Consider the following 72,089-nt stretch of genomic DNA (forward strand, 5'->3'; position numbering starts at 1 on the left):
CAAATTAATAATGTGAACACATGTTGGTGAACATGTTGTTGGATAGACCTAACATGAGACACTGCAAGAGCCATATGTGTTGTATCATCAGTGATCTCATTTAGTGTTGGTGTTGAATCCTTAGACCTGAGATTATCATGGTTCCCAACATGCGTAGTAGCTTACTTAGGGACTGCTAAACGCTACTCCGTAATTGGGTAGTATAAAAGTAGTTTTCGGGTATGCTATGAAACATGTAGTGGGATATGAATAATTAAGATGGGATTTGCCCGTCCTATGGAGAGATATCTCTGGGCCCCTCGATATTGTAGATTATGGAAGTGCATGGCCATGCCAAAGGTGATTGAGGAATCAATCACAAGTTGTCGGAGAATGAACTCCTCCACCAGGGAACCGTGAGGCCCCCCTTTGTGAGTTCGGCCGGGGGCAGCGGGTGAGATTCGAGGGCTTGGTGAGCGGAGCTGTGTGATCTTGAGAGGGTTAGGCCCTCCCAAGACGATGAGAAAAAAAAGGTTTATAAAGGTTCGGGCCACTGAGAAGCGTAATACCCTACTCCTGTGCATGATTGATTGAATGTAGAACACAAATGATTGGGGTTGCGAGACCCAAGCGCCAGTTCGCTCTGAAGTCCCCCTCCACCACTAAGCATGGATCTCCTTTTATACTTCAAAGGGATTACCACATGGGCCCAACAACCTAACCTAGCTCTGGTGGAGAAGTATTATAATCTTTGCATTAAATACATATCTTGTCTCTTGACTTGGGAAGCCAAGCACACGTCGTCTTGATGATGGGGCATGTCAAATCTTGCCGCCTGACACGAGGGATGCCCCTGTCAGTCACCATTTAATGGGTGAAGACTTCTGGGCTCCTATTACACCGGAAAACGGGAGCCTTGCTTTGACCAGAGCGGGAGGACCGACTCCGGCTAGGATAAGAGGATGAGAACCTCTCACCATCACTATTTGATGGGACATGTCAGGCTGCATGCCGCCTGACACACGAGCAGCGCACAGGCGCACTAGCTAGTCCCATCGGTCATTCGACCGGTCACAGACCGATTGAGTGCACTGCATGCCGCATTAAATGCGGCGTGGCGCGACCGCTCGGGACGCCATAAATGCGGGTAGGTGGGCACCTGGAGGCGGACACCTAACCCACTGTACATGGTGACCTAGAGAGGGGGTCGGGGGAGCTCGACCCCTAGTCACGGGAGGGGGCGGCCGCCGCCCGACCTCGGGCCCGATCCCCCCTCGGGGGGGGAGCCATGTGGTGCCTAGGGCGGCCTTCTCCCTCTAGTCTCGGCCAGGGAGTGGCCGCCGCCCTACCTCGGGCCCAACCCCCCTCGGGGGAGGGCCACGTGGCACTGGAGGGTAGCCTCCTCCATCCAGTCTCTGGGAAGGAATGGCCGCCGTCCTACCTCGGGCCTGACTCCCCTCGGGGGAGGGCCACGTGGCATCGGGGGGCAGCCTCCTCCGACTAGTCTTTGGGGAAGGAGTGGCCGCCACCCCACCTCGGACCTGACTCCCCTCGGGGGAGGGCCACGTGGCATCGGGGGGCAGCCTCCTCCCTCTAAACCTGATACCCCCGGGCCTATATCACCGACACAAGTTATGTAATCTATCAACAAGTTCGAGTGAATGATTGAGCTATTAGAGGATGGCACATATCTAGCCTTGAGCTTAATTGATATCGTGAGGCAAAGGGGTTCATACAAGTACACACTAGAGGTTCAGCCGATATGATCTTTATGTATGCCCGGTGGGTCAATACGTTCTGCTAGGGGCCGCTGTTGACACGTGGACCGAAAATGAGTTTTCGGGTTACAGCCGAGTATATATGAACCTATAGGGTCGCACGCTTAATGGGCCGGAATAAGGGGATTGGATAGAGATCCAATATGAGCTTAATGCGGATAAGGATCCGAATAGGAGTCCTACGGGCCTTGGAGGCCCGAGTGATGGATCCTATATATTCGTGAGGGGTGTGACCGGCGGAAGTATTACATCACGTGAGAAACCCTAGCAGTCACTTCCCTCCCCAAGCAAAACCCTAGCCGCGCGCGGGTGCTAGCACATCTGCGCGTGGCGTTCCGTCCCTGTACGTGTGGATACCGGTAGAGGCGCCGCTGGTTTGCGGTGCTGATCGGCGTGGGAATACGGCGAGGAGAACGCACAAGGAGGAGAAGGTCGAGCCGGTGCGATCGACTACTTCCTCTACATCGACGCGCGCTACTTCGCGAGAGTTACTTCGACTTCTCAGCGTCCTCTTTCGCTGCGCAGCGTGTCGAGTGGTAACGATCTATGATCTAATACTTGCATGGTTCCTGGTTTACGCGATAGAAAATTTTGATTTATGCTATTGTAGCCTACGCATATCCCAACAATAATATCGTTTGTTAATGAGATATCCATTATTAAAAAAACAATAGCATTGTTTCATGTACCTTTGCTACGAGTCGTCCTCCTCCTCTTCAACCATCGATTTTTTCCACGTAAAACAATACTACCAAAAAAAACCACCCCACTTGAAAATTTTGATCTTCTCACGCAAAATTGATGTTTCTGTAAAGCTGGATAGAAAAAAATTGAATCCCTTAAAATCATTATTCCACCTTCCTTTAATCTTATAAGTGTAATAGTGTCATAGAAAAGAACAGATAATTCAATGCGACATAGGCGGGAAACTTGGTGGTTTCAAGTCTTTTTTGGCTTAGAATTTATTTGTGTTGTGTAAGTTGTGTTTTTTTAATTTGACAAAAGAAAAACTTTACGACCAAAGTGACAATGCCAACTTTTTTTTCTCAGGTTGCTCTATATGATTGCCTAATTTAGGGACAACAGCTTGTTGGTGATAAGTGCGTGTGATCCTTTTTTTCAAAGGAAAGTAATGCCACATGATTAATTCATTTGTGATAAATTAATTAGCATGGTACGAAAAGCACATCTAGAGTGGGATGCATTTATGGGTGGATGTCCGTGATTTCTTGTTGATGTGGTTTATCAAAGAATGTATTAGGTAAATTAAAGAAGAATGTTGTGTTAGGTACATCATTGCAGTGTTTTCTTTGTCTGATGCACCTGTTGAGGACAAAAGAAGTCCATTATAACACATATTTGTAATTAGATCATCCAAAATATCTTTTCTATAATACATATTCTTATTGTTCAGAGGGAGTGCTCAACTTTTATAAATATATAAACACCTTTTCCTTTTTTTTTCTTTTTTCAAAGGTAAAAACAATACAGATGCCGTTGCTGATTTTGCTGATAATGTCTGACTTTTTTTTAATATCGTCTACTACTCCCTATGTTTCACTAAGACATTTTGGTCTTTCATTTTCATCATTAGTCTAAATTCACGTTAGCACTATTCCGTGCTCTACAGCGCGAATATTAGTTCGAGCGCCGCACAACGCCCTCTCCTTCCGTTTTCCCCCTTTCTACCACCCCACCTTTCCTCGCATCCCACCTTTTATCGGTTCGTTTTTTTTTGTTTTTTACCACTCCACCTTCCGTGTTTTTTTTCTCTTTTCCATCTCATCCGTGCTTCATAAATAGACCCGGTAAAATATTAACCATCCAGATTTTTCTGTTTTTCGTTCCTTCTCTGTAGTTTTCCTGTTTCTGCTTTTTAGTAAAATATTTACCGTCTATTTTTTCTTTCTGAGTTTTTCGTTTTTCTAGTATCTCCGCACGTTTCAAAAGTAATGAATTTACTCCATGGAGTTTTTCATTTACTCCCAGCCTCCCACATATGCTCGTTCAAAAGTAAACAAATTTACTCGCACATATGACGCCATACCTAGATAGTCGTAAAAGAATTACTACTAGCTTACAATGCTAGTAATTATTTTACCAATATTATAAATATTCTTTAGATTTTGTGGTCTATGAGTAAAACAATTACTACCTTCCTCTCGATATAGCCTATGATCTCGTAGCTACCATGTAGTAAAATATTTACTGATGTGTTCAATACACATTATAAGAGTAAAAACTGAGATTTCGTGGTCTGCGAGTAAAACAATTACTACATTCCTCTCGATATAGCCATGATCTTGTAGCCACCGTGTAGTAATATGTTTACTGATGTGTTCAATATACATCATAAGAGTAAAAACTGATACTAAGAGTATTGTTGATCTGTATCACAAAATAGTCGTATGAATGAAAAAATTACAGGTTCAATCACACACAAGCGATAAAATTACTCACAGGTGAATCAAACTAGAAAAGAAAAAAATGATTCAGCCAAAAAGCCAAAAATCCATCTAGTGGCTTTGCTGGATCTTGCTATAAGGATGAAGAGCACGATCTGTGTCTTGTGACTGGTAGTGGAGAGGGCAACCGGGTGGCGAGCAATAGTCAACGATGGAATCATGGAAGGATGTAGCGGTGTGGTATATATAGAGATGAGCAAAAAAAGAAAAAATAGCAAACAACCTCCATCACCGGTGGACTCCACCCTATCCTCTGCAGCCAGCCGCATGGAGCACGATGTGCAAATGTAGGACCTATGCAGCCCATCAATTGAGATTTGGCAAAATTGGAGATTGCACGTTAATTTGATTTGAAAAAAAAAAATTGGGGCTTCAAGCGTGAAGTTGAAGGAGAGTATGCAAAAGCAAATCAGAGTGTCATTTCCTTACTTGCTTGTTCTATCAATGTCGCCGGCGTGGAGCAGCCGCTGATTGTTGCTATTGGCCTAGGCGAACACCTCCTTGCTGGTTAAGGTGATGCTCAGTGTCCGGCAGCGAGGCCCAAAGCAGTGCCTTAGCCTCAACCGCTGCCGGCCACCGCCATCAACCGCCACGGTGTCATCGTCCTCCTCCATGGTGTGTCGCCGATCTGTGGGCTGGGATGGTGGATCGATTCAGATCCGAAAAAAATGGGAAAAATGAAGTGGGGGCGAGAGTGGTTGATTGGGTACAGGAAAATAGAATATATACCGGAAGCAGAGAAGTTGTTTTTATCGAAGTAAATCATTTACTCTGATAATGGTGGGAGCACGATGCGGGACGTGGGGTGGGATCGGAAGCAGGGGAATTGTTTTTATTATCGAAGTAAATCGTTTACTCGAATAAAGGTGGGTGGTTGAGGCGCACGACAAGAGTAAATTGTTTACTCCGACAACGGTAGGAGTGGGATGATGGGACGTGGGGTGGGGTGGGCCTGAGCTGATGCATGTTTGGCGCTTGAAATATTAGGAGCTGCTAAATTCATTAACATACGTATGGATTTGTACACATATACAAAGCACATATATGAATCCATGGATAAATGATCTATTTAAAATTTGAAACGTCTTGTAATATAAAACATATAAAACAGAGATAGTAATAAGTTATTGAAAATATTAATGACATTTATATTATATCTTGCACCTGTCATCAATGTCAGAACTTCAGTAGTAGTATTAAAGTGAAAGTTATTTTGTAAATCCTAGTAATAAATGTATATATGCTTCTGTTTATATACACAAATCATTTATGTTCGCCGTTGTTGCTTAATCGCCACTGTTAAAATAAAAAAAATATTGCTTATTCTTTTAACAGTTTTTCTTTTTGAATTGGTAAAATTTTTAGACCAACTGCTAGAAAACAATCCAAAGGATCTCCATGGTGTCAGCTTATAACAAAAGTGTTTTGTATTATTTGACAGAAAATTCTTAGGCCCTTATAGCTAATTTCGAAAATCCAATGATTATAGCAATCTTTCCTAAACGACAAGTCATCATGGAAAAGGGCAGAAATAGGTGCATCATGGAACAAGAAATAGGAAACCCCAATTAATTGAATTGTGGTTGATCCATCGTTGCCACCCTCCCTGACGGACCACGTGTAGTGTAATAGTGGGGATGGTGTTTGCTTTAGCCTACTGATGAAAATTCAGTCTCAAAGAATACCAATAAGCCTCATTTAAACATATTACATGCATGTGTATATTCAATTGGAAAACATGTAGTAGTACCATAATCACCTTTTGAATGGTGTTGAAATGGAGTAGCACAATAATATACACATGTGTGCCTCTTAGACAGGCCCTTTTAAGCTAAAGGGTGACGGATTATCACGTGCACATTTTCCAAGCTCATTATAATTAAAAAAAAAACAATTTCATCAGTGTTACCTATAAATTTTTTTAAAAATCAAGTTTTCAACTATTAATATTTAATTCATTCTCTTGTGCCTGCGAATGATTGTCATAAGATTAGTTTCACTCATCATCAATTGGCACTTTAGAGGATAAATTATCCAAATATATGGTAGAAAACCCAACTTAGATGAAAACTTGTATAAACTCCGATAAAAAAAATTGCCAAAAAAGGAAACATATGTAGATAAGATGAAGTTACATAGCCGTGCATCTTGTGTAAACTTGATTCCTTTTGAGATATGAAAAAAAAATTCTGAACAAATTGTGAGGATATTATTTTGTTTTGAAATTATTTTTTTTATATTACAAATGAAGTCATGTTTGGACTTTCACATATTTGTGTAACATCATTCATCTACATGTGGGAGTTTTGTACTGAATTTAGGGTTTACATGATTTTTTATCTAAGTTAGGGTTTTCACTTTATATTTTCCCTTTGGAGTCTATCGATCCCATCGATTGGCTGATTTTTAGCATAAGCGAAACGGCATATTTACAAACGAAAAATAATTTGGGAATAAAACCTTTATATACGTGTTCTTAGTGATATAAAAGCAAATTCTGAAAAATAAACTTTGATGAAAAAAATCTCAAAATCAACTCAAAATTTAAGATTGAAAATTTAAATTTTAGCTGATAAGCATAATCATAAGCGAAAATATGAGGCCATATATTGTGTATGATGGTGTGTGCATATATGCGTCTCCAATTTAATTGGGAAAAAAGAAATAATTTACTAATTTACATCTGTGTGATTGCTGCGTTGGCTTGTGATATCTGTCTTCTTAAGAAAAAGAAAGAAATAGATCGAACACATCAATAAACACAGGTGGATGTATTGGTCCAACCATCATTCTTGTCCCGTGCGTCAGAAGCCAATAAATAATGTCGTACCAATTCTACCTACTAGGCAGGACAATTTTTCTTAGGGCAAGTTTAATAATATAGCCAACTACTGGCTCTAATTCATCTATAACCAATCTAATAGTTTATTCGTACAATAATTACATATTACACTATTAATACCTGGTCTCACCTGTCATACAAACACTGCGCCTTGGAGTCTGTGCTATAGCTGGCTACAAGTCTGTAGCTCGCTGCTTTTCTCTCTCCTCATTTATCTTCCTAAAATATGTTTGCAACTGACTAATAGCTGTATCTGATCTTATCTTAAAGACATACTACTAGTAATTAGTAGGCCTCCGCAAAAAAAAAGTAATTAGTAGGCCTATAACCTATTCAAGATGTGTTAAAGGTAGTAAGTTGTTCTGACATTCTCTCTTGTGCTTTTTGGCACTACAAATAAAATGCTTAGAGCAAGTTTAATAGTATAGCCAACTACTAGCTCCAATTCATCTATAGCTAATATAATAGCTCATTCATACAATAGTTACATACTACACTATTAATATATGGTCCCACCTGTCATGCACATCCTGCGTCTTGTAGTCCGTGCTACAGCTGGCTATAAATCTATAGCCCGCTGCTTTTCTCTCTCCTTATTTATCTCCTTAAAATATATTTGCAGCTGGCTTATAGCCTACTATTGTACCTGCTCTTATGCTTATGTCCCTGTCCATCAATGCAGTGGCAAAAGGGATTAGGTAAAAATACCAGCTTAATTTAAAGCCATTGACAATTCACAATAGGAACCCAAAAGCATGGAATCACTAGGAGGCTACCATAAATACTGTCACGATTTGCCAACGAGATTATTCATGAATGACAGGCAGATGAGAGAACAGAGAATCGATGCAACCAAATTAGTACCAACAAGCACACACCAAAGAAACAGAAAAATAATTAGCCTGCCTTGGCGCTTACTGCAAACATCTTCCACGCAAAGGCAAATCACAAGGATACAAAGGCAACATATTGCAAGGAACAATTTATGTTGCTTTCTTTTCACTCATACTTAAGTCATGTCAAGAAACAGTGCTTTTGAATTCCTCTTATATGATATGAAGATGTGCAGAGAAATGCAGCATATATTGCACTCAGCATTCAAACCCTACATAATCTTACGTGAAGATGATTAATAGATGAACTCTGGCAGTGAAATGATTATATGAACACTTCAACAGAATCCACCAATAACTGAAAATAAGCTGAACATAGCAGCACGAGCAAGAAGAGTAAACTTTAAATAGCTTATAACACCATGCAGTAAACATAATCTTACAACAAAATAGTTATTAACATGACAAGTTATATGATTCTTGCACCATCACAGGCCTCACATGCACATCACATTATCGAACAAACTAGTGGTAGAAAGCATGTCGAAGAACAGGGGCTCAGTGAGTGAGACCAATTTTATTTATCGAGAAAACAATCTATGGGTGTATTTTAAAGCATCACCGCTTCGCTCATCTATATGGAGAGACTACTGACTGGTAACAAAGCTACAAGCTAAAAACCATTTCTTTTCTGAAACTCAATAGCACGATGGAACCAAAAGTCGAAGTCGATGACTGTACACATTTCTCTCACAGACATGGAAAAACCTCAGCAAGCAAAGATGGCTTCCTCTCATGCTTCTCAAAGACAGGAGCAGAGATTTGCGACTCATCAAGCAGATCTTGGTGCTGCATGTGAGAAGGGGGAAAATTTAGGATTTTGCCCGAAAATACGTTGTTGAACCATACAGAAAGTCACGGTGGCAACTATGAAAAACAACATACAAGACCAAGAGGACACTGTACCTAAATTGACTGCTTCAGAGCTTTTCATGAGACGAAGACGTTGGCAGGTCTCCACAAACATTCTGCAGGAAAAAATAGCACATTAGAACTTTTTATAGACTAAACTTTTTGGAGAAAATATCATCCCTCTAAACCATTTCAGTTTTCATGTAAAGCACAGTAACTCAGTTGGCTGTGATCTGACAAATAAAAGAAAAAGGAAAAGTAACATCCCATCATGGCTAAGAATTCAGATGTGTCCCTAGATAGGAATCAGATCTCCTATAGGTCTATGTAAATAATAGTGTGACAGGAATTTAACTTTAGTGAAAAGATGTTATGCAAAGCAAAAGGAGAAACATAAAACTAAAATGATACAGTTGACCACAATGAAAAAGAAATGTTTGTTGATCAGTGTTAAACCAAAAGGTAGACAAGAACAAGCAAGCTGGAAATACAACCTTATCAAAAGCACGCTATCATAACCAAATCAATTCTTTAATGTTCAGGCCATTATTTATCTATGTGGAGAAACAAATACATCAAAGTTGTTTAGCTTGTTCTCTCAAAAAAAAGGGGGTTGTTTACCTTGTCGGTTCTCAAGAAAAGAAAAGGTTTGTTCAACCTACTAATGATTAATGCAAAGATACAGCAAAATGAACCAAAGTGACAACTCCCAGGGATACTATTGATTTCTAAAAACTTAGAATATCTGGATGGAATGAGATAAGACAAAACTTTGAGGTCAGTATAATTCCACATTTCAATTCAATATTTTCACCCTTCAGAGTTTCTCAGTTTCACATGAAAGGAGAGTAAGTAGTTCCATTTTCACAATCACACCGTGGCTTGTACATTTGGTGCATTTATAAGTTATACAACACAAAGAAAGCAGGTTATTGTCAGAAAAAAGAAACTAGTATATGTATATGAGTTTAGGAGCTCTGCCTAATGCATCATAGGAGTAAAAAGGGGTAAATGCCTTCAAGCACTTCGTTCCAGTTGTTCTATTTGGATCCTAGGTTCATGGATGTAGCCGCTGCATACACTCCGTCTCCCATCAAATGGAATATCTCATCATCATTTGCAGCAAATAATTTCTTAGCTAAATTTATTACGTTAGCTTGCTGCTAAACTCCTACTTAAAGAACCTAACATGATCCACAACCCATAAGTAAAGGGCCATTTGCGCAATATCCCACAAATAACAAATGGTACCCAACCAGAAAATCAAAATTTTTATGTCAGAATTGAAAAAAAAAAAGAACTACCCCCATGACTCATGTTCCATATAGGAAAACGTTAGCCTTGAATCATAACATACTAACACAGTAAGCATGAAAATCCCAATTTCCTATGTTGCTGGTACCAGATCCATCATGAGTTGTACTGGAACTGAAATTAACTACTACACCCAATCGAACAGAGAAACTGACATACTACTGCACCCAATCGAACAGAGAAACCGATAACTGATCCATCGACCACTGTCTAGATGAACATAAACATCATACGCTAGCTTCTGCATCTGCAGATTAAAATTTAATCCAATTCCAAGCATAACAGAGAAGCTACTAGTAGGGAATCAAACCAAAATTAACTAACTCACTTCCAGGGGACGTCTCCGACGAGCATCCAGTCGCCGTCCTTGTCCTCGTACGTCGGCACGTACTCGTTGCCGCTCACCGCGTCGACGAGCTTCATCTCCTCGTTCCCGAGCTTGCCTGCGGCCATGGACGAACGCATCCAGAGCTCTCAACAACGTACGGCATCGCGCAAGAACAGCGGAAAGGCACAGAGGCGCACGAGCATGTCGACTCACGGATGGTGAAGTGGGAGAAGAACTTGTCCTGGAGGGCGGCGAGCAGCTGGTCGTAGCCCCGGTACGCCTCGAGGTCCACCTTGCGCAGGTACGGCGCGCCGTCGACGGCCACCTTCACGAACTTGGCCTTGCTGGAGGACGCCGCCGCCAACGCCGCGAGCGCGTTCTTCCGGAACGCGCGCACCGGCGGCCACCCGACCACCCGCGCCCTGCGCCCGCCGCGACGCGCCATGTCAGGCTGCAACCTCAAATGGGCCAAAATCAAGTCAGAGAGAGAGAGAGAGAGAGAGCGCGTACTTGGGGGAAGGGGGGGACTCGGTGGCGGTGGAGCCGAGGCGGTTGTCGGGGTCGTCGTCGGTGGCGGAGGCGCGCTTGCGGTCGGGCTCCGACGGCGACGAGGAGGAGGAGGATGACGAGGAGGAGGAGGAGGAGGAGGAGGAGCCCGGGAGGCGGAGGGTGAGGGCGGTGTCCTCGAAGTCGAGCCCGGACGCCGCCGATGACTCCGTCGAGCTCCGCTCCGTCTCCACCGACATGGTCGCCGGCAGCGGCGGCGAAGCCGTGGGCGTTGCTCTTCTCTCTCTTTCTCTCCGGTCGCCGGCGGCGGCGACGGCGGCGGCGTCTCTCTCTCTGCGAGGTGCGGCGGCGGAGGAGATTATAGTAGGCGGTCTACCGGTCGCCGGGGATTTAATCCCCGGGTGCTGACCAATGATACGCTGACACGTGTCTCCTCTTCTCGAAACAGATCTCTGTTGCATTTTTCATACAGGCCCAAATATTTTTGTAATTTAGGAAAAGCCCAATATGTTTATTTAGCAAAATTTAAGATTTACAAAAGATAATTATAATACTCTATCAAATTATGTATGGTTGGTAGTTGGGTAAAATGGAGAAAATTTTAAGGGCTCATTCGGAATGGAGGAAATGTGAAGGAAAAATGGAGGATTGATGATTCCTTTGAACTGGGTACTGTAGATGTATTCATTTGAAAGGGTTAGCTATCTTGAATTCCATAGGAATACTATTCCCTACCCATGTTTTCACAGGAAAAAAGAATCCACTCTAGCCACTTTGTTGTAAGAATCCTGTGCATGGAGAACAAAAAATTCCTATGTTTTTTAATCCTCTGTTTTACACATACAATCCTATCATATTTCTATATTTTCCCTATTCCTTCGTTTTTCCTATCCTATATTCCGAATAAGCCCTAAATTGGAGATGATTGATGTGACAAAATAAACTTTCATGTATTATTGTGTTTCCTCCACCCAAAATAAATTTATTTCTTTTTACCTATCCTATATATAGCAATACAAAGATAAAAAGATTAAAATGCTCTTAACTTTTACAAATCTCAATGTAATTGTCTCCCCCTTTCTTCTGTCCCAACGCATTTGCCCATTCACAAACTACAACATAATAATTATTTGAAAGATATATTTATTTTAGAATAAATAAAAGGAGGCAAAGAAGAACTTATTTTAAGACGAAAGAAATACTCGTCTGTTTGGGACGGAGGGAGTGATGACCACAATGCCGATACCTGTCAGTAATATCTGTGAAAGGGAAGGACCTATCGCGAAAAGTGTTAGGGGGTTGTGCAGCATTAACGCGGGTGCCGGTTAGTATGAATGGGGTGGGCCCGGGCTGCCGGCTGGCGAGCCCATCCGCGCCGCTCGCCCTCGCGATCCGACGGCGGGGAGAGGCGGTAATAAAGGCGTAAACGGGAGAGGAAAGCGTACTTGGGAGGGGGGAGGAGGGGACAAGCGGGAAAGGAAAGCGATTGGGCACGTGGGGCTTGTCGGGTCGTCGGCTACGTGTCGGGGGATCCGACCCGTACCTAACTCGCTGTGGGGGGATCGAATCGCTTTCCGCCCCCGCACGCTTTGCACGAGAGCGACGCACCGCCGTGCCGTTCTACTCACGGCTCGTGCCTGTGTTTTTTTACCGGAAAGAAATACTCCCCCGTCTCGTTTGAAGTGCAGCCCATGATTTTTCGTATCTAATTTTTAATCCTTCGTCTTATTTAATTTTTTTAAAAAAACTTAAAACATAAGTCACGTACAAAATATTATTCATATTTTATCATTTTATAATAATAAAAAATACTAGTTATAAAAAAATTTCAAATAAAACGGACGATCAAAGTTAGACATAAAAATTTATGGTTACACTTAAAATAGGACGGAGAGAGTACACAACAAGACTTAAACCTATTATATATTTAGGGCCCCTTTGATTTGGAGAAAAAACATAGAAATTTTGGAGGATTTTAATCCTATAGAAAAATTTCCTATGAAGCCCTTTGAAATTCCTATGGAATGGACAATCTCCCTTTGAAATTCCTATGGAATGGACAATCCTATAGAGATTTTGGAGAAAATTTAGCAAGAGCTTCAATCTCTTGGTAACTTTCCTTTGAGTCTATCTCTCTCATCCAATTCCTGTGTTTTTCCTGCGGTTCAATCAAACGGTAATTTCTATGTTTTTCCTACGTTTTGTAATCATCTGTTTTACACTTATATTCCTATAAAAATCCTACGTTTTTCCTATTCCTACATTTTCTCAATCCTACGATTCAAAAGGGCTCTTAAATTTTTCCAAATAAGTTATTCATTCTCTATATTAAAACTTGAGTTAAATGAAGAGATAAATTAAATATTTAATCAGAACCTAAAAGACAATCTTAATACTTATTGGTTGCATACGTTCGTACTCATCTCTATTTATCTTTAAGATCAAAGAGAAAAACTGCTACAACTTGCCCACTGAACAGTACTTTTATTGGACAAACACATGGTGATTACGTCTACTTATTTTTTTAAAAAAACTGGATGTATGGTTCTCCTTCTTATTTTAGTCGGAGCAATGTTAGGGCGGCCAATAAAAACTATAGCCACAAAAAGAAGATGTTATTTAGGATAAAAACCACACATTTGATATTCTCCACACAATACAAGTCACGCATACATGGTATATTTGCTTTTTTAGCCCATGTCAAACGGTTACTTTTCTATCTCAATCCTCTTTTCACATCTAAATCGAACATTTTACAGTATGGACTTTGAAAATCAGAAACATATATATATATATATATATATATATATATATATATATATATATATATATATATATATATATATATAATAACCAACCGTTCCCTTTTCCTCTAACTCTCCCTCACTTCTCCACGATTTTACGGTTTATATAATAAACAACCCCTTCCTTTCTCTCCAACTCTCCCTCTACCTCTTTCTCACTTCTCCCTGTCAACATGGTCTCTCCCCACACCAACGCAGCCTCTTCCCTTTCCAACACGCCTATCCTCTCTCTCCTCGGCAATGCCGCTAAGTAGATTGAGCCCGTGGGGCGGAGGTCGGAGTGGCACAGTGTGGATCGGGACGAAGAAGGTGTGGGATTAAGACATGGATCGAGGCGTCGGTGGCCGGCCGGCGGAGCTTTCCAACCATATCAAATTTTGATAATCAAAATGGAAGGCAACAAACTGAAATGTCTGCGAAACTGTAAACAAAACTGCCCAAGAGTATTTTGGAAATTGGAACAGAGGGAGGAGGAGGATTCCAATCCAGTTCATTTAATTTGAGGCGCCGTCACAAAGGTGCACGCACCTGCATCTGCATCTACTGAGATGTGCACGTACGTACTGCGTGGAGTATGAATGGGTGCATGCATCTCACGCTGTCTGGTTCAACGGCGACATACATAAACAGGAGTAGGATCAAAGTAAAGGCCACTTGTACTACTACTCCCAACACATGCATATATACATGCTTTGCAAGGCAGGCAGGCGTAAATTTACGAAAAGAATAAATCCACAATAATAATATGATGGATTAGTTAAAAAATATATCTTAGGGCTATACACATATTCTTGTTTTCTTTTGCTGGTCATACATACTCTCTAAAAGGCCATTTGTAGTGAAGAGTTTCATTTCACGGTTATTATCATTTAAAGAGTTTTGAATCGATAAAAGAAATAAGATCGATCTTCAATATACAATTTTATTAGCACACACATCATTAGTTTAGTACTTCCTAATTCCCAAAATACAAGACACAATTATTTTTTCTCCATATCTCAAAATATAAAGTCTACATGCATGCATACATTAACCAACACATCTTTCTTCTCTAAATTCACTTTGTTTTAAATCCTCTGCCATCAAAAACCAAATTATATTACCTTTATGCATAGAGTGATCGAACCAAGATGATTAAATGTTTTCTTGGTTTTTGTGTTAATGGTGGTCGTGCATTAGTGCTTCCGCCATTCCAAAATATAAGGCTCAACTACCATTAACTCAAAAACCAAGAAATAATTATTATCACCTTATAATTTGGATCACCCAAATAAATATAATGCATGCACCCAATAGAATTGAAAATCTTGAGGATGGAGGATTTAAAATAATAATAATTTAGCTGGAAAGAATCGCTAGTTATATTATGGATTGGAGGGAGTATTTTGGTATGGAGAAAATATTAATTATTACTAACTTAAATATTACTATTTAATTTTTAAGATACTTTTATATAGAAAATTTTTGTACAAAACACACCATTTAGTAGTTTGGAAGTGTACTTATGGAGAACGAGTAAGTAGCCACTTCGGGTTACCGTCTTACCGAAGTACTTATAAGGACATGTTCACTGTGTAGTAGTGGAGTATGTTTTTATCATGAGAAAATTCCCTGTGTGCCCCTAAAAGTTTACTCAATCCCTTTTATACTCCTGAGATTTGCTCATTCCTTTCCATACCCTCAAATTTCAGTTTGGATCCTTCTATATCCCCTTTCGTTATAGTTGACCGTTAGTGGACCGTTAAATCCCTAAGTTAAAGTTCATTTTGTCCTTTGGTATCAAGAAAATATAAATTTATGAAGTATATTGATAGAGTGTATAACTTTGAGTTTATTTTATGAGATATTATTTAACAAAAATAATATTTTAGTTTCGCCTCCGCGAAGGCAAAACAAAAATAATTTTTATCTATGACAAAATTTATTTTTAGATATAACAAAAAATTAATATTCTTTACCATTAAAAACTGTAGTACAACATTTTTATAAGATAAATCTATTTATGTGCTAAATAAGTAATTTTTAATAAATAATAAATAAATTTTATTTTTATGTCATATCTGAAAATAAATTATCGTAAATATTATTTATGACTTTGTTATGCAAGATATTATTTATGATAATTTATTTTTGTTATGCGAGATAAAAATTATTTTTGTTAAATAGTATCTCACAAAATAAACTCATAGATATAATAGTCGCATACAATAAATTTATATACTCGATCAATATACTTCATAAATTTATATTTTCTTCATACCAAAGGGTAAAATAGACTTTATGGTAGGAATTTAACGGTCAACTAACGAAAGGGGTATAGAAGGGATTCAAACTGAAATTCAGAGGTATGGAAGGAAATAAACAAATTTCAGGGGTATAGAAGGGATTGTGTGAACTTTCAAGGGTACACAGGGAATTTCTCTTTTATGATCTATTCGTTGACTTATTAATTGTGACCAAAATTTAAATTTGAAACTCTTTAGATTCTTTTAATCATAGTTTAACTTTTAAACCATTGATAATATTTCAAAGTTTTACTTATAAATTATTTTATTCATCGTTTATTTTTCAACCAATCAGAGTCATTAATATATGATTGATTATAAACTTAAAAAATAAATTTATCTAATAATTTTTTTTTCATAAAACACGTCCTATAATAGTTTAGAGAGCGTGTAGCACTACTACGAAAACTATTTTTCGTGGCGGCCATTTTGGATTTTTGCTGGCGGAATTTGCAGCCGCCACAAAGCAAAGACCAGTGAAGATCAAGATCTTCGCTAGCGGTCATTGACCACCAGCGAAAATGGATTTTTGCTGGCGGTCGTCTTAAGCCAACCACCAGCAAAAATCCATTTTCGCTGGCGTTGGCTTAAGACGGCCACCAGCAAAAATTGGCTGTGTTATATCGGCCGCCAGTGAAAATCTATTTAGGGGAAAAAAAACAGGCATGCAGCTGCCTAGCCGCTAGCTAAAATACCCATGCAGCGCCCATTGACTCATTAATTTCAAATTTCAAATCCACATCTAGATTCCTCATTTCCAAATTCAAACACGAAATACAAAATCATCATCAGCACAGATCAAACATCATTTGCACAGATCAAAACGTGTGCATCATCTAGAACAACATGAAAAAAAAAGAAAAAAAAATCAAATCTAGCCGCGGGAGCACGGTCGACGGCGTCGAGGTCGGTGCCGCCCTCCCCGTGGTCCGACGGCGATGGATCCGGCCTCCCCGCGGCCCGGCGGCGGCGGATCCACCCTCCCCGCGGCCCGGCGGCGGCGGATCCACCCTTCCCGCGAGCCGCCACCCGCTCCCGAGCGCCACCGCGCCCGCGCCCGAGAGTCGCCGCCGCACCCGCGCCCGAGCTCGCCACCACCTTTGCCACGCACTCCGTGGAAGGAGAGAGGGAGTTGGAAGAGGAAGAGAAGGGGGCCGGAGCGGCGGTCGTATGCGGCGACGGCAGCCGGCGGTGGTGGGGAGGTGGCGACGATGGAGAAGGGAGGGAGGAGAGACGGAGAGAGGCGGACTGGGAGGAGAGACGGAGAGAGGAGAGAATGGATAAGGACCGACGCGCGGTGGGCGGGCAGTGGATTTTATTCGTCTCAAAAAATTTTTTGTCGCGGTCTTTCTTACCTACCGCCACGTTTTCGCTGGCGGACACTTAAGAGGTCCGCCTAAAAAAATAGAGTTTTTTTTATGGCGGACCTCTTAGTGGGGCCACCAGCAAAAATCGGTTTTCGCTAGCGGTCCATGGCCTCCCACCTCTCGATATATTTTTGCTGGCGGTTTTCGCGTATGGCCGCCAGCGAAAATAATAGGCCAACGCCATGAAAAATCGTTTTTCTTAGTAGTGTAGCATGCTCATGGTTAACAAGGAATTAACCTATCCCAATTCCACTTTAGAACACAACGTAAGTTTTTCCGACTAATTCGAAGTACAAAATGTCTCATGTAGGCAATACAGATTTCAATACATTAACAATTTCGGAGTAAAGTGAAATGTTCCACACTACGGTTTCTAGAACACCGCGCATACGCGTTTAAATTAGGTCAAGATCCGAATTATACACATGCATGCATGTATGGGAAATTGGGAACCTCATCTGCCAACCACTTCTTGTTGCCCACAAATTTATTTCTTCTTAACAATCCCTCACCTGCCTACGCACCTATTAAAATCAGGCCAATTGCAAATGTTAGGTCATTCAGAATCTTCTGCTTCTGCTGTTGTTGTTGCTAGTACGGAGTGGAGTTAGTACAAATATTTATTTGCTCTTAAATGTGGATTTGCATTTTGTCTGCCCACAAGGGTAATGCAGAAACAAATTGTTTACATATATCCAGATTGCTGCCGGATCGAAGTTGGTCTACTTATAGTTTTTTGAAGTGCAAATTGTATCAAAGTTGACTATCAAGCTAGCTTGTAGTGCAGAAGTGTATGAAAGCACGAATCTTAGGTCGTCCTTTTACAAGCAACAATATATAAATATATACTTTTAAATATACCTCTATGGAAGTGCTATGTTCTATGATAGACACATATAATATATATCCATACAACTTTTATTCAGCATATAATCTAACAAATTAAAAACATGTGACCTAAATTGAACAGTAGTAAAAAAAATACTCCTATTGTGGAGCGATATGTTTTACAGGCGTCAATGTGAGCATAGCTCATCGACAAAAATATATGAATTGATATACAACAATAATACACGTAGCAAAGTGAGCATAGCTTAACTATTTAGATTTCTGGTGATCGAACTTGCTCATCCGAGTTCAAGTCATAGACTTAGCACGGTTATTCGCATTTACATTTACGGCTAATTATTCTTTCAATGATAGGCTGCATATGGCTTACTTGGCTTAAAATTAGAACTGATCCTTTTTTTTTGGAATACTAGAATTGATTTATGTTTCTTTTTATCACTTTCTTTGCTCAGGTTTGCAATTTATCCCGCTAAATTGTAGTGTAAAAGTCCCACTCTAAAGTATTATTATTAGAAAACTTTTACAGTTTTAAAAAGGGTATTTTAGTAATGTTATGCTACAGTGTCTAACTTCTCACCGAGTCATCCCGTTGTGGTGGCTAGCGGCGGCACCACGACACACGTGGACTCATGGTGGCTGATGATGCCATGCGGTGGTGAGATAGGAAATAGGGAATAAGGAATGGGACCAAGCTAGAGAAATGCCTCATAGGAGGAACATTATAGAAATGGTAATTTTGCACGTTTTAATTTTATACCACATCTATTGTAAGTGAGAGGATGAATTAATCTAACCCTTTAGCACTTATGCATGCCCCCACCCCATCTTAAACTCACTACCCTCTGCCTATAAAATTTTTGAGAGGGTTGGGTACCCAGTTAGACACGTAAAATGGAACGATGGTTAGCGCATGATTAATTAAATATTAGTTTAAAAAATAAAAATAAATTAGTATGATTTTTTAAAACAACCTTTCCATAGATTATTTTTTTTAAAAAAATCACACCATTTAGCGGTTTGGTAAAAGTACGTGTGGAAAATGAGTGAGTAGAAGGTTTGAAAGGGGAGAAAAGAAAGAGTACCGCTCTTTTACCGTGGGTTTATATATACACCGGAGGCACACATCAATTAATTGTCGGGTAAAAGTAACAGGGATGGAACGAAAAACAAAAGAAAGAAAACAGAAAAAGCGGATGCAAGTGTTTACCCGTACGTTTTGTCTTCGCGCAAAAGGGAAATTGGAGGAGCAGACAGTGGTGCAGAACTCCCAAGGAGCATATCTCTTTGCTGCAGCCTGCAGCTATAGTTCTTATTTAATTTTGCCAGTACAAACTCTTGTCGACGATGCGACCCTCTTTTCTTTTTGTCCCCTTTTGCAGATCTTTAACTCTGCCTTTTTCTTTAAGACAAATGAAAATTTCCAGTTAAGATCATGCTTATAATACTATAGCCTCAAGTTTAAATTATGTTCGGATTCTACGGTGTAGATTTAGGAGTGGTCTTATAGGTGATAGAGTGGCCTTTGCAGGTCACACATAGCATTGACGGAAACGTGATGATCCAACATAGGAAGGTGGAGAGAGAGTGTGCCGACTCAGATCTATATGCAGGATGAAGAGACAATGTCACTGCCGACGGGAATGCCATTGTGGCCATCGTCGTTTTGCTTGAGAACGACGAACCTAGTGATGTGTAGACAATGATTCTGCCACTGCCGATGCACAAGAGGACACCGCAACCACCGCCATCATCATCGACTAGGCATATGACAATATCGATTTAGCCAGAGCCAAGTGTGGGGTGGCTCGATTAGGCTAGACTCGGAGTGAGGATAGGGGTGACCGCTCTGCTATCCTTGCACTAGATTGAGGATGATGTCTCCCTGTCTAACATGGACTTGTTCCGATGAGGTTGAGGCTAGATGGTACATGGACAATGGCTGACATATGAGGAAAGTAGACATCGTACGAAGAGATGTGATGATGGTGCTATGTGAGTATGGGACAAAGGAGGAGAGGGATCTCAAGGTGACCGACGAGGCATAGGCGACGTGATTTGGGGCCACATGACCGTGGTTAAGGCGAAGGGAATTGGGATTGGGAGAGTGAACGGGGAAAAGAAAGTGAGATGTGGTAAGATGATTGGTGGGTCATGGAATTATTCATAAATCATTTTCTATTTTAAGGGGGTTTATTATAAAATATGTAGTATGCCAAAAGGTTTATGGACTAAAGTTAAAGGAGGGACTGATATAGAAAATATGCTTTGGGCAATCTTATACTACTCTGCATTAGATGGATTTTTGGGGCACGTTGCATTGCGCATGCTCTAAGTAGCATGTCTAATTCAAAACCGGTTTACATAGAAAATACTCCATCTCATCGGACGCCCGATGCGCTCCAAAAAATTGGGTAGTCAAATTAATGTTGCAGTTGACTAACAAGTGAAACATTAAGTTATATATGGTGAAACAAAAAAAATCAGCGAATGAAACATTTAAAATTTTTGTGAAACATGGTGAAAATACACATTGAAACATGTCGATATCACAGATGAAACAACAAGTATTAACGGATTGAAGCATATGTTTTTCTTTCATCAAAACATAATCATGTGAATACAGTGGTGTGATCAGATCGTAGATTGGATAAGTAATTTAGGAGAAAAATCATTTTGAAGATCGCTAAAATGCATGGATGCATGAATGGATGAGGTGGAGAGAGAGAGAGAGAGGAGAGAGAGTAGCGGCAGATAGTTTTGGGAATTTTATGAAACACACTGAAGACACACATCGAAACATATCACTATCACGTATGAAACATTGAGTTTTAACAGTTTGAAACATATGTTTTTCTTTTAACATAATAGAATCATTGTTGTAAAGATTTAATTGTAACGAATACAACGGTGTGATCGGATCGTAGATCGGATAAGTAGTTTAGGAGAAAAAATATTTTGAAGATTCATATATACATGTATTGATGAATGGAGTAGGAAAAACATTAGGAATATCAGGTCTTTTAGCGTCCAATGGATCGGTATACTGACCCAGAGCATTCTTCGTTATAGTTAGCACAACTACAACCCATAAATCTTTAAAGTTGAGTATCTCTAGATAGCTCCAAAATTTCTTAGAGTTTGGGCTAAAGGAATTGCAAGTTAAAAATGGCATTGTTATCCTTTCTTAGGAAAAGATAAAGAAGCTACTAGGTATGTAGTCTAGCTATAGTAATGTTTTAGCAAAAGCAGGAAAGGGAAAAAAGACAAAAAAAACCTGAAGAATTTAGAAAAAAGAAGTTCAAAACCAAGAAGAAGAGAAGCAAATAAAGTTGGCAAGTCATGCAGACGTTGTATCCAAAGTTGAATATACATATTGTCACTCTTTGCATATGTTTTTGTGTCGGAAAATTCAGAGGAACTTCAGTTTGTCACCAAAGTTTGGTAATATATCGAATGTTGATATGTTGTCAAGGCAACAAATAAAAAAAAGAAAAATCCAATCTAAACAAACTTTAGCAAATGCCTACATTGTTTCATCGCATTAGTCTAAAATCGACAATATCAGTCTATCTACCAATTTTCCCATAAATTTAGGGGACATTCGAAAGGTTGATGCAGATGCTGCTATATACAACCAGTTATTGTCTTGGCTTGTTTGGTGCTATTGCCACTACAACACAAGCTGTGCTATCAGAATGCCGAAGTCCTTAAAGCCCAATAAAAGCCCATTCATACATTAATCCCAACCAGCCCAATAAAAAGCCCATTAATAAGTTATAGGTGAATATACCTAAAACTAAAACTTTTATTCTGAGTAATTAACGAATTATAGCATCACCCCGTTTCAGAAATATAGCTGGCTAAGAACGCACGGATGCACTATTTATTAGTGGCCCATGGTAATTACCGTAAAATTTAGTTGAATCAATTCAAGAATGATTATTGCCATGCAATCGACAGATCAATGAAAAATAAAACAGATTGGAAAACAAATGACCATAATAATAGGAAACGCTACTATATCGCTAGTATGACAAGTTGCCATACTGAGGTAAAACATTATTGACCCACTTATAACCCTTCGAGTACATTTATAGGTGAATCAAATTGGCGTATACTATTTTTTCGCAATCAGAATAACAAGCATCTCTTTATGTGCTATACACTTTTTTAAGATGATAGATTATGTGTTATACATGAAATGTATGTAACAAATGCGAGTAGTAAGAATAATAATGAGTAGAATTGTTAGTGCTCTGTCACAATTAAGAGTAAAGTGCACTCCCAGTACCCGAACTTGCAAATAGCGATGTGGGTGCAATTTGATAGACAAACTTGTTTAGTACGTGCAAACCAAAGCTAAAAGAGCATACCATACTAATTTCATTAAGTTGAATATCTATATAGTATGGTATGTAAGCTCGCATGTTTTTTAAGGTGATGCATCAACCCTTTTCTATTCGCCCTCCTATAAATTCTCTTTCATTCTACTCTTTTTGTTGCCATTTTTTTTCTGATTTATGTTGCCTTGTAATTGATCTTCACCCTACGCCTCCTCTATCTGTCCTCATATTGCTAGCTATGCTCGCCCTCAAACTTTTACCATAATGTGGTTACTCAAATGTCTCTAAACATTTATTGATGCATCAATAGTGTAGATTGGCACGGGCTCTTCCTTGAACATCATTCGTGTACTTGTATAGCTAGGTGAATTGTTCTTGCTTAAAATATTTTTCTTAGCTTGCTTGGAAGTTGGAATCCATTGATTATTTGATGCAATTGGCATAACAATGAAATTTTTTTTGAAAAAAAGGCAATAACATTATTGGCAATTTGACCACTTACATCTCTTCGAGTATAGTTATAGGTGAATAGGAATATAGGATTATCAACAATTATTGTAATCTGAATAAAAAAGTACTCTTTATGTGCTATACATTTTTTAAAGATAATGGATTATGTGTTATACATGAAATGTATGTGTACATATGTGACTAGTTAGAACAATAATGAGTATATAGTCCTCCGTTGCAATTAATGTGCATCTAATAACATTGTTCTAGTTATTTTCTTGATTATTGTTTTTAGATTTAATAGGTAATACCAAGGAAGGACACCAACTACGGATATACACAATCTTATTTATGGACATTTAAACCTTGATTAACATATTCATGCACCCACAACTTCATCCATGGTGCTTCATATATGCATTGCTCTCCACCATTTTTAGTGTGAAAGAAGTTTAGCCTTTTCCTTATCTTCGCCAAAGCCCTGCCCATTATGGCCCATGCTAAAGATATTGCACTATCTATGTTTGTGTAGTTATTAAAACACTCCCGTATCATATTTTTAAATATCATATTGGAATCAAATATGATTTTAAATCTAATTAAATAGTTTTGACGTTTTCGGTGGCGTGTAAATCCATCTAAATTCACACTTCCTATAAATTGTCATTATGTCATCCATTGTATTATTTTCCTAGCCATTGTTTTCCTATCGATGTTGACTTGCTATTTATATCCCAACGTTGCGTCTTCACCTCCTCCACCCGTCCTCACATCACCAGGTATCCTAGCCCTCAATTTCCTAATTTGATGTAATTTCTCAACTGTATATCTAAACATTTATGGATGCATCCATAGGGTTGGTTGTCACGACTATATCTAAAACATCATTCGTGTACTTCTAGAGCTTTACCTAATTGAAACAAACCTAGGAAGAGGTATGGTGGAATTGTTCCGAGTTAAAGATATCTTTGATGTAATCAAAGGATCTATGAAAAAAATCGGGAACATATTAATAATAAGAAAAAACTACTAAATCTACTAAATGATTATAGGTAGGGTACGGCCATTATGATGAGGACACAACTAGCTCGGATATAACCATGACTACCTTACGTATTAATCAACCAAAGGTGCATATGTTCTATATTTGATTTACTTGTTATATATTTGAACAAACTTGCTACACAATGAGTTTCGTGTGTTTTTGTTTGCAGAGGTACTTGCTTGGGCGAAAGAAAAGAGATCGAGCGTAAGGAATGCATGGATGATTGAAGAAGTTGATTGGGGACCAAACCAAGACCTTCTCCAAGTCTTTTTTCATCTCACCACGTCACTTTTGGTTCATAGAAGATAAGAGATAAAGTTCTACACGTTTTGGATTCGGATTGGGGTCTCCTGACAGCATTAATTTCAAACGGACCTAGCCACTGATCTAGAAGGAATTTTAGGGCCCATGAGTACTTGTTGGAAAGCTTATGGAGTCTACTTTCAGATGGTTTTGGTCCCACGTCAAAATTCCTACCGAGATGCCGGGAATCTACAAAACAAGCTATGTACCTCATCTAGTCCGAATATGATTTTGAGTTTTGGGCCTTGTAATTGTGTGTCGTGGCCTCGTGGGCTTAGCCCAAGGGGGTGTGCGCCCTAGGACAACCCTAGGACGTCCCTAATCATATTAATTCAGTAGCCGTCATCGTTTAGAGTCGGGTTTTGCTTAGATTATACTGTCAAGAATAGTTTCGCCGCTAGATCGATTTGTGGAACCCCAAATTCGAGTGCTTAATCATTCATATGCAATTTGGTTGCAATCTATTTTGTTCTTGCTTGTGTTCTTCGATTCACATGCAGGGATTAGCCTTCTCGGTGAGGTCAACCGGGTTTCGGCACGGTTGATAACCAGAGGAGACGTGGTGCTGCGATTGCGGGGCTTAGTAGTGTGTTTGTTTAGATGCCAGATCGAGTTGTGTCGCGACTCCGCCCAAATCGATTGTTTATCAGTACCTATCGGAAGATCGGGACCTAACTCCCTCATCACCTTACGTGCAAAGTCATGTAAGAATAAGTGAATTGAAATATCAATCCCTTTATTTGCAATCAGAATGAAAAGTTCCTTTTATGTGCTAATTGGGGAGTATAGGTGTACATATAACTAGTTAGCATAGTAATGAGTAGAACTGTTATTTATGTTGCAATTAGAGTGCATCTCTTTTTTTCTGGATAATTCCTTTTTCTCTTTGTTGAGATGAAATAGCGAAAAATCGCCATGGTGAAGACCGTGAAGAGTTAGAAGCCGCTCAAAGAAAGCTACAAGCAGCTGCTCGAGGATGCCAACGACATACAAAAATGAACCATCTGCATTGCTCAGCGTCCACCCTTTCATAGCCCAAGCCTTGCGTGGTACTGTGATGTTTAGGATTTCACGATATCGATCTATATGTGTATGAAAATTAAAACTGTCATGTATGCTGTATTTAAATATCAGATTCGAATCAGATTTGATTTTAAATCCAATTAAATGGTTTTATTTTTTTAAATCAGATTTGATTTTAAATCGAATTAAATGATTTTGTCATTTTCGGTTATGCGTCAACCCTTTTCTATTCGCTCTCTCTATAAATTCTCTTCCACCCTACTCTTTTTGTTGTCAATTCTTTTTTTTATTACTCTTGCCCTGTCATTGATCTTTGACCTACGTCTCCTTCATCTCGCCTCATATTGCTAGGTATGTGCGCTCTCAAACTTTTATAGTAATGTGGTTTCTCAAGTCTCTAAACATCTATCGATGCATCAATAGCTTAGATTGGCATGGGGTTCCATGAACATCATTTGTGTAATTGTATATATATATATATATATTGCTTTACCTAATTGAAACAAAGCGGGCAAGAGGCATGGTGGAATCGTTACGAGTTAAACTATTATTTTCTTAGCTAGCTAGAAATTGATTGATTCTTGGATACAATCGGTAGCTCCATGATTTTTTAAAATTAATAATAGCAAGTAGAAAAACTACTAAATTACTTGTCACTATATCAAGGTCATTATGATAGCATTATTGGCAACATAGTGGTCAACATGACAATAGGTAAATTGCAACCGGTCTATTTTCATCCTTATGGAATACGAGTCCACTTTTCTAGTGAGAGAATAGGTATGTACATGTCACTAGCTATCAAAGTAAGTAACGTGTAGAACACTTTTTCACTTGCACTTAATGTATATCTCATAATAACTTTTTTTTGGCTATTTTATTTATTTGTTTGTTGAAGTTTGCGAAAAAAAGGACTTTATGGTGAAGACCGTTAAGACCATCAAGCCGTTTGAAGAGGACTGTGAGCAGCTGCTCAAGGATGCCCGGGATGCCCACCAGCGAACTGGTTGCATAGTCAACGTGCTCGCCATCCACCCCATCACCGGCGAACGTCACAAGGTCATCGTGGACAGCACCAACAACGGCGATGTGTCCACCCTGGCTGAGGACCACTTCACTGTCCGCGTCGTGAGGAGGTACCTCCGTCTCAAGGGGCGGCTCGGTGAGGTGACTCTCTGTATGCTAAGCGAGGAGCTCGTCGGTGCCATGAGGCTCGCCGATGTCAAGAAGCTCATGTTTCGCATCAGGGCAGTCAGACTTGCTGTGCTGAGGCGGTCCAAGGCAGCGAGGATGTCCACCGCGCCGGAGCTGCTGCCAAAGTTGGCTCACCTAGGCTCTTTCTTCCGTGCTCCAGCAGCCCTGGCGACAACACGTGAGCACGGGGTCAAGTTTGCAAGCCATCTCGTCACGCTCGGCTCATCGATCATGAACTAGAGGGAGGAAAAGACTACCACGCTAACCATGTTTGGTTAGCCAGATTTCACCAAATTTTCTCGCAGAGTTTTGTCAAACTTGAGAAAAATTTATCATAGCTCAAATGCTCGATCGGTCGAAACATTTTTATTTTAATAATTTTCATTGAATAATTCGGTCCAAGTTATTGGATGGTTTTGGAATTGTAAACGGAGATCAGTTATTCCGAATAATCGATCGCATTTTCAAATATGAATTTTGATTTGGAATGATTACATTAACAATTAACTGTGTAATGGATTTGAATTTTAGAATTGGCCATATTTGCCCTTGAAGGTTTGTCCCACGGTCCACATCGGCGGCACGATGTCGCCGAACACGATGGCGCTGCCATCGCTGGTGGCGACGCGGGATGAGAGGCCCTGGTCTTCGAGCCGTACGTCGCCGTTCCAGATCATCGCGGGACCCACCACTGGCTAGCATTATTTGCAAATGTAATTAATATGTAATTATAGTGATTGATTTGTGCGTAAAGATAGAGACGACGATCGAGTGAGCTTAGAGCAAGTATAACAGTAAGTTATAAGCCAACTATAAGCTTACGTGGAGGAAAGAGAATTTGAAAAATGGGGAGAGTTGACTTTCATGTAAGAGCTAACTATTCACATACTTCAAAATAAATATATTAAATGCATAAGTAAGAGATAGAGAGAGGAGGAGAAAAAAAAGATAAACTTATAGTTCATTTATTATACATGTTAACTTTAATATAATGATTATTATTAAACTTGCTCTTAATTCTGTAACGTGTCCATCCACCGGCCGTCGTCGCGGGGGCCTTGACGGCCGGCCATGGGCGCGGACGTCCATTTTGCGCAACCACCACGGCAGTTCATGTTCGCCTTCATTTTGCGTCGTGTAGAGATGGCGCTGGTGATCGATAAGCTAATTAAGCTAGCATCAATTACAAATGTAATTAATTTGTAATTATAGTGATTGATTTGGGTGTAAAGATAGAGACGACGATCGAAGTTAGCTATATGCAGGGTTGCAGCTTAGTTGGCGACAAAATTGCCATTGAATTAGACTGGCTGTGTTCGCCAGTAGACTTTCCCAACCGGAAGAGTATTTGCGGAAAGCGGAGCGGTCTATTAGCACGCGATTAATTAAGTATTAGTCATTTTTTTAAAAAAATGGATTAATTTGATTTTTTTAAGCAACTTTCGTATAAAAAGTTTTTGTAAAAAAAAATACACCGTTTAGCCGTTTGAAAAGCGTGCGCGCGAAAAACGAGGGAGATGAGTTGGGAAAAGGGAGTCACGAACACACCCTGGGCAATGCTTATCATGCATATGCATATACGTTTGGTAGTACTACATCCGACTTTTTCTTCTATAAAAAAACACTTGAATTTGGCAAATCCAGGAAATGTTATGTTTGTTGGCAATTGAAATCTACATGATATTCTCCCTTTTTTTAAAAAAAAAGAAAAACAAGAAAGTACACACGCACGACACACTCATGAACCTGTGAAATCGTCTCTCTAACACATAATCAAAGAATATAAAAAAGTTAGGTACAATTTCATGGTGGACGAAGCTATGCCCATTACTCTGCATGTCATACTTTTGATGCTTTTCTAAGTTTCTAGTGGACTTTGATGGTGGAAACAACTTATTCTACTCTTTCGTTTCGCAGAACGTTTGTGTTTTTAGATAATGGATTTCATTCCACCCTTTGCTTCAAGGTAGCTATAGCCAATTATTATAAAGTTTGTAGGTCGAACATCTACGAAACACTTGTGTATATCTGCATTAGACAACAGTGCAGATATTTTCAATTTTCAATATGCTGTGTATGATGTGAGTATATGTATGGAGTGGCAAATAAATACTAGTTATAAAGTCTTATGATTTTTTTGCCATCCTAGATTTAGTAGAACAACGTGATAAAGGGCGGATTTTTTAGTTGATAAGTTTTGAAATTATTGAAGATTCGCTGCATCTTTCACATTTATTTTGATACAATCCTCTTGATTGTAGTGATGCTGGCTAGTATTTAATCACTACAATTACTTAGCATATTAACTATACAACACATACAAACAAATTATCTAGTCAATGTTAATATAAGTATGCAGTTGAGGAGAACTAGCATGAAATGAAGCTATTTCATTTAAAGGACCTTTTGCTTCCACCTGTTTTTCGAAGGTAAAACTGAGGCCTCACTATCTCTCTGTGCGAGTGAGAGCAATTAATTTGGAAATTAGTTCACATGCCGTCCACTAATTTTACGTCGAGTTTGTATGACATCCCTAATCTGCAATACCAAAATTGTTCACCCCCTAAACTATATAAAACCGTGCAATTTTCGTCCCATGGCAGTATAGATGTATGGTTTGGCTGATGTGGCATCCTAATCAACAAAATATAAAATAAAAAGTTATAGGGCCCACCTGTAAGTGAGAAGAACAAAAGTGGAGCCCACATCTCTTTTGTCTTATCTCCTCTTCTCAAAGCAGAGCGGGCGGCTGGCAACGGAGGGGGCAGCATCGGCAAAGGTAGCCGGAGGAGGAGCGGAGCAGCGACGGCAGAGCGGAGCGGGCGGCGGGCGAAGCAGGCGGCGAGCGAGGAGGGGACAACAAGGACGAAGGTGGCCGGAGGAGGAGCGGAGCAGCGACGGGCGCGAGCTCCGTCGGCATCGTCCTTCATGGCCGCTAGCTTCGACGTCGCGGTCGGAGAGCTTGACGGGGATGGCCATGTCATAGAGGACCTCGACAGTGCGCAACGAGCAGGTGGAGGGCATCGACGACCGCAGTGGGGTGGGCACCATCGGAGAGGAGGGACTAGGCGCGGCGGAGGAGGGATCTGGCGAAGACGATTTCTCTCTAGGGTAGCGGCTGACGGCCAGCGATGGCGAGGAGAGGGCCGGCGGCGATCCCAATCTATGAGGTGGAGCCTCTCCTCCTCTTGTTCAACCTCTTCACCCTCCTCGGCACCATTGGCAGCCGCGACAACTTTGTCGTCGATCAGCCGGCTACTGGCCTCGACAAGGCCGTCATCGCCTTCTCCATCATCAGCGAGATCGTCACCGGCAAGGTTGCCCTCACGCAGCTCAACATCGAGACCAGCATCCCCGTCACTGAGATTGAGTCGCTCGTCCTCTTCAACGTGTCCTCCACCATCACCACGCCGGTCACCGGCCGCCACTCCCCCATCTCCCATTGGCCGCCTCTCCCACGCTCTCCGGCTGGCCACGTTGGAAGAAAAGAGAAGAAAGAATAGAACGGCTGTGATGTGGGCCTCACATACTTTTTTTTATTTCTTTTGCTGACTAGGATGCTACGTCAGCGAAACCACACATCTACACTGTTATGAGACCTAAATTGCACGCTAGGTGAAGATTTTTGGTATTGGGGATTAGGGATGTTATACAAACTCGACGTAAAGTTGAGGGACAGCGGGTTAACTTATGGGGTTGTTTGGATGCTTGTTTCAATTTACCAAACTACTATAGCTAAGGTGTGGCTTGCCATAATTTATGTGGCTAAGAAATTCTTGGCTACAAGTTAGGCAAATGTTGGCAAAGATATGTGCGTATGACAAGTGGGGTCACAAAATAAAAAAAGTGTAGCATGACAAAGATGTGGCAACCAAGCAAACACTAGGCTAAGTTGGTCAAAGTAGCTTGCCAAAGTTGTGGCAAAGTATGGTCACCATCCAAACAACCCCTTACTCCATTAATATGAGACTAGATTTTTATGGGCTTGAAATGGAGGCCCATCATGTAAATTCCGTGTTTAGATGATTAAATAAGTCTAATTTGCCTCCATCAAGGGGAGAGGTGAGAGAAGATATGATGGATGAAGACACTGGCACGTGGGATTCACATGTTGACTTAGCTAGTCAACGGGGTCAAAGTTCCCACATCGAACGAAACGCCTCCGAAACCAGCGAAGGAGACGATTTGCACCGGTTTTTAAAAATAGAGGAGATGATAAACCAAGTTTTACAGTTGAGGGATACGATTCAGAGCAAGAGTTGAGAAATGCAAAATATACTTATTCTATCTCCTCAAGCCGAGCGGTACTCTCTATAGGTGGCCAAATGGGCCAGGCCGAGATATGCCGGCCCGGGCACGATAGCACTGTAGCCGGCCTAGGCACGACAAGGCATGGCCCAAGTACGAACATGACCCGTCGGCTCACAAAATTTTTCCCATTTGCCCTAATATTTTCATATATTCTGTCTATTTTCTCTCATTTTCCTCAATTTTTCCATATGTTGTTTTCTATCTCCCATTTACATCATTTTCCCCCATATTTTACTGCTTTCCCCTTTACTTTTCCTTTTTCATTTCTTTTCACATTTTTCTTTTTTGGCCCTCATATTCAAATTTTGTGGGCCAAACGTCCTAATGGGCCTACACCAGCCCACGTGCCATATTTGGGCCCGTTCCGGCACGCACGGCCCGTGGCCTCCTGGGCCGTGCTTGTGCCGAGGCCTTAGCACGTAGGTAGGCCGGCGGCCCATTTGGCCACCTATAAGTACTCTCCGACAACCTCTCGGCCCTTCTGCCACAAATTCTCACCGACATAAAAAAAACCAAAAAAAAAAAAGAAAAATCAGAATCGAATTTTGCCCTCAGAACGAAACGCCTCGTCTCCCCTTCCAGGCGATTAGGGTTTCGCCCATCTTCCGGAGGCGCGCCTCGCCGCCGCCACCGCGGCGATCCCGCTCCGTCCCCTGCAACCGACCTCCCGCTCGACCAGGGCCGTCAAGCCTTCATCCACGCGCGAGCGGCGTCGCGTAGGCGGGGGGTCCGAGCGAGCGCTGAGCGAGGCGTCCGGAGGGGATCGATCCATCCCGCTCTAGGGTTCGCGAGCGTCTCGCGTGTGAGTCTCTCTTATCTAATCCTCTCAATCTCAATCTGTCTAGGCTGTAGATTTATGTACCACCCTGTTGCTAGTTTTTGTGTCCCGTTTAGGTGCTTGAAATTAGTGATAGATCCTTTAGGGGTGGAATCGAATCATGTAGGTAACAGCGGAATTTCTGGTGAAATTTGGATGGTTGGTGGTAGGCTATCAACGAGGTTATCTAATTTTTTTGTTCAGCTAGCTAGAATTGAGGGAACTGTGCAGCATCGAGATGTGGAAGGTTTAATTGTTTTAGGAAGAGTAAATGAAAAATCACATCGTCCCATTGGGATGCAGTCTAGGGCAGACAAGCTTGTACAAAAGTTCAAAGTGTTGCAATAGCTCGTTTCGTTGGCGCGAAACAATTAAAACATGCACAGACCGCTGGCAATGTGGTCAATTTGGCTGATTCGGCTGCCAGCTCAGCAAGCATGCAAGGGGTGGGCACGAAAGATTTAGAAACTTGGAAAAGCCTCCCTACATTCCTGTTCCGTGCCATATGTGCGCCATTTGTGCGGGCTGTTTTGGCTACACGACACGCCAGAGTGAGTAGTAATCAGACTCTGGGTCAACCTAATTAATGCTACAATTTCCATTGGTTTAGGTATATAGGTAGGCTATGCTGTCATTACTGGTTTGATCTACTGATATTGCAATTTCATCTCATGTGTAACATGAGAAATGGGATTTAGCTATTTCAGGTTCAGGCTAGTTTACATGTGATTAATTGGTGTCTAATGAAACAGAAGATCAGCAGACATACACCCAATAGCTATAGCCATAGCTTTAGCCTGTAGAATATTCTGCAAAATAGGTTCCTTATGTTTCAATTACGTTAAGGTTGATCAAACTAACAGTACCTTTTGTGCTTTTGTTCAGGTTTGCATTCGCTGAAAGATGGAGATACAAACTTCAGGGAAGCCCATTGATCTGCTGATGGAGAAGGTTCTTTGTATGAACATTATGTCTTCTGATTACTTCAAGGAGCTCTACAGGCTGAAGACCTATCATGAGGTCATTGATGAAATATACAATCAAGTTGATCATGTGGAGCCTTGGATGACTGGCAATTGCAGGGGCCCCTCCACTGCATTCTGTCTCCTCTACAAGTTCTTCACCATGAAGCTTACTGTCAAACAGATGCATGGTTTGTTGAAGCATCCTGATTCCCCATACATTAGAGCTGTAAGTTCTTTGCCCCTATTAACTTTTATCACACTTTATTAGATTTAAGATTAATGCATGCTTTCTGTTGTTTATCAAGTTTTATTGGAGTGCAATGATAAACTAAGATTTTCAGTATAATTGGTGTGTACAAACAATCCAAATTTATTTCCTTCAAATTATAGTTCTAACACATAATATCTGTTTCTACATTTTGGTTATATCCACTAACAGTCCTATGACTTGCTTCGTTGGATGGCCTTGTGTATTGGTTTTGGTCCTAGGACACGTGGATGACAAAGTTTCCAAGCAGTTCATAGTGTTCCAGTCTGTTCATTGGAGTTGTGAGCATTTTTTGTCTTTATTTATTCTGTTGATGAATATGATGCTTTCAGTAAATAACCAACCGGTGTTGTGTTGCAGATAGGGTTCTTGTATCTTCGATATGTTGCAGATCCGAAGATCTTGTGGACGTGGTATGAGCCCTACTTGAAGGATGATGAGGTATTGACATTTTCTTACATCTATGTATTTATATATAACATCTGCCTTTTGATAATATGTGGACCTCCAGTTACATAAGAGGAGAAATCATTAGAGAGCTTTTTGACTCACTAGTAACTTTGCCAAGTATGATGCCCTAAAATGGGCACATGAAAAATATTGAAACATAAACCATGCAATAAGAAGTAATCATTGTGCCACCTTTTACTCTGTCTAGTCCATATGATTACATCAGATATATGAGTTGCTTTTATTTAAATTTATGTTCTCATGCAGGAATTCTCCCCTGGATCTAATGGTCGCATGACAACCATGGGTGTTTATGTGCGTGATCTTATACTTGGACAGGTCTGCCTCTTCATTCTTTGTGCTTTCAGTATAGAAATAACCAATAAACACACTTTTTCTCTTACAAATTAACAGTTGTTGTGCTAAAGTATCTTTTAAATGAATAACACTAGCAGATTAAAAAGAAAGTTTCTGCTTTTTGATGACTAGTGTGCTGTGCTATGATGACTTGATTCACATACGCACTCGATCACTACACATTATTAAAATAATCTCCATGTTATGGTGATTCACATAAGTTCATTTCATTTGTTCAAATGTTTGTGAACATTTTTTAAATCTAATTCTATTTGGTGTATGTTCAGAAACTTTGCCAACTAACTGGACATTCTTGGCCAGGCAAGTCATAGTTCCACAACATAGCTTGTTAGTAGTTTTTATTCTCCTTACTTCCCCCCAGATTGGTAGTACTCCATAAATTTGCTTTAAGCTTTGTTGCTTGCTGATTTTCATTATCCATTTATCAGAAATGAATTGAATCCTCTGACTGCAAATTTTGACTAGCAACTATTTCCGATGCTCTTTCTTATAATTGATTAACCTGCTGTTTGTCTTTTCTTGGTGTAGTACTACTTCGATAGTCTTCTTCCAAGAGTTCCTCTTCCAGTAATTCGTCAAGTGACATCCAATCTTGAGAAGATGAAGTTGCCCACTAAGCTTTCTGGGATTACTGGAGAGTCTAATCGTCATGGATCAGAAGATACTGCCCGCCGGCCTCCTTCCGTGAAGGCTTCTCTGTCAGTTTCCTTTGGACAGCGTGCTCCGCATCGTGCATCCACACGGGAGTCATCTCCAGTTCGGAGGACAGTCACCCATGATGGCCATCGTAAATCTTCCTCACCATCTCGCCGTAGCGGAAGCCGCGAGGTTCCTGATCGTGATCGATCAAGCCGTGACCGTTCTAGTCGTGACTATGACCGTTCAAGCCATGACCGTGATCGTGACCATTCCAGTCGTGACTATGACCGTCCAAGCCATGACCGTGACCGTGATCGTGACCGTTCCAGTCGTGACTATGACCGTTCAAGTCGTGACCGGGATCATGATAGAGACATCAGAGACTATCATCGGCGTGATCGTGACAGCAGGGACCGTGACTATAGGTCTAGGCATTCATCCGAAAGACAAGATGACCGAAGGGACCGTGACCGTGAGGGTAGCAGGCACAGACGGTCCAGCTCTCGGCACAGAAGCAGAAGCCGCAGCCGCAGCCGCAGCCGCAGCAGAAGCAGGAGCCGCAGCAGAAATGAGGAGAGATCCAGTCCTTTTGGCAATGCAGGCAAAGAAAAGACTGCTGCCATCTCGAGCAACCTAGCAAAGCTCAAGGACTTGTATGGTGATGTAACTGAGAAGAAGGACGACGGTGAAGCCCCTCGCCGTGATTCGTGCGCGGAGGAGGTTATCAGGTTGGGTGGCCCGAGATGGAGATAGAATTTGTGACTGTAACCCTGTTGTTCCTCAAAGAACCTGATATGTTGTCAGTACACCTTTTCTTTCATCTGCCAGTTTCTCAAGAAACTTGTTAATACTTGGCATCTCAAAACACCTTACTATAATATGTCAACAATGGTAGTTTGTATGGTATGGATGGATGACATTGATACATGTTGGTTCCCTATGTTTTAGTATTATACCGAACTGTTACTTATCCCATGGAGCTAATTCTTTATTTCATTTTCACATTTGAATTGGATTAGAAGATGCCAAGCTAATGCAAATCTGAAAATGACATGCATCATGCGCGTTCTCGGGTCGTAACTATCATATGGAAAGATGAAATTCTTTGACACGTCATGTGAGAGCCACATGTGAATAAAAATGGCGAGATTTGCATCGTCATGCATTAGGTTTACTAAACACGCTAGCTGCTCCCGAAAATAATTATACTTATTAGGCGGTAAGATATGGACCACGACTTTGTTTTGTATACTTTTGTTTATCTTTATATAAGAGGAAGCTCCGACAAAGATCATGCACAAGTCATTTTGGCTAAGATTGTTGACGGATTAGTATTTCTTCTTTCTCAAGCCCCTAGCTATCATGTTGGCAATTATGCGAAGTGCCAAGTCAAGAAGTGCCTAATCTGCACTGCCAATTGTTTGATAGTATTTGTTACCAGACAAATATTTTTCTTGAGGGAAAATGCACAGTGTTTTACTTCCAAACATAGAGCTTGCTTGGATAGCTAAACTTTCATCTAATGCTTAATTTAAAGTTTCTTAAAAGAGAATAACCTCTTTACTATTCCTTTTTTTAAAAAAAATCTCATGGATTACCATACCTTTTAAAAGTCCTATTTGGAACATAAAGTTTCATAGTACTGGTATACCACAAGTATATAATAATTCTAACGGTAATTAGAGTAATTCTCCGTTGTTCCAAACTTGTCCTGGTTCTAAATCATATGAACAAAACCTACTTGATCCAGTGTTTAAATATGTCACTTATAGACGGAGGATACACATATTAGATATTAGTCATGTGCATATTTTATATATTGAATATATCACATCCTACTTGATCCAGATTAATTTATTCTGGACTGAAGATAGTACTAGAAGAATTCAGGAGCATGGTTTATCAAGGTTGTGTTTAGTTCAGCGCAAAGTTTGGATTTTGGTTGAAATTGGAAATGATGTGACTGAAAAGTTGTGTGTGTATGACAGGTTGATGTGATGGAAAAGGACTGAAGTTTGGATCCAAACTTTGAATCTAAACATAGCCCAAGCTATTAAACAGTAGGTCTTCTATAATAACTTTCTTTTTCATAACATTGTTCAATCACATTATCAACTTGTAATATTTAATTCGTCTACATATACTCTCAAATAATTATCATAAACTCATAACTGGCTATTCCCCACTTACAACAAGAGAATACAACCCTATCATTTCACCTATACTTATGCTTATTTGTACCATTTAATTAGCAAATAAAAAATAATTTATAGGAAAAACTTTTAAATACATGTTTTTAGAATATTAAAAACAAATACAATAAAATAAATCATGACGAGAAAAATCATAAAACCAACTATTAGAAAGTTTTAGAATTTAAATTTTACTCCCTACATTTCAAATTATAGCAATCTAAAACGCATGGATTTAGGGTGTGTTTGGGGAGCTTCTAGTACTACATCTTCTCATGAAATCAGAAGCTCCCCAAACATTTCAGCTTTTGCTCCAGATTATAAAAAATTGTAATTGCCGAATCTAAAAAAAAATAAACTAGAAGTTACAAATTCTTAGAAGCTAGCTATCAACCATCCACTTCTCAGGTTTTTAAGCTCATCTAAACTGACATTTAACCTAATACTATAAATTTACATATTTTTTTAATCCAAATTCTAGGTTGGATTTTTATTGGACGGTATACGAAGCCAAACCATCGGGCCAACATGCTAGGCATGTGCCTCCACCACGTGTCCCATAGCCCAATCCCAGCCTTCCGATGAAGCGGGCCCACGAGATCCGCACCGCCCATTCGAACCGCTCAATCCCCACCGTCCGATCCGAGACGCGTTTCAGCGAGCGGCAAACGATGGATACAGCTCACCCTTCTCTTCCCCCACACCCCAAAAATTTTTTTAAAAAAAGCATATCCAAAGATTCCTACCCAAAAAAAAGAGCAGATTTTTTCCCTTTTTCCAAATATACTTCGCCACTGCAACGCAAAGGACGAAGAACTCGAGTCAAGTCGCCGACTTTTGGAGTTCTCCTCGCCCCAGCTCGGTAAATTCCTTCGCTTTTTCTCCGCTGGTTCGGAGATTTCCATGTTCACTTTTGTTTTTTTTTTTAATTAAGGGCTTTGCTTTGATGGAAGGGTTGGGTACTGGTTCCTTCCCTCCGGATCAATCTTGCTTCTTGCGCTCACCCAACCTAGTAATTTTTTCCTCTCCCGATTTGTTTAATGCTAATCTAGGTGGTTGATGATGCTTGCGAGCCAGGCATTGATTCGGCTTTAAGCTTGCCTGCTTGCTTCGCCGTCTTGTTCTTTGAGTTCTTGGTTTTCATGGATCCTTGATCCGATTTAGGGGTTGCTGCTGCTAGCCGTGGTTGGTGAGACGGTTCTTGGAGAAGGGGGATTTCTTGAGGTAGGTGGTAGCGGTAGATTTCCTTTCTGTTCTATGCCCTCTTCAATTGAATTTTTGGAAGTCTCCAGCGTTTTATTTTTGGAAGTTTTGTAGTTTGTGAAACTAATTGATGAATGAATGTGAGGGGAAATTGGTAGATTTCGTGTTGTGCTGCTACTAGACCATTTCCTGACCCATGTGGCATGGGAGCCATTTGATTGTTATTCTCATTGTGGAGGTTATGAGTTGATATTTCCAGATTTTGTGCATGAATGTTCAAAATGTTTAGTTCTGTTTCGTTAGGACTTCAAATAGGTAGAATTAGTTAGTGTCTTGGGGCTGCATGGAAGAAGATTGGAAGAATTTAATTTGTTACATTAGAACTTCAAATAGGCATTGTTGTTGTAGGCTCAAACTTTTACATTGTACTGTTATCTTCATCTACTCTGACTGATGTCCAAAGAATGCACATGCCCAGCTCGTCCCTGTCTCTTGATGCTTTCGGTTTGTTCATAGTTTATATAAATTCTTGGGTCTCATTAGCTATGTACTATAATTTAATAGCTAGTGACCACCCTGATGTTTCTGTAGCATGCTATCAGTGGGTATATCGACCTGTTTATGTTGCAATTGATGACCATTTCACATCTTGTTCTGTCATGTGCATTCCACGATGTTTCTTTCATTGTGATGAAGATGAATACAGTAACAAGATGCAAATCAAAACATTGTTTTCTGTGTGAATCATATATCCTCTCTATAGTGGTTTACAAACACCCCTGGGTCATTAGGAAAGCACCCAAAGTTTTACTTGCTATTGAATATGGTTTAAACATAGCTTTTTCATACCAGTTTCAGGCATAAGTGTATATTATGTATGTTCGGTAAAAATAAGTGTATATATTTATTCCGTATGTGCTAATCTTAGGAGCTTGTGATCCCAGAGAATTTATTCTAATATTCGATAAGTAGTATATGCATATGGTTAGGGGTGAAAACGGTAACGGTAATTACCGGCCGACCGGCGTTCATTTTCGACTTTCTACCGGCCGAGCCATATGGAAATGGTAATCGACCGAAACAAAAATGGAAATGGTAAAAAATATGGAAATGAAAACGGAAATGGTTTTGCTGTTATACCGATCGTTTCCGTATTTACTGTATTCTTGCGGAAATTACCGTTTCTTATAATATGGTAATTACCGTATTCTAAATATGTCGATATTATAGGACATGTTTATACTTGACCCACAGCTTATAGATTGAATGACTCTTCAATAAAATCTCTAACTTTTGTACATGGCTAAAATGAAGTTAATTTATAATTTATATAGTATAAGCTTGAATTTATGTATATATATAACATACTTATGTAAAGTTAAATATATGTTTTTATAGTTTAATGTTTCCGTATTTGTTACCGATTTCCGATCTGTACCGACATGTTTCCGTCCGTATTGTTCCGTTTCCGGTTTTCCGATATTTCCGATATCGTTTTCGTTTCCGACTTTACCGTTTCCGATTTCGTTTCCGAGAAAAATATGGTTACGGAAATGGTTGAGGCTGTTTTCCGATCGTTTCCGACCGTTTTCATCCCTACATATGGTATAGAATTTATTTGAGAATCTTCTCCATATTTTTGGGTGGTGCACATGTATTGTACGGTTGAGTCTAACAATGATGTTATGGCACACATTTATACACAGACTTGCTTGTCCTCACAAATCAAGCCATTAGTATGAATCACCAGGTCAGAGCTCAGAGCATAAATTTCTAAGCCTAAGAGCACCTGTCAGATAAGCAGGATTTAGTCTTTTACGCTAGCTCAATCGTATCTTAGTGACAATTTAGGTCTGGTTTGGATTGGCATCAATCTGCGGCCTACTAATATTCTGGTTGCTTTGATGGTACCTTGTTGATATTTGGATTGAAGCCAATTTTTGCCTACAATACGAAAATTTGACTAATAGCTAGTAACAAATCTACTCTACCAAATTTGCTAGTGCCAAAACTTGCCTAGGTTTCGGCACTACCAACATTTTGGTAGGGCTTTAAACCAAACCGACCCTTAAAGTCATGTCAAGATGCTGAAACAAACAAACCATCCCTTTTTCCTAATGCTTTTGATAGGCTTCTGTATACCACATTGACCAAAAGGCAATCAACAAAATCACGTTTGGCTTATTATGTTTGCCATGTCTTACTACAGAAGATAACAGGCTTGGTTTAAGGGGGCTAGATAAATATGTAATTGATCTCCAGTGTTTTTTTTGTTCAAGTTGAGTGAAGATGACCTGATCCTGTTGGGAAAATAAATTGGATTAAGTGGATTTGATAGAGTGATATTAATTTTAATTTGATGCAGGTGCTTTTCTGGGAGGTGTAACCAACTAAATTCCTATGCTACCTTCTGGTTGATGGCCGTCCCTCCTGTTGAATCAGAAACAAGAAGTGAAGAAACAGATAATTTCCCTTTACTTGCAGACCACATGGAAAATACTGGACATCATGCACATGCAGTTGATATCCCATGGGATTCTTCACCATCGACATCTCGCCGAGATAATCATAATGGATTTGATCAATTACCTCGTATCTTAGAAGGTTCTCCTGGGACATCTACTCCATCTAACTCTCAGAATGGTCCTCTAGCAAGAAGAGATGATAATCGTGGTCGTCGTCAGCCTAGTCCCTTGAATTCTGGTTGCTGGATCTCAGTTGAGCTAGTTGTAAATGTTAGCCAGATCATAGCAGCTATTTGTGTTCTGTCAGTATCAAGGAATGAGCATCCACACTCTCCGTTATTTGAGTGGGTCATTGGTTATACAGTAGGTTGTACTGCCACGCTGCCTCATCTTTACTGGCGCTATCTCCATCGCAACCTCCCAACCACTGGGCAAGAGCCAACAGTTCAGAATATCCCTCCAAACAACACCCCTGAAGCTAATTCATATGGAGTAACCGGCACAAATGGAGTCTCAAGAAACAATGAGGCAACAGTAAATCCAAGGTAACCGATTCTTCCAACTGAAGTCTTTTTTTTGTTTTTGAAATTGATTTGTCTGCATATATCTAGTATCTAGACTCTATGGTACAAGGCATGTTAACCAACTGCACTAGTAATTATCACAATTTAAGATATTAGGCCTACACAGGAATAACTAAATTCTGTTGGTTGATCACAACTAAATTCGTATAGAAATATTTGATCACTGCACTCCTATCAGAAGTTCTGTTATTCAGGTTATATTTCATATGCAATAAACTACGTATGGTCTTCCAGAGATTTAAGTTTCCCATGTTTTATTAACTTTTCCTTTAGTCCAAGTTCTGAGCTACAGTCTTACCATTTGTTTTAGGTTCCAAGCTTTTGCTGATCACTTCAAAATGGCTCTGGACTGTTTCTTTGCTGTGTGGTTCGTTGTGGGAAATGTATGGGTATTTGGTGGACATTCTTCTGCTCACGACGCGCCCAACTTGTACAGGTATGATGCTTGCCTACATTGTGTTGTAGATCTGTGACTTAACCAAAAATTTATTTGGATGTTTCATCATGCAATATTTCTTCCCCAGGTTGTGTATTGCCTTCCTCACATTCAGCTGCATCGGCTATGCTATGCCTTTCATCCTCTGCGCATTGATATGTTGCTGCCTACCCTGCATAATCTCTATCTTGGGATTTCGGGAAGATCTAAACCAAAACAGAGGAGCTAGTGCGGAAACAATCAATGCCTTGGGAACATGCAAGTTCAAGTCAAAGAAAACTCGTGATGGAGATGGAAACGAAGTTGGTGTCGGTGTTGTGGCTGCTGGAACAAACAAGGAGCGAGTCATTTCTGCAGAAGATGCTGTGAGTTTTTCTCCCAGACTCTTTTATACTTCACAACTAAAATCTAGTTATCTCCTCTTGGTGCTCTTAGTTTAAAATTAAGGGGTGCTCTTGGAATTGCAGGTCTGCTGCATCTGCTTGGCCAGATATGTCGATAACGATGATCTCCGAGAGCTCCCTTGTGCGCACTTCTTCCACAAGGATTGTGTGGACAAATGGCTCAAGATAAACGCGCTGTGCCCCCTTTGCAAGGCTGAGATAGATGGTGTCTCCACAAGTGCTCCAGCCATTGGCTTTGGGCGTCGCCACAGCGACAACAGGGTAGGAAACGACATTGAATCACAACTATAACTCTCTTCCCACTTCGTTGGCAGCGTGGATCACGCCTTTGATGAGGCCTTCCACACATCAACCTGTAAATTATAGAGGTAGACATCAAGATGTAAAGGGTCCTCTTACGATCCAACAAAGTTCTTTTCTGAATGACTACTGCCTCCACTGTCAGTATATATTGCTTCCAGCATTTGTTTCTTCTCAAATGTAGTCGCCTTCTGCTTGATTATAAGCCCTGATAGGGCCAGTAGCAGCACAAAGCTTACCAGGGATGATAACAATTGCTTTATACTCAAATGCTGAATGCTAGTTATAGGCCATTGCATGCGCAATGCAGCTCCCATATTATGGCATTGGGAGAGCAGTTTTGCTTCTCTTATTCAGAAACACTTCTCTTTGAGCAAAATAGAAGCTGAGAAAGTTTAGGTCTTGCAGATAGGTATATATCTCCCCTATTTATGTTGATATGACGTAGGCATTTTAAGGTTTCTTGGGGAGTGAAATGGTGATAAGATCCAAGGCAGCGTCATATGCTTGTTATGGACTCTGATTCATGGGTAGGATAATGCTTTGTACACACAAGCATGCACTTAGCTGCTGCTAGAACATACTCCTTTCGTCCCTATATATCTGATGCCGTTGACTTTTTTAAACATGTTTGATCATTCGTCTTATTAAATTTTTTTTGTGAAATATGTAAAACTATATGTATACATAAAAGTATATTTAATAATGAATCAAACGATAGGAAAATAATTAATAATTACTTAAATTTTTGAATAAGACGAACGGTCAAACATGTTTAAAAAAGTCAACGACGTCAAATATTTAGGGACGGAGGGAGCATATGCTTTAGCTACGGCTGATAAACCATAGAAAAATAAATGAAGCGATAAAAATAGTTTAAGGATAAAAATATATATTTTTAGTGGTTATTGAAAAGCCAATGCTAGAAAATAAACTTTGATGACAAAAGATCCCAAAATTAGCTTTAAAATTTTCAAAAATTTATATTTCGTTAGTGTTACTCACTGATACTTGATGTTGCCTGATGCCTGAGCTCAGTAACTGTAGTTCGATATTGTCATTGTGGCTCTTTTCCTTTGTCATTCTAAAGGGAAAAAAAAAACATGCAAGTGCAGGGCAATCTAAGCACATGCTCATGTCATGAACAAAGCAAGAACGAATCAAGCTCTTCTTTAAGTTTAAGCACGACAAAGGTGTGCAATTTGTAACAGCTTCCAAGAATCTTACCATGATACATTCGAATAATAACTAACCAGCAGTCCAGCACACTATAATGGAACACGAATAATTGAGATTACATGGGCGTATCAGAACGAAATGCACCCGAATCTTGACAATAATGGTGTGCAAATGCATCACGATCAATATATTGCTGAAGTAGATGGGATTAACAGTTTTGTTTGATCAGGTGCCAAAGCATCAATCATGTCAGCAGGCAGATCAGAGATATGGCTTTGTCATGCAATTGCAGGCAAGAACAGATCATATGTCTCACTAATCACACCATTAACACAATCATTAACTCCATGGGTGCCATGTTACTAATGGTTGGTGATCTTTGGATGGTGGCCACAAGTAGTATGGAAGCATCCAATCTAATACAGCCTCAGGAGCTGTACATCTCAATCAATGGATCAGTTTCAGAATTAAACAACCAATTAAGGTGTGGCCTAGCAAGCAAAGCTTAGTATCTCTTATTGCTTAGCCAATTACTAGTATTTACTCAATAATGTATTTTGTCCCCTCCACCAACAAAAGAAAACAAATGGAAATTTAAAATCTTATTAATCATTGTTACTACTCCTTGTCTGCTGCTGTGCACTGCAGACAGTACAGCTCATGGCAGACACTGCATGTTTCTCATTTAGCTAGCAAAGCTTCTGTATTTATATGTGCTAATCAGCCATCTGAAAATTGCAGTCCACTAGTGCAACCAAACAGTCCAAAACTATTCACATAATCCACAAGGGGGAAAAAAGAAGAGAAGAAAGAACAACACGACGATAAATAACATCTGAAAATTGCAGTCCACTACTGCAATCAAACAGTCCAAAACTAATCACATAATCCAAAAGGCCAAAAAAGAAGAGACGAAGAACAACACAACGACTGCAATTAAGATGAAAGCGTCGCCTTTTTTTGTCTGTTGTTCTTTTCCCATTTAAAGAAAAAAGATGACAAGTTCCTAATTTGTTGTACAGCAATGAAAAGGTTTGATTAATATTGAGTTTTATGTCCCAATCCATTGTTAATGCGAGCATTACAAAACAAGTATAAATGATAATATCTCTGCATTGAGCAATTGTTTGGATAAATACAATTTGGTCATTGTCATATAGAGCCGTCCTATTAAATTCGGAGGCATGGTGCGAGGCCGGCCTTAAACTTAAGTAATAAAATAAAATGAAGATAATATCTCATATCATATAAGTTAAGTTATTTTAAAACAGAGGGAGTATGTCCCATCAACATAAAGTAGAAAATATAGTGATGCACTGTTGCAATGATCAATTCATAATTGTATCAACACTACACCAAAGTATTAAACAAAATTAGAAACAATAATGAAAAGGGCTTTGGCTAGGCCTGATTCCATTATTGTTTCAGAAAACACTTTTCATTAGGCCTGAAGGTTTTATCAACACTACACCAAATAACGAAGCGTGCAAATTTGAACAAAAAAATGCAAATTACGAAGCGTGCGCGGTGCGGCGTACACGTGCTTTGGGAAGGCAGCCGAGCACACATTACGGCTGCATCAGGAGTGATCGAGCAATGATGTGATCGATCGATAATTAATCAACGAAGCAAACCTACGTGACATGACTTACCTAGCGACCAAGTCCTACACTTACCAACTGTACATGGTCTAAGAGCATGGCTGTGTTTAGTTCCTTCCAAAGTTAGAAGTTTGGGTTAAAATTGATACGATGTGACTGAAAGGTTGTGTGTGTATGGCAGGTTGATGTGATGGAAAAAGCTAGAAGTTGAAGTTTAGATCTAAACACAGCCCATATAAAACGTTGTATTTAGAGAGAATCCTATTTGAGAGAGAATGAGATATAACCAACCCTATACATTGCAAGATTCTTTTCACCCATTTCCAGCATAGTACCAGACATCAGCTATAGAACCCAGTTCCAAAGGCGATGTAGTATTCACAGTTGAGGGACGCGGCATGCGGCTCAATCGTGCCAGCGCAAAGATTCATTGACACGGGCGCATCCTAACTGCCGCTCGGCTCCTTACTGGGTCACGTTAGACTGTCTCCAACAAGTGACCCATAAATACACCCAAACCTAAAATGGGTCTCTAATAGTACTATTTCAGCCTTCAACAGAGTATCTATACAGAAGATCTATTTTGCATGCTATAAGAGGCGTAACCTAAATTTGAGTATCCTCTCTCCTGAAGACCTATTTGCAGTAAGGGTTCTCTTTTAGACAAAAATAGGTATTGAACTCTTTGACTGTAGCGCTATACAAACGTGAAATGGGTAGCTAGGGTAACTCATTTGAGTTGCTTGCATTGTTATTGCCCTTATGGTTGCCTGTTAGATGCCACCTCTTCCACCTATGGCACCTTAGCTTGCAGACCTATACGTTGCAGAAGTTTTTACAAGGTGTTATTCTCACTATAAAGGTCACTCATAGGATCGCCTCTAAAAATAATCACTACACATGCTCTAAGTTGAAGGCCGGTAAAATTAGGATCACTGGATTGTGTTCGACTGACTGAGAAAAGATAAAATTTTTCTCTTTTTCACATGCACGTTTCTCGAACGGTTAAACGGACGTTAAATGGTACTTTTTTTTAAAAAAAAGTATATATAGAAAAGTTACTTTAAAAAAATCATAATAATCCAAAATTTTAAATTTAAAATAATTAATACTCAATTAATCATATACTAATGATTCACATTATTCTCTTCTCTTACCCGCATCATTATTAGTACTAGAGCAGTGCCCTTCTGTCATCGCTATTATTAGAGCAGTGCACTTGGTGCAGAGATGGACTAGCTCGTACATGAGTGAAGTTGAAGGAAATGATTGTGTTGTGTCGATAAACTATTACTTCACGTGCCTAACAAAAGAAAAGAAAAAACATGGAAAACGCATTTTTTAGATGGCTTCGGTTTTGACCCATTTTATGCTTAATTGCTAATTAATGCCTCGTGACTTTTCAATGTAGTGCCCTCAGAGCACCTCAATTCTCTTGGACCACTCGAATTAAACCCAATATTGGTGTGCACCGCAAAGAAAATCCAACAGTAGAATAATATGGAAATCTTATTTTTACCATTTTATTTATGTATTATTTGAAGAGGAGTCATACTCACTTTTGTGATTTTTTTTTTAAAAAACACGCACACCTTATCCCTGTAAACATCTTCGAAAAATTGAGTAGGCATATATTGAGATTGACGAAGTCACTACGAGCGCATCGATGTCATTGGGTATGTCACTTACCACTGAAAGAAAATAGCCATAAATGTGAGAACTCGTGTCGAGTATATATAGGACTTGAACCCATATAGGCTAATTCCATCCCAAGAAACCTAACCAATTGAGATACGCTTGCTTTGCACTCACTCTTGTGATCTTATCCCGTAGACGGTAATAATCTAGTACGTGATAGTATTATTTATATCTAGCTATGTACCAAAATACTCTATCCATCCCAGAATATAAGACATACTACAGGAAACACAAACGCAAAAACAAAAAAAAATTATCACCGCCGTAATAAATATGATTAGAGATCCTGAAAATAAGAGATAAAAAACGAATTTAGCTAATTGCATGTATGCACATCTATTTATGAAGCATATAAAAAATAGTTGCGCTTATATTTTGGGGATGAAGGGAGCAAAGAGCTGTAGAAATGGAAGATGTAAACCATCTGACAACTCTAGTACTATTATAAAAACATTAACACCATGATAACTGCTCTCTTCGTTCCAAAACATAGTAATATAGAATCGGATGGGATATTTCATAGAATCATAAATCTTAACAGAAGGCCTGTCTAGATATGTTATACTATGAAATATACTAACCGATTTTAGGTTACTATATTATAATACGGAAGACCTAGTTTGTTAGGGCATGCTGTGAAATCATAACCGGTGGCGAAATGTTTCAGCACAAGTATGTAAGGGTTTCTGATCGTTTTCATCGATCCACTCTGGGCCATGGTCATGGCAGGGCGGCCGGTGAATGTACACGTACTTGGCCTTAACCTCTGGGATCGATCAATAACATTGTGGGCGCATGATGCTTGGTAGCTGTAGCTCAGCGACTAGGATTATATTGGAACAAACTGAAAGCATGGGAAAACGTGGGGCGCTATCCTATCGAGCACGTGAAGTGGTCCTCCGGATCGATGCTACCGGACGGCTAGAGACGAATTGAAGGGTCGATGAAGACGACGATTCGATCGCCTACGTCGCCGGAATTAGGCTGCCCATGCCGCCGGCCGACCACCGCTGCATGCGGCCTTAAGACATGCTCACTATATAATGTCCAAGTGGGGTATTAAGATATACTCCCTCCGTGAATTCGTTTAGGGCAATGTTTAAGTCAAATTTTAGAAATATAAAAAAATATAAAAATTATATGAATAGTTTTGTCTTGAAAAATACTTTCATAAAAATATACATATACCACTTTTCAATAAATATTTTTATAGAAACAAGAAGTCAAAGTTGTGTTTTGGAGAGTTTGGGACAGTGACACGGTCTCCATTTATTTAGATTCGTTAACAACAATATGAATGTGGGAAATGCTAGAATAACTTACATTGTGAAACGGAGGGAGTATCATAAATTCGTGCCACGCATGAAACTATAACGACTTTGCGAAATTTGCTTGCAATCAAGTTCATGCGACCGATAATTCAGGAACTGATCGATCGAATGCTTACCTGTCCCAACATTATCTTTTTCTCTAATTTAATCAGTAGTTGCAGACTTGAAACACACTTTATCATGCCCAAACTAATCAAGAGATGACGTACGTAACAACATTTTATTTGTAAATCACTTGTCGCCCTGCATCAGATCCTAGTCAGGAAGCAATTATTGTAATCGATCCTTCGAGCTAGCCAAACGTCACCATTAGCAAAAACATAACTAATCATCTGTTAGTTTATAGATTAGTGCCGCGTACTGACAAATATCTCCTAATCATAGCACTAACCTGTATGTATGACAGAACCGCAAATTCCAAATGACCATTGCATCATCATCACCATATCCGTACTGATGGCAAAGAAATTAAATAGTATGCACTATACAACTAATAATGTGTCATCCATTTCCTGATAAAACAAAGTGAACCAATATGCCAAGTCACAAACTTAATAAATTACAATTTCCAAAACTGCAAAATATTAAGTGAAGTACAATGAGATTGTGTTCTTTTTGTTGAACTTCCCAACTCATCTCTTTTGTTTTTCACGCGCATGTCCCAAATTAATAAACTATACGTTTTCTAAAAGTTTCGGTATGAAAGTTACTTTAAAAATATATTAATCATTTCTTTTTAAAAAACTACTCCATCCGTCCTAAAATATAAGGGATTTGGGAAGTATGTGACACATCCTAGGACAATTGGAGAGGATGTGACACATCCTAACATAATGAATCTACCTAAAATATCTTATATTATAGGATGGAGAGAGTAATACTTCTATTGTATGCCTCTGAGTTTGTCTGAGTTCAACAATTTGCCACTGACATTGTCTATATGTCCATAATATACCGTTACTTTATCAATTGTTCTACAATATACCATTGGACCGGGCCTTACTTTTAAAATACCCAAAATACCCTTGTGAACATACAAGATTAACAATTGATTTATCTCATTAGAAGTTAAAAAAAATTTCATGTGGCCTCCTTACACAACATCAAAGTTTGTATTCAAGTTTCGGATTTTTTTACATTTATATATTTTTTTAAAAAATATATAACTTATTTGTTATATGCTATATAAAATACCCTTTTTTGGTGTTTTTAACATAAATCATCTTTCATACGTTAAATAAGATATTTTTATTCTATTATCTTTTGTGTAAGCAAATTCTATCTCATATACCACACAAAAATATATTTTTTTAAAAATAAATATACCAGAAAAACTTGAAAATTATATAAAAGTTTATGTGTTGTGTAAGAAGGCCACATAAAATTTTTCATATTTTTCTAAAACTTATAGTGAGATAAATTAATTGTTAACCTTGTATGTTTTAAGGGTATTTTGGGTATTTCTTAAAGAAAAGCCCAACCCAATGTTATATCGTAGAACAATTAATGAAGTCACCGGTATATTATAGAAAGAGACAATGTCAGTGATAAACTCAGTGGTACGGAGCAAATTCTCTCCTTAACTAATTATATGTCAATGAGTCGTTTCATTCTACGTGCGTTTGAGATTTCTTCCCAACCTCTACCAACGAGGCAGCCTGGGAGGGGTAGAATCGTCATTACAAGACAAAGATGTCGGCTTCCAATAAAAAAGCCGTTGCTGTCATGTGGGCCCGGAGAATCAGACGTGCCGGGTCTATATAATCCTTTCCAGCTGGTGGCTGCACCACATACAAGCAGAGTTCACCAAGTTAGCTTCTTCTTCATCATCTTCATCGTCTTCTTCTCGACTACTCAATCGGCTTGCCGGCCGTCCATGGAGCTCGCCGCGATCGCTTCCGCCTCGGCCTCGATCTGCTCGGCGTACCGCCACCTCTCGGCCACGCCGGCCGATGACAACGGCGACGACAACGGCGCACGGCCGCTGTCCTCATCGGAGGAGCTCTCGAAGTCGTCGTCGTCGTCGCGGCGGATGGCAAAGCCGGCGGAGCTCCGGCGGCGGTGCTACGCCGTGCTGAAGCAGCAGAGGACGAGGCTGTACATCCTCCGGCGCTGCGTCTCCATGCTCCTCTGCTGGCACGAGCACGACCTGTCGGATTGATCGGTCGAGGCCCGCCCTGCTCGACCCGGCCCACGGCCTGGTTCGGCCCGGCAGCATTTTACGCTGGCCCGGGTCCTGTTTTTTTTTTCCTTTTTCTTTTTTATTTTGTAGCAAGGACAGTGAGTGACAAGAGTCGACTTTGATAAGGGGATCAAACGATGGAATTAACCTTTTAATTCTGAGTTAATTGTGCATGAGTGGATAATGCAAATGTGAGGATGCTGAGGATAATGAGCAGATGCTACCTTACACATGGGAATGTGATGCTTGAGCTTGACAGATAGTTTATGGGACAGCTAAGAATAAAGTCCAAATCAGAGATGAATGATTTGTGACGTGCTCCCTCCCTCGGTCCCTCCCAAAATAAGATCATTTTAGTCTCACCCATTTTTTCCAAAATAAATTAATTTTTAGCAATAATTACATCGAAATTTATGAAAGTAAGAAAAAATTGAAGTGGATAATAATTAATTGAGATTTGATAAAGTTGGAGTATTCTAATCATTTTTTTAGTTTTATGTTGGTACGTATGAGACAAGTGAAAAATAGAGTTAGGCCTTGTTTAGTTGGCGAAAATTTTTAGATTTGGTTGTCACATCGGATATACGGATACACATTTGAAGTATCAAACGTAGTCTAATAACAAAAATTATAGCTTTTAAAATGCGAGACGAATTTATTAAGTCTAATTAATCCGTCATTAGCAAATATTTACTGTATCACCACATTGTCAAATCATGGCACAATTAAGCTTAAACGATTCGTCTCGCAATTTACACGCAAACTGTGCAATTGTTTTTTCCACATTTAATGCTATATGCATGTGTCCAAACATTCGATATGATTGGTGAAAAGTTTTTGTTTTGTGAACTAAACAGGGCATTATCTTTTAGACAGAAATATTGGACGGTACAAATAAATGAATTAATTATTAAGAAAAAAAATAAAAACATCATATACATATGAAGGTATAAATTACACCACTTAAGAGCTCAGGAAGCGTGTCCGTTAATCCATTCATTGAAAAAAAAAGGGCATAGTTTCGAATGCAACATGGCAATTTCGAACAAGCGTTTTCGTTTATTCAGACTGAGCAAGCACTTCACGGTCTCGGCCCAACGATGAAAAACATGATCCAACGGTGGAAAAAATTGAAGATAGTGGCGGCAGCACGATGAACAACTGAACATGTGCAACTCTGATTCTCTGAACATTGATTTGATGCAGAGTACTTGGACACTTATTACGAGTGTTGGAGTTGGGTTTCTGCTTTGCTTCTGCAGAGTGCAGGGTGGTGTTTGTTTTACTTCGTCGTGCTCTCCTTTGAAACGTCTCCTGTACCCTGTTCTAGAAGCAATTTTTGTGCACCAAGTTGTAAAATTTTGTCAAGTTGTGGAACGGATTCAAGTAACTGCAATGTGTGTGTAAAGCTTTCCTACCATATTTATCAGTGAAGGAAATGTAAATATTCACCCAGCTGAGATCGATTGATCAAGGCCCTCTTGGCCTGGGATGCAGTATTTTCCTCGATTTCATATAGGAATCAAACTGTCTTGGATGAAATTTCTGTAAACTTTTGTGAAATACCTAAGGCTGTAGGTGGACTGTGCTACTCACTTATTTGACCTATGAGTAGTTTCACAGGTTGATCCATTTACGGCCTTTCAAATATCCACATTCTCAGGGTGTAAATAAAGTTGACGATACCATTTGTGTGTATATGCGGTGCGGTGGTGCGAATGTGCCATGCACCGTGTTGGAGCTCCTTTAGCTAAATATCCATGCTTTACTATAGATAAAATTAAATTATTCAGGTGTTAATATTGTAATTTGGAACATATTAATTGTGAGGTTTTGGGAACAATTTTATCCCATATATGTTTTTTCATAGCTAACTTATATTTTTGGTATGAAGTAAGATATTAACAACATGTGGAAAGACTAGCTATTTTGTAACATTGAAGCACATGAAGCAGTTAGTAAAATCATACAACAAAGTTGGTGGGATGAAAGATTAACTGCTATCACTATTGCCATCTTTTAAGAGGGTATAGAGTTAGTATAATTCCTCCAAAATCAATTTAAAATTTCTTCATTCGAAAAGAAGGCCTTACTCCTGAATAAATAAGTTTTTGTTATAGCCTTGCAATTTGTGAAACAAAGAATTTAGGGCTTTCAAAGTCCCATCCGTGAGCACAACCTATCATTTTTCTTCATATATACTGTACAGAAATAGTCCACTTTAGATCTCCTATTACAGTCTATCCGTGAGCAACGTCGATGGAGGTGGAGCTCCGCAAAGGTGATAAACTGAGACGATAGTAGAGGCATCCGTGGAGGGGTTGTCCTGCTTGAGAGTGTTCTTTAGCGCGGGTGGTCTCAGTAGTGTTTTTGCCATAGGTGGTGATAGGGACGCTATGCACTCTCCTCCGGTGGTGATGGTGAAAAGGAGGGCTCTGACTTTAGCTCCTCGACCTTCCTCACCATCAGCATGCATGGTATCCATTCTGCTGCCAAGAACACAGTGAGAAGAAAGGTGCACACCTCGAGCAAGACCATTGTGGCAACACTAACAGGGCTGAGGTCACTCGGAGACTCGTATCGCCACCCTCTTTGTGGAGATGGTAGCCCTGGCAATGATGGAGAGAAGGCGCGGCCCAAGCTGGTAGCTGCCATCTTCTCGCCCTCTTGACTGCCATCGCTTCTCCCCCACGGCTAGATAGAGGGAAGTAGTGGATGGTCCAAGAGGTCACTGGTGGTGCATCACTCCATTCCCACAGAATGGTTCGACGCCGTGCCATCGGAGAGGAAGGCGAAGAGTGAGGAGGCGGGGAGGCTAGCGGTGGCCTTCAAGCTGGAGGAGAAGCCTCTCTGCATCGACGCTCGGCTTTATGAGAGGATGAGAGAGAGAAGAAAGAAGGAAAGAACAGTGACATATGGGCCCATGTTTTTTTCCCTTTTAACTAACATGTGAATCCACACGCCACGTCAGATAAAGACCAAGTTAACACGCCATGTAGATAACACGTCAGCTAAAACCATCCTCAAAATTGTCTTGGGACTATATTTAGTTTGTGTTCGGTGGGCACTAAACCAAATCATCGATTAATGCATAATTAATTAAATATTAGCTAATAAAACTTAAAAATGGATTAATATGATTTTCTAAAACAACTTTTCTATAAAAAACTTCTGTGAAAAGCACATCGTTTATTAGTTTAGAAAACATGCGCACGGAAAACGAAAAAGTAAAAATTGAAAAGTGTGGAAAAAATACAATATACTGGTTTTGAAAGATAAGAGATGCGTTATAGATAGATTTATGATTGCCAGATGTGATCGAAATTCGACACCTAGAGGAGGGACTTGTAGTGAACTTTTTCTTATGCCGTACCAGCAGTATAGCTGTGAGTTAGTATTTGATTCCATCAATGACATGGCCCATGGATTCAAAGCAACACGTATCCAAAGGCCAGCCCCTGTTTGCGCGAAAAGGCCGTAAAGCCCAAATTATTCTCTTAAGGTCAGAATAATAAACGATCATTAGGCACTATCTGTACATTTGTTGCTAATTTTTTTTAAAAAAATATAGATATAATTATAGTATATAATCATGGTGTAAGTATATTGTAACTTACATGTAACTACAATTTAACTTATGTATAACTTTAAAAAAATTCTCCCTAACATGCTATTTTCGTGAAACGGAAGTCGTGGAACTGAATCCTCTCACATGTGTGTGTGCTGTGATTTTTTTTCATTCTCACTTGCATGAATCTTGAAACAAATCTAACGATTCAAAATTATATAAAAGTTACATATAAGTTATATTATAGTTACAATATAACTACACTATATCGATAAATATATGGTAAAATTATACCATTATTGCTAACTCGACATGATCAAATGGTTTAATGCGGGAGCAGCATTGCCACATCATGGCATCATCAGAAAATTGGTTGCAGTGACCACTGACAAGTGACAGACCTAGATTTCCGCAAGCCCCGAGCCGAGTCCAATTAGGCCAAGTTTAGATCTAAACTTTTTCTTTAAACTTTCGACTTTTTCGTCACATCAAAACTTTTCTACACACAAACTTTTAATTTTTCCGTCACATCGTTCTAATTTCAACAAAACTTCTAATTTTAGCGTGAACTAAACACACCCACTATCCACAAACCAGCAACAGTGGCAGACTAATGGATGATGAGAAAAAAAAAGAACAATACAAATTTAGTTACGGTATAAAATAGAAGTACAAATACCTTGTTACAGGTTAGATTCTTCTGAAATTTAAAATTGATTGTGGCTTATAAGCCAAAACTAGTTCAACATGAAAAAAAAATAAACTGTAAACTGTAAGGATTAAAAGAAAACGTCAAATAAAATACACATGAATATGGGTGTGCTCAGTACCATTCTGAATCTTAAATTACAAGAACGTTCTCAGTTCCCTTATATAGCTGCGTGGTTACATAGTCACGGTAGGAATTTAACCATGTGATATTTCAGTGGGATCATTTCTCTGATTTTTCAAGATTTATTCATGAAAATTAAGACCTATAGAGATATTTTTAAAAAAATTGTGGGGATCCGCCACTGTCCACAGCACGGCAACACAAACTCTAGCATAGTTTTACAACAAGGACGTCTATGCGGCAAAGCCTTATTAATTAAGTTTCATATACCATGGAATTTTAAGATACAGACAAATCAAGTAAAGCAAATTTGGGGATGTTTTAGACGTGGAGTACACTCATGTGAGATACCTTATTATCTGCACTCCAAGGTTGAGCCTTCCAATCCTTCTCCTATGGTTTTGTAGAGATCAAGATCGTGCATGTCCTTGTTCACTTTAAAGATAAAGAAAGGAGCATCAGATTTATCCACAATGGGGCCATTATGTCTTGATCTAATCATGTCTATTGTACAGCTATCAATTGCAAATATTGACGGCACAAGCTGTTTGAAACACTGTATTTGCATAGAAATTTCACATGAAACAGAGCAATTATATATACTTTGGATATTCCAGAAGGTTCTCTTAATTTCACTCAACTAAACCTTCCTGTTAAGTGCGCAATTTAGAAAAATACCATTAGCAAGATATCAGAGATGTAGTTGTGTGTATGACTTTTCCAACTTTAATAAGTAAAATTCTGCATGCAAGGTGAGTGGTTTTATGGGTTTCGTGAATTTATCTCTACGACTCTACCATAATTCCCTTACACGTACTCTCTCTGGTTTCAAATAACTCACTATCATAACATTGATAGTGTAGCAGATCAAACTAGCACATAAACCACCTCATTTGTCCCCGTTGGATTTGTCCCTCCTCTGCCCTCGAATTTTTTTATTTTTTAAACATTTTTAATATAATATTTTAATAATATACCTCGTTACAATTTATTTTCAAATCTGAACCTTTATTTTCAAGTATCGGCATGACCAATGTTCAGATTTGAAAATAAATTTTATCAAGATCTATTATTAAAATATTATATTAAAGAGGTTTTAAAAATAATAAAAAAATCTCTGCACTCTTACCTTGCACATATGGACGATACTTGTACTCTAGAAACTGAGAAATAGTAAGGCTCACACAAGATGAAATTAATGGATCTCCTTATATCACGGCGGGTCATGCGCTTCTGAAGACCTACATCTACAACGTCAAGTCCACTTCAAAAGAACACAATCACAAGCAGTGCATATATCCATTGCTAGAAGGGGTGTTCTCTTGTAGTGAAAGGAGAAACACAACCACAACCACATCTAGTACTACATTTGTAGCCAGATGTAGAGGGTTGTTTGAAAGGGATTTCTTTTGAGAGATAGTAATTCCTTCTTTTGGCTGCGACCTATCAACCGAATACATATGATGCTAAAACGATGGAAATTAGTTTTATGGTAAGACTTCTATTAATTCTATGCATTCTAAGTGACAAGTGTAAAACCCCCTAAATTTATTGTCTAAAATTTAAATTTGGTTGTGGCTTATAAGCCAAATTAATGCTAGTCCAACAGGAAAAAATAATATAGGAAATCCCGTATAAACTATAGGATAAAATTAACAAACCTCAAATAAAATCAAGCACTCATGTTTACGTTTAATTTATTCAAATTAAATCCTTCCTTTTTAAAACATTAAATCCTTTCTTAATCTTATATTATTTGGGCATGCTCGGCTCCTATAGCCGTGGCTGCATATAGCCGCAGCACTACAGCAGCAAAAGTAGCATAATTCAAATGCGTCCCATGAAATTTTAACATAGAGACAAATTAAGGCCTTGTTTAGTTCCTAAAAATTTTTGCCCAAAAATATCACATCGAATCTTTCAACACATGCATGGAGCATTAAATATAGATAAAAAAAATAATTGCACAATTTGCATGGAAATTGCGAGACGAATCTTTTGAGCCTAATTAGTCCATGATTAGCCATAAGTGCCTAGAGTAACCCACATGTGCTAATGATGGATTAATTAGGCTTAATAAATTCGTCTCGCGGTTTCCAGGCGAGTTATGAAATTAGTCTTTTCATTCGTGTCCGAAAACTTCTTCCGACATCCGATCAAACATCTGATGTGACACCCAAAAATTTTTTTTTCTCGAACTAAACACACCATGAAGCAAATTTAGGGATGTTAGACGTGGAGTACACTCATCTGAGATACCATGTTGTCTGCACTCCAATGAGATACCATGTTGTCTGCACTCCAATGGTTTGTAGAGGTCAAGCTCGTGATCGATTGTCCTTGTTACCTTTTTTTTTTCAAAAAAAAGGAAGGATCATCATATATATTCATCCACAAGGGGACCATTATGTCTTGATCTAACCACATCTATGTACATCTTTAATTAAATTGCAAATGTTGACGGCACAAGTTGTTTCAAACCCTATTAATTTGCAAGAAATTTCACATGCATGAAGCAGTGCGATTATACTTTCTATAAGGTTTTCTTTCACTCTAACATGCATGAACCTACCTGTTTTTCTATCTATAATGGATCTAAATTAAACCAGCTGGCCTCTACATATAACTTGGATGTAGTTCGCAATTTAGGAAAACACTGTAATTCAGTAGACAGTGGAGCTTTAGTTGGGTGTATAACTTTACCAACTATAGTTAGAATGTGTTCGGGAGAAGAATTTGGAAACTATTCTTTCTCGCACGAAAAACGAGATAGCTCATTAGCATATGATTAATAATTAGTTAAAAAATGTTTTAAAAAATAGATTAATATGATTTTTTAAATCAACTTTTATGTAGATATTTTAATATAAAAAATACACCACTCAGTAGTTTAGAAACCATGTGTGTGAAAAATAAGAGGGAAAGATGGGAAAGTGGAGTGCCGAACATTAATAAGCTACAAATTTTGTGGTCTTACGAGTTTCACGAACTTATCTCACCTGCCGTCCCATCCGTGTATTAAGGAGGTAATTAAATATGCAGTAGTACTGTAAGTGTGCGTATTTCATGCAGGGTTGAAAATTTTGGGTCTTATTGAAGGCCTCCAACCCTCGAAATTATTTCACCCAATTTTTTTTTTTGAAATTTTCATTTGTTTATGAATTTAGCAAAATTTATTCAAATATGACCAAATTTTGTTTGAAAAATCAAATTACTTAGCTTCAGACCAAAATTTCCACAATTTTTGAAATTTTGGTCTTATTGGTGCCTCCGATAGGCATAGCAAAACTGAAATTTCAAACCCTGGTTTCATGTAGACAAAAGTTAAAAATACTGCGATATATTTGGAAATATAGAATTTAAGATCATGAGTTCATGTTTAGGTGCAAAAGGTTGTTGTTATGAAACTGCTAATTTTAGGTGCAAACTGAGAAATTGACCTATCAAGAATTATCATATGTTTTCTGACTTGGTAGCTAGACAGCAGACTGAAGTACCGATCGACCAACAATAATCAGGAAGTTCGTCCTTCGGACACTAATCAGAGTTTACTAGTAATTGATTAGTACTTGCCTAGTCTAGAAGATTAGTACGTGTAACCTAAATTTCTAATTGCGACGTGGAGAACGAGACATAAAGCTAGCTATAGCGAGTGATAGACAGTAACAAGGGTTTTTGCAATCACAATTGTACACACTGCTCCCAGAATTAATACCCCTGGTTAATGTGATAACTGGCCGACACTTTTTTGTTTTTTACTAGAATGCTAGGGTTGATTCCTTGCAAAAAGTAACAAACAGAGAATGTGAATGACAAAGTCAAAATGTATATATATAGATAGGACAACTTTTTACTTTAAAATTAGGTTGCTTGTCCGAATACAAGTTGTTTCATGTACGCTCCCTTTGAAATGCTTTTAATCAATTAAAAGTTTCCTAAGGTAGCACTTTAGCAGTCTCCAGTGAAATTACGAAAAACTCCTGTGATAATATAATCCTACGTTAGAAACAAGATTTAAATTAAATAAAATATCTACGAACTTTCTACGATTCTAAACTGAGCTTCATCAAATGATCACATTTAACTAAATCTGGAAAAGTCACTATTGAGTTGCAATTTTTTTTTAAAAAAATGGAAGTGTTTATTGAACTCTACCAATAACATCAAGGTGACATGACTGCATTGAGATTATAGATTATTTTAGGCACTTAAGCCGCATATACTGTTAGATTTCTATAACCACGGAGAAAGGATAAACAATTTACTTAAACTTCGACACTTCCCTTTATGAGACTTCTTTGGTTCCCAAACGTGGAAATATTCAGGTCTTGACGTTGTAGAAGAGAACTTCGATCGTTTAACTTCGATCATGAGCTAGGATTTGACTCGTGTCATCTTTGTCTTAATACCATATTAAGCTCCACGCAACAATTAAGTTCAATCTAAAATCAATCTCGCGCAAAAATAATAATGGACAATTTAGTTATACTTTTATACTATTAATTAAGAATGACATTAGCGAAGAAGCATCATCATATGGATTCATGGTGCTTGGTTGTTGCCCTCGCACCATCAACAAACGCATTCTTCCCTATTAGCTAGAAGCTAAGTGATCAGACGTCTTTTTGTTTCTAACAATTGAGATCTCTGGCAACCTTTGCTGCTTTGCTACTTCATTCTCTCCCTCCATGGCCACCAAACCCATTTTTTATTGTTAAAGACTTAAGACCCCATTCATTTCTATTATAGCTATTGGATTATCATAAACATGTTTTTCAAACGGCTAAAAGTTACTATTTTTTTTTAAAAAAACCTAGAAATAAGTTTGTTTGAAAATTCAAGTAAATATATATTTCCATTTACACTAATTGTGTGCTAATTATAGGGCTTCTGTGATAAGATAGGCGGCTGATCGACTGAGAGTCTAAGAAGCTAGTTCGAATGGGGCCTTAGCTGTGAAAAACCCAAACATATGGTTGGCACACATGTCTTTCATTTCTCTCAATTTGTCTTGCTTGATATGACCCCTCATCATGCTCCATTTAGAACACGAGAATTTTTTCGCAATAATACCAACCACGGACAACTCTATCTTAGGCCCATTCTTTTCCATGGCACTAGTCCTCGTCGTTATATAAAACCGACAACACAGTTCAGCTTGGCTACTCTATTCTATCGCTGTCTCTCGTGTCACGACACCAAACTAGGGCATGGACCACCTAAATTTCCTCCAAATTCATTGTGGCTCGTTTAGAACAGAGATTTTTTTTCAGCCACCTGCCTAACTGGCCCTATTACCAGAGCTATATATCTCACTTCTCCCTGCTACATGTCACTGACAAGGAACTAACTATAATCGAAAAACCACATGAAACCAAACAGTTAGGTCAGCTCTCTAGCTAGCGAGTGGACTGGGACGTCACGGAGTAAACGATCAAGAAGAGGTCAAATGAGTTCGTGGCAAGAGGACATATTATTATTACACAATTTTCAAAAGATTATTGCACAATTTTCCAAAGAGAAAAATTGACATTGGCAATGACCACCTCTGCGCTGCAGACCATACGTGCCAGCTAGCTCGATTGCAATTTGCTCCAGAAAAAGGTTAATTATATTAGCTAGGACAGCGGCAACGGTATCTAGTGTGGCTGCTATCATGCTTGATAATTCAACTGAAAATAATTGCTTGATGGGTGCTCATTTGTACCCCCAAAACAATCTCTTAAGCAATTCATTGCAACCAAAGCAGAGGGTGTGTTTAAGTGGTGATTGCACAAATCTGATCTTTTAAGCTCAAGTTATTTTGATAAATGGGTCAACAGTAATAGTATTTTTAATAAAAAATAAATTTCACAAAAATTACATTTGTTTTAACAAAACAGTAGTAAAACTGCATAGAGATTAGACAAATATGATCTATAAGCTTAAGTTTTTTGGATAGATGCATATCAACATGCACACATTCCTAAGTAAGTAATTCTTTTCTTAAGTAAATTTAACAAAACTATAGGTATTTTTAACAAAAACTATCAAAAAATACAGATTTAACAGATTCAGACGTTATATCACAAAACTATAGATTTACCACTAAATTTCTTAAAAAGCTACATATTAAAACCTAAGTAGCACAAAATTGTATATTTTAGAGCTTAAATCCCTAGCAGTGCTGCTATATGTTAGAGCTATAAATGTTATAATTGTGTAATTAAATTGGTGTTAAATATATATATTTTATATAATTTTTATTTATTAAATCTGTATTTTTATGATATACTATCTTAAATCTCTAGTTTCGTGATAAATTTTATGTCAAATTTATAGTTTTATAATACGACTTAATTAAATAAGTAATTTTACAGTAATTTGGTTAAGTTATTTATAGCTTGTGAAATTTACTCTAGTTTTGTTCGTCAAAATTTTTGAGATACTTTTGGGGTGTGGTAGGTAGGTGCATTTGGAGGATTGCTTGTTATGTAATACTCCTGTATAGTTGTATAAAAAATTCAGGCAGATTTGGTTTGAACTTTGAAGACAATGTTTACCTTACGAAAATACTAAAATTGTAAGTGGGTATTTGGTACTGTTTAGTTTGTAAAAACTTACCAACAAGACACATATGTTACACAGTAAATTTGATAATTACCAATATTTTGGCATGTAGGAAAACCAAACTAACCCGGTATTATTTGTCAACGTTGACAAAAACAAGTAAATATTATATGATGACAAAAACAAACCCGGAGTTAACCCTAGTCTCGTATTATCAAAAACAAGTAAAACTTTCGATCCAGTACTTCCTTTTCACTGCATTACAAATCAGATATGGAGTAGCTAGTCAACCTATAATATGATGATATTCCGTACCATACTATCATTTTCAGTACAATAGTTGCCAAACTCTGGGTTAGTAATAATTTAGGGGTGAATTGAACAACTACAATATTTCCAATCACAGTAAAAAGGAGAACTGGAAATGAGTCGACATCACTAGATTGGAACATTCCACTATATTAATTATTTGCATGATACAGACACCAGTAATTTTTATGTTTATATGTGACATATTCCCTCCGTTCAATAAAAAACCAAACTAAAATAAGATGAGAACTACTCTGTAGGTAAAATTTTAAAATAAATAAAATACTCAAAGAGCAAGCATGTAAAAATTAGTACTCCCTCCGTTTCGAAATGTTTGACACTGTTGACTTTTTAGCATATATTTGACCGTTCGTCTTATTAAAAAACTTTCGTGAAATATGTAAAGTTATATGCCTACATAAAAATATATTTAACAATGAATCAAATGATAGGAAAAAAATTAATAATTACTTAAATTTTTTGAATAAGACGAACGGTCAAACATGTGCTTAAAAAGTCAACGGCGTCAAATATTTCAAAACGGAGGGAGTATTTATTTAACATGGATGAACACAACCACCAGTTAGAATTGATCCAAGTACAACTAAAGAGGCTGTACACCTTGCCAGCTTATATATACCATTCTGAAAATAAGATAAAAATTGAATACAATATATGGTACACTTATCAAGGGGGACATACTGGTTAGTTGGTGGCTTCCCACCAATTCCAGCTTTTGATCCCAAAAAAAAGAAAAAAAAATAAAAGGAATACCCAGCATGTAGTAGCTGTTCTCCAGTATACACTTGACCAAACAACACCAAAGGAATCCAATACCAATCCCACTAATAATGCCAACAACTACTACCATCTACCTGTACCCTCAATATCAATATGTACTTTTCACCTTTCTTTATCCTCTCCTTTTTTTACCCTTAATTCTTCATTATTAATATCTAATTAATTAATTAATTAATTATAAGGAAGTAGTGGTAAAAAAACAAAGTGAAAAAGGTGGCGTGGTAAAAAAAATAAAATAAAAAGAAAAGGGAATAATAATAATAATAATAATTATAATTATAATAATAAATTAGTTGATGTCCACCATGGCGTCGTGGAAGGCGGTGACGCGGTCGGGTGTGACGCACTGGGTGATGAGCCGTGCCCCTGGTTTGTGGGCCCAGGGCTTGACGAGGATACACGTGGCGATGTAGTCCAGGTTCGTGAGCGGCACGACGTGGCCCGGTGGGCCCCACCCGTAGTCCACCTCGGCGAAGCCCAGCCGCGTCCAGTCGGAGACCAGCAGCGTCCGGTAGTCGGAGGTGATCTGGTACGGGTCGACTCCGGCCATCTCTCCGGCGGCCCACCGCGCGAACTCCGACGGGAGCCGCTTCTTCCCCTCCCGGATCATCCTCACCACGTCGGTGACGCTCGCCGTCGCCACCCTCCCGGCGGTGGAGGCCACCCGCATGATGTAGTAGCAGTTGCCGTAGAACCCGGCGCCGCCGCGCGGGAGGAGGAGCGGCCGGGCGTTCATGGCGAAGGAGAGGTTGATCGGCGTCGAGGGGTCGAACGCGGCGGCGCGGGTGCGGCTCTGCCATGCCTTGGCGATGAGCACCTCGAAGGCGGAGCAGCGGGCGCCGCCGGTGGCCGCCGCGAACTGGGACTTGAAGTGGTTGATGTAGTCGGCGGAGATGTCGATGGCGAGGTACTCGAGGCGGGACGCGCCGGCCGGCTCCGGGAGGGCGCCGACCATGGCGCCGGCCGGGTCGGGCACCGCGTCGCGCCCCCACGACGGGGCCACCGTGATGCGCTCGCCGCCGCGGGCGAGCTCGCCGACCGCGCCCATGAACTGCGCCGCCCCCGGGCCGTCCGCCACCGCGTGGCTGAACCTGAACCCCACCACGAACCCGCCGCACGCGAACGTCGTCACCTGCATTACCACTCGCCGCCGGTGAGCTCATGGCAGCACAAACACCTGAATCGATCCCAAATGCGGCGGCGGCGGCGGAGGCGGAGGCGTACCTGGACGAGCAGGATGAGCTTGTCTTCCTCGTCGCGGGTGGGGCGGGGGCGCGGGTGGGGGAGCAGCTCGTCCTTGGAGATGGCGAGAGGGTACTCGAGGTAATCCACGTCCTCGAGCCGGCACGGGACAGCCGCCTCGATGAACCACACCCCGCCATGGCCGCCGGCGCCGCCGCAGCAATCCACCTGGAGCTCGCCGGAGTCCCGGGAGACGGCGAGCCTCCCGGCGAGCGGGTAGTACTCGACGAGGGCTCTCGCGAGGGCCGTCTCGATGGCGCGCGCGGGGGCGAGCCCCTGCCCCGCGGCGTCCCTCGCCGGGTCGGGCTTGAAGACGTGGAGCGACTCGATGAGCGCCATCTGGGTGGGGTAGCGGTCGAGCCAGGAGAGGCGGAGCGGGGCCGACGGCGTGGGGGACGACGGGTGCACCAGCTTCTGGGACAGCCGCTCCACCGCCTTGTCCGGCGCCGCCGCCGCCATGGGAGGGGGAGGAGGTGGTTGTGGGGGGTGATGAGCTGGAAGCTGCGTGTGGGGAGTGAGAAGCTGGAGGGGGGAGTGAATTGAATGAGGTGGGTGGAGAGGTGGATAGGGGAGTTTATATAGGGGGTTAGCTGGGGTGTCTGGACAGCGGCGCGCAGGCGCACGCGGAATAATTAACGTTATTAATTATTAAGTAATCCAAAGATAACTAACCAGGGTTACGCGGTGTAATTAACGGTAAGTAAATCCAAAGATTAATTAAACCTGGTTTGAGGGTCCCGCAGGAGGTGATGAACCCTGAGTTCCACTCGAGACACTTAAGGCTGTTGTTGGCCCGATCTTTCGGTGAGTTGATGATAACTATGATTTGAGAGAAACGTTGACGACCCGAATACAACCGTACGAGACGTTGTGTTGCGCCTTAGCGATCGATACAGCTCTCCGTGGGTTGTTGATCTTGCCGGTGCATATCAACCTTATTCCTGCAAGCAATCGAGAACAAGCAAGAACAAGATATAAAGCAACTGAATTGCTAGATAGTCAAGACGCACAAAGATGAATTGATACACGATAAAGTGGGGTTCCGAACAAGCAGACGGACGGTCTAGCCGACACGCACGCTGCAAGCGAAGTAGCAATAGTTAAACTTACAATTAATCAAAACCCAAGAAACCCTGAAGAGGTACCTAGCTATATAAATAGGGGTGGGAGGATGACCTAGGGGTGCCTAGGGTCGTGCTCCACCTTGCTGGGGCGCATCCCATATGGGCTCCACCTGGGCCGGGATCCCAAATGATGTTACAAGCCCATAGGCCTATTATAGGTGACGCAGCACCTTGTGCGTGTGATTCCGGCCACACGAGATGAAATTCGGAGATGAGGCTGGATCCGTTGGAAAGAGGGCTCCGAGAGCTTTCCATCAAGTACTCACGGGCCGAAAATGGAGGTCGTATGCAGATTCGGCGGCCGTTTGAAGTTAGCAGTGTAGCAGGTGGCCGAATCGGATTCCGGCACTTGGAGGACTCGAACTTGATATCTTGTTGTTCATCCATGATGTGAGCAACGGATGTATCCGTAGTAGTCATGGTCACATCATCCTCCCATTCTTCACGGAAAACCGTCCTCGGTTTTTCCATATGGTGTTCTTAACATAGTCCATTCAAAATAACCTGTTTCATCCAATCAAAACTAGAGAAACTCGAAGTAGTGTGATTAGCAATAACATGTTTCTCTAAATCCGAACAAATGAAAACTCTATGCACCAAATATATTCCTCTATCATTATATTTGCCAAAGATATGAAAAATAGCATTAGTTGGACATGGCAAATCAGACTTAGCAAATAATTTCTCCTTCAAATTATCGAGCTCACAAAAATCATCAAACTGAACATGGCCCAAAGTATTTAAAGAAGATAGCAATTTACGTTCCTCAACTTCTTTAGCAATGTGAACAGCATGCTTAAAATCAGCACACAAAGAAACACTAAAAATAGCATGTTCATTCACTAGTTGTGGCATGGATATAAGTGAAGCATTATCACACAACTCTTCTTTATCACAAGGAACAACGAGTAAATCAACTTGTGACAAAGGAATTCCAGCATTTGATTCCACTAACGGTTGCTCTACTTTAGTATGAAAAGTGGACAAATTTACTTCATTAACAATGCACTCACCATGATTAATTTCAGTACCATTTAGTTTACCTTTGATGTCCTCTTCAGATGATGGAGGTGCCTCGACTTTGAGTGTGAACAATGGGATTGGCGGCTCTTTCATGTCTCTCTCCTCTATTTTACTTTCAGCATTGCAAGCAAGTTGTAACAAATGAGAAAGAGATGTATATCTTTGACAATCAAGCATGTCCTGAATTTCTTTGTTTAGCCCACGTAAAAACCTCAATTCTTTAGCTTCTTCGCATTCATCTAAACCACAACGTAATAAACAAGCTTGCATATCATGATAGTATGAAGTAATAGTTCTTGTATCTTGTTTTAAACATTGCAGTTTGTTGAACAAAATGTCAGCATAATACATGGGAACATAAACATCTCTGAAATATCGTTTCAGGTCTTTCCAAGATTGTGGTATTTTGTTATGCCTACAAAGATGTTTCCAATCATTAGAAGCATGTTTAATTAAAACACTAGAGGCACACATAACCTTTTGTTTCTCAGACAAGACATGCTTTATAAATTCTCTATCAACCGCTAGCTCCCAATTAATGTAAGCATGAGGATCATAATTTCCCTCGAAATAAGGTAGTGCAGATTTGATATTACATAGAACATTGTCACTTACCTTATAATGGTCGTGTTGATCACTCCTCATGTCTCGACGAAGATGTCGATGTTGAGCACAGTTCTCCCCAATTATCTTGCGTATCGCTGCCATTGTTAGTAGAAAATAAGAAACATACACAAAAATATGTGCGTTCCTATTAACTACTAGGTAGTGGCAGATCAAAAATCACACACACTCAAGCTTTTAACCAAGCTCTTACAAGATCTTACCAATGCAAGCGGAATGGTGACATACACCGACTCAACCAAGCACCCCAATGGAGTTTGGATGTATCGATGCCTTGGCAAACACTTCCTGTACGGCTGCAATTAGATCTATGGAGCTCTGGGTAGGCTTAAATATGTAGCAAAGGGATAGCAAATGCTCAAATCAGATAATGCAAAGTTGAATAATTGTTCAAAGTCAAGTACCGTGCTGATCCTAGGCTCGAACGTACTAGAGACGCGAGCCTAGACACAAGCGATACCACAGGATAGCACTAGAAACAACTTAGGCACACTCTGATAGATCATGTTCAGCTTAAAGATACAACTGATTTTTTTTCTTTCTTTCTTCTTCCTTCTTTCTTCTTCTTTTTTTTTCTCTCCTTTTTTTTTGGTGTGGCTTTTCTTTTATTTTTTCTTTTTATGCACCTTCCTGCCTTTTCCTTACTTTCTTTATTTTTTTTCCGCAAAAACAACTCAAGGACCTCAATGCAAGATTACCAGGACTCAAATGTAAATATGAAAATTACAAGGACTCAACTGTAAAAGTCCAAACCAAAATTAAAAATTATACAAAAATGGAATGCTGAATTTATACTGGTTCCGTTTTTCCAAACGGATCTCGAAACCGACACCAAACAAAAATTCACCAAGGTGTTTGACACAACTCGGAACAGGCGAAACCGACGTGAGAGGGAGGGAGTCGGACTCAGCTAAAGTGGGCGACAAAAGGAGATGGCGCCAACCGGTCTTCACGCGTGGGGAGAGTTTGGAAAGTTTGGCCTTAGATGGAAACTAACCAACCTGATTGATCTAGTCTGCAAAACTTCCTCCAAAAACAGATCTGTTATCTTTTCTTTCTCTCCTCTTCCTCGCGCAAGAGAAACAAGCACGGCCGAATACAGACGACAAACCCTTGATGCAACTCAGCAATTGATTCCACTAATGGTTGCTCTACTATAGCATGAAAAGTGGACAAGTGTAGCTCACCTTGAGAATGCTCACCTTCATTTCTCTCAGCACCATTTAATTTACCTTGCGAACTTTCTTCAGACATCGCAGGTGCTTCATCCTCTTTCTTCTCAAGTATACCATTCTCCTTTTCTTGGATGTGCTGATCTTCCTGCAAAACGTTAGTAACAGGGGAGACAAAAGATTGCTCCTCCAATGTTTGCACATCATCATTACATAAGTATATTGGGGATTCAGAAATAGGAGATAAATCACATTGGTCATGCATCCTCGCCTTTGATATGATCTGACTCTCAATGCTACGAGCAAGCATGAATAGGTGCCCAATATGATTATATGTCACATTATCAAGCAAAACCTGAATTTCAGAATTAAGCCCATTGAAAAATCTACGCATTGTATTTTCATTGCACTCTTTGAGACCACTGTAGATAATACAGACCTTAAATTCATGAATGTACTCCCTAACAGTTCTATCACCTTGTTTCAGATGTTCTAATTTCTCCCGAAGAGTACATTTGTAATAAGAAGTCACAAAGCGTTTTCTCATCATGGTTTTCAATTCATCCCAAGTTTCAGGTTTATTACTAACATAAGTCCACCAAAATAATGCAGAAGAGGTAAACTTATTACTAGCAGCCTTAATCATTTGAGCATCAGAAAAATCATATATATCAAATTCATTGTCTACTGCTAGCTCCCAATCAATGTATGCAACAGAATCATACTTCCCATCATAGAATGGTAACTTAGATGCAACTTGTTCAAAATTATAGTCATGTACCTCATATGCATCACGTGGAGAAGTCGTCATATCTCGTCGAAGGTGTAGAAGTCGATGTTCTTGTATTCCCTTACGCAATCCTGCAGCACCTGATGAACCCTGAGTTCCACTCGAGACACTCAAGGCTGTTGTTGGCCCGATCTTTCGGTGAGTTGATGATAACTACGATTTGGGAGAAACGTTGACGACCCGACTACAACCGTACGAGACGTTGTGTTGCGCCTTAGCGATCGATACACCTCTCCGTGGGTTGTTGATCTTGCCGATGCATATCAACCTTATTCCTGCAAGCAATCGAGAACAAGCAAGAACAAGATATAAAGCAACTGAATTGCTAGATAGTCAAGACGCACAAAGATGAATTGATACACGATAAAGTGGGGTTCCGAACAAGCAGACGGACGATCTAGCCGACACGCGCGCTGCAAGCGAAGTAGCAATGGCTAAACTTACAATTAATCAAAACCCAAAATTAGAACTATACAAAAATGGAATCCTCTCGTCCTGTAGGTTCCGTTTTTGCAAACGGATTTTCAATCCGATACTCGAAAAATTTTCACCAAGCACTATGCAAGATCACGGTATAGATTGGAACCGTGACCAAGAGGAGACACACGGAGTCGGCCTGGTTGCGGACCTGGGGTGGTGGTGGGTGAGGAAAGGAAGGATGCGGCACTACCTAGGAGTCAGGATATGGTGAGAGAAAAAGGGAAACTGATTTCAATCAATATGATCTACTATTTCTTTTCAGATTAAACTCTCATACTTCCAAAAACATATTTGGAAATTCTTCTTCCTCCTCTCTACACCGGCAACAAGCACAGGCCGATCTATTCACGGGCAAACCAGAAACTCAAGCAAATCCTAAATGCAACTCCAAAACTGACCGATAAAAAATTCTGAAAACTACAAAAATAGAACCGTGGCAGCAAGCCGATTCCGTTTTTGTAGGTCCCGACGACAACAGAGACACGGAGGCGACAACGACTGTGGTATAAAACGTGACCAGAACTCGAAACTCTAAACGAACTAGACGCTAAGACCAGCAATTACGACTCGACGATACAACACAAAACTCAACAAAGAAAAAACTGAAAAGAACTATGCAATGGCACAAGTATGGCTAGGTACAGGATGCAAATTTTTTTATATGGCTATTTTCTGGTTATAGGTAGAAGAAAACTCACCGAGCAACGAAAGCTCTGATACCACCTGATGAACCCTGAGTTCCACTCGAGACACTCAAGGCTGTTGTTGGCCCGATCTTTCGGTGAGTTGATGATAACTACGATTTGGGAGAAACATTGACGACCCGACTACAACCGTACGAGACGTTGTGTTGCGCCTTAGCGATCAATACACCTCTCCGTGGGTTGTTGATCTTGCCGGTGCATATCAACCTTATTCTTGCAAGCAATCGAGAACAAGCAAGAACAAGATATAAAGCAACTGAATTGCTAGATAGTCAAGACGCACAAAGATGAATTGATACACGATAAAGTGGGGTTCCGAACAAGCAGACGGACGGTCTAGCCGACACGTGCGCTGCAAGCGAAGTAGCAATGGCTAAACTTACAATTAATCAAAACCCAAGAAAACCTGAAGGGGTACCTAGCTATATAAATAGGGGTAGGAGGACGACCTAGGGGTGCCTAGGGTCGTGCTCCACCTTGCTGGGGAGCACCCCACATGGACCCCACCTGGGCCGGGATCCCAAATGAAGTTACAAGCCCATAGGCCCATTATAGGTGATGCAGCACCTTGTGCGTGTGATTCCGGCCACATGAGATGAAATTCGGAGATGAGGCTAGATCCGTTGGAAAGAGGGCTCCGAGAGCTTTCCATCAAGTACTCACGGGCCGAAAATGGAGGTCGTATGCAGATTCGGCGGCCGTTTGAAGTTAGCAGTGTAGCAGGTGGCCGAATCGGATTCCGGCACTTGGATGACTTGAACTTGATATCTTGTTGTTCATCCATGATGTGAGCAACGGATGTATCTGTAGTAGTCATGGTCACATCAGGAGGATCCTATGGTTTAATTACCTCTCCTCCGATATGAATCATGCATTACTGATACTCCCTCCATACTCGTAAAGTAGGTCGTTTAAGATAACGACACGGTCTCCAAAACCAGGAGCGGATCTACCCATTAGGCAGGGTGGGTCAACCGACTCAGCTACGACTCGTGTCACCCTACACTCGCAAGACCCCTTACCCCCTTATAGTAGTCATGGGCCATTAAAATTAGGTATAACAAAGTGTGAACACCCAAAAAATTAAGTCAGTTATACAAATGAACTACCAATACGATATGTATTATGTTCGATTGCTCTTATCGAGTAAACATCTCCGCTCTCCGCCCCATATATATTTTAAAGCTGCGTCCGCCACTGTCCAAAACACAACTTTGACTTTTTGTTTCTATAAAAATATTCATTGAAAAGTGATATATGTATACTTTTATGAAAGTATTTTTCAAGATAAATCTATTCATATAATTTTTATATTTTCAAACTCAACAACTTGAGAGTTATTTATGATTTATATTCCTAAGGTTTGACTTAAACATTATCCTAAACGATTTGCTTTATGAGTATGGAGGGAGTACGAATTAACACTCACAGTGGTGAATGCACACATTGACACATACACACACAATACTCTATCATTGTAATATATGATGTCATTGATTTTTGGATCATTCGTCTTATTCAAAATTTTCATGCACGTATAAAAATTTAAATTATGCTTGACGATGTTTGATGATAAACAAGTAAAATAAATAAATAATAATTACATATTTTTTGAATAAGATAAATTATCAAACGTATCTAAAATATCGTAAATTAGAAAAGGTGGGTAATACAGTCACACATGTATGTAGCTGACTATCTATTCATGGACATGCTATGTATCTATTCAAGGTGGATAGGTTTGAGCATTAGCTGATTAAAATCCAGTCAGAAAAAAAAAGGGTGATCAAGATGTTTCCATTATTAAAACGAATATCTTAGGCGCAGTAACAATTCTAAAGAAGAAAACGTGACTCCTCGCAGGCTGGAGCACACATATTCTATTCCATGTGAAAAGCACGGACGGGAATTATATCCTTTTTCTAAAGAAGAAGATGCTACCTGTCCGAAACACGCTCATTAATTAAAAAGAAGTTCGATCCCAAAGAAAACCAAAACTCCAAATTTCGTCGAATCTGCGTTTGCGAAAAAAATTTCGTCGAATCTGTCTATCTAAGAAACAGACGAGGGCCTCTCCTACTCAAATACTCCGGAACCGTATCCTCTAACATTACACACTAATATCATCGTATGACATTCCTTTGATCCACACCATCCATTCTAAATCAACGGTCATAGATTTTTTGGCATGTAATTAATCAAACTAATTAGTAGATTATATAGTTAAACAAATTCCCATAGACCAAATATATTATCAAGGAGGCAAATAACGCTAAATGCTACAGGAATCGGCAAGTAACTAGCACATGACGATAATTAGGTTTAACTTACCTGTTAGACGCAATGATTAGCATATGAACCTGTTAAGGAATGAATCTCGTGCATCAATTTTCTTTGTGTTGCCACATCTTCCATCAGAAAAAGACAATTCTCTTAATCTACAAGTTGGCGGGCTCATGTTAATGAGGACTACTTTAGTGCTAAAAAAATTTCCTACTCATTAAGTATGGTAATGTTTAACTACATAATCTGCTAATTTATTTGATTGCTTGTATGCCAATTAATCTATAGCCATTAATTTAGTTTGGATGGTATGGATTTAAGAATGTCACACCGTGACATTAGTGGTTAATGTCAGATGATACGGTTCCCAAATACTCCACTCTTTTACATATAATTTTCCATAAAAATCATTTTAACTCTTACAAAACTTAAAAATGGAGCAGTGCTAGTGCATAAGTGTTGCCGGTTAATTTAGGCATTAAAGCGGTCGAAAAACAAACTCAACCGCTTCTGTAACCATATTTTTCTCGAGAATAAAATTGAAAGTGGCAAAGGTAGAAAAAA

At 39.7% G+C, this 72,089-nt stretch overlaps 4 protein-coding genes across 18 annotated transcripts; 2 read left to right on the forward strand and 2 right to left on the reverse strand.

Moving 5' to 3' along the window:
- Positions 1-8,283: 8,283 nt before the first annotated feature.
- LOC4337971 (auxin-responsive protein IAA15-like) lies at positions 8,284-11,368 on the reverse strand. Of its 2 annotated transcripts, none has more exons than NM_001402502.1 (5): positions 10,962-11,368; positions 10,665-10,873; positions 10,452-10,566; positions 8,864-8,925; positions 8,284-8,746 (listed from the first exon to the last, which is right to left on the reverse strand). In NM_001402502.1, exons 1-5 carry the CDS (start codon positions 11,195-11,197, stop codon positions 8,730-8,732), a joined length of 639 nt encoding a protein of 212 aa, NP_001389431.1. In that variant the 5' UTR covers positions 11,198-11,368; the 3' UTR covers positions 8,284-8,729. The 2 variants fall into 2 exon arrangements, with proteins under 2 accessions (NP_001389431.1, XP_066166318.1); XM_066310221.1 differs by having other exon boundaries at positions 10,649-10,873.
- A 20,098-nt stretch (positions 11,369-31,466) lies between these two features.
- LOC4337972 (pre-mRNA splicing factor SR-like 1) lies at positions 31,467-35,419 on the forward strand. 9 transcript variants are annotated; one of them, XR_010741307.1, is made up of 7 exons: positions 31,467-31,734; positions 32,635-32,940; positions 33,154-33,263; positions 33,343-33,423; positions 33,700-33,771; positions 34,077-34,110; positions 34,339-35,419. XR_010741307.1 is itself a non-coding variant. In XM_026025676.2 (6 exons), the coding sequence occupies exons 2-5, from the start codon at positions 32,653-32,655 to the stop codon at positions 34,119-34,121; spliced, it is 486 nt and encodes a 161-aa protein (XP_025881461.1). In that variant the 5' UTR covers positions 31,467-31,734; positions 32,635-32,652; the 3' UTR covers positions 34,122-34,137; positions 34,339-35,419. The 9 variants fall into 9 exon arrangements, 3 of the variants coding, with proteins under 3 accessions (XP_025881461.1, XP_025881460.1, XP_015640508.1); XR_003242428.2 differs by having other exon boundaries at positions 33,204-33,263; positions 34,339-35,290; XR_010741306.1 differs by lacking the exon at positions 34,077-34,110.
- Positions 35,420-37,401: 1,982 nt separating this feature from the next.
- LOC4337973 (E3 ubiquitin-protein ligase At1g63170) lies at positions 37,402-42,212 on the forward strand. 6 transcript variants are annotated; one of them, XM_066310806.1, is made up of 7 exons: positions 37,402-37,503; positions 37,576-37,653; positions 37,806-37,865; positions 40,210-40,854; positions 41,204-41,329; positions 41,418-41,694; positions 41,797-42,212. In XM_066310806.1, exons 4-7 carry the CDS (start codon positions 40,262-40,264, stop codon positions 42,022-42,024), a joined length of 1,224 nt encoding a protein of 407 aa, XP_066166903.1. In that variant the 5' UTR covers positions 37,402-37,503; positions 37,576-37,653; positions 37,806-37,865; positions 40,210-40,261; the 3' UTR covers positions 42,025-42,212. The 6 variants fall into 6 exon arrangements, with proteins under 6 accessions (XP_066166903.1, XP_015640586.1, XP_015640585.1 ...); XM_015785100.3 differs by having other exon boundaries at positions 37,595-37,653; XM_015785099.3 differs by lacking the exon at positions 37,576-37,653 and having other exon boundaries at positions 37,694-37,865.
- A 19,671-nt stretch (positions 42,213-61,883) lies between these two features.
- Positions 61,884-63,870, reverse strand: LOC4337975 (acyl transferase 7-like). The gene is made up of 2 exons (NM_001420218.1): positions 63,308-63,870; positions 61,884-63,215 (listed from the first exon to the last, which is right to left on the reverse strand). Exons 1-2 carry the CDS (start codon positions 63,782-63,784, stop codon positions 62,373-62,375), a joined length of 1,320 nt encoding a protein of 439 aa, NP_001407147.1. The 5' UTR covers positions 63,785-63,870; the 3' UTR covers positions 61,884-62,372.
- Between the last annotated feature and the right edge of the window lie 8,219 nt (positions 63,871-72,089).

This window comes from Oryza sativa, chromosome 5 (assembly GCF_034140825.1).
Source record: "Oryza sativa Japonica Group chromosome 5, ASM3414082v1".
Lineage (NCBI taxonomy): Eukaryota > Viridiplantae > Streptophyta > Magnoliopsida > Poales > Poaceae > Oryza > Oryza sativa.

What these genes read in the sequence shown, in the direction of transcription:
- LOC4337971 (NM_001402502.1), bottom strand. Translation starts at nt 11,197, where the DNA reads ATGTCGGTGGAGACGGAGCGGAGCTCGACGGAGTCATCGGCGGCGTCC. An exon ending in GAGTCCCCCCCTTCCCCCAA is followed by an intron (nt 10,874 to 10,961) that starts GTACGCGCTCTC and finishes CGGCGGGCGCAG; the next exon opens with GGCGCGGGTGGTCGGGTGGC. An exon ending in GTCGGAGACGTCCCCTGGAA is followed by an intron (nt 8,926 to 10,451) that starts GTGAGTTAGTTA and finishes TTTTTCCTGCAG; the next exon opens with AATGTTTGTGGAGACCTGCC.
- LOC4337972 (XM_015785022.3), top strand. Translation starts at nt 32,653, where the DNA reads ATGGAGATACAAACTTCAGGGAAGCCCATTGATCTGCTGATGGAGAAG. An exon ending in CCTACTTGAAGGATGATGAG is followed by an intron (nt 33,424 to 33,699) that starts GTATTGACATTT and finishes GTTCTCATGCAG; the next exon opens with GAATTCTCCCCTGGATCTAA. An exon ending in GTGATCTTATACTTGGACAG is followed by an intron (nt 33,772 to 34,338) that starts GTCTGCCTCTTC and finishes TTCTTGGTGTAG; the next exon opens with TACTACTTCGATAGTCTTCT.
- LOC4337973 (XM_066310806.1), top strand. Translation starts at nt 40,262, where the DNA reads ATGGCCGTCCCTCCTGTTGAATCAGAAACAAGAAGTGAAGAAACAGAT. An exon ending in GAGGCAACAGTAAATCCAAG is followed by an intron (nt 40,855 to 41,203) that starts GTAACCGATTCT and finishes CATTTGTTTTAG; the next exon opens with GTTCCAAGCTTTTGCTGATC. An exon ending in TCATTTCTGCAGAAGATGCT is followed by an intron (nt 41,695 to 41,796) that starts GTGAGTTTTTCT and finishes TTGGAATTGCAG; the next exon opens with GTCTGCTGCATCTGCTTGGC.
- LOC4337975 (NM_001420218.1), bottom strand. Translation starts at nt 63,784, where the DNA reads ATGGCGGCGGCGGCGCCGGACAAGGCGGTGGAGCGGCTGTCCCAGAAG. An exon ending in AGCTCATCCTGCTCGTCCAG is followed by an intron (nt 63,216 to 63,307) that starts GTACGCCTCCGC and finishes GTGGTAATGCAG; the next exon opens with GTGACGACGTTCGCGTGCGG.